Genomic DNA, 71,229 nt, shown 5'->3' on the forward strand with positions numbered 1-71,229 from the left:
TGGTGCTCTACTACTTTATCCACATTGCCACTTCTGCACTTTTTGCTTCTGATTATTTGGAGATAAGAATCTCATAGACTTTTGTGCTCAGGCTGGCTTTGAAGCAAGATGCTCAGCTCTCTGCTTCCTGAGTAGCTAGGATGACAGATGTGAGTCACAGGCCTGGCTTCTCTTCCTACTGTCTCATTCTGTTTCTTTTCTTGTTCATGTCTCTGACTTTTCCTGATAGACAATTGAATCTGAGACCTTGGTCAGGACTGTGAGTCTGGGAATAGTGGTAGTGGTCATGGAGCCCAAGTGGGGCCTATGACTTTGCCTGCCCATCCACACACCCTTCTGCAGGGGGTTGCTGTGGCTAGTGTCTGGAATCACCCGGAAAGCTCAGTTTTGGACTTTCCTCACCTAGGAAACATGGAGTCATGTGCTTCTCGCTGTCACGAGGAAGTTTGACCGGGATGCTGCCTGCCAGTGTGACCGCCGCTGTCCGCGCCACGGGGACTGCTGTGAGGACTATGAACATCTGTGTACTGGTGAGGCTTCTTGGAGTGTGGATAGTCCAGAGGCCAAGCAGGCCTAGCCACATACAAATCACCGTGTGTCCTGCAGTCCAGAGGGGGCCTGAAGACTCTGCGCAGGCCTTCTGGATTGGAGAGCCTCCAAGGAATTGAACCATAGCTCCTCTTCTGGCTTTTTTTGGTTGTCAATTGGAGATAAGAGTCTCCACAGACTTTCCTGCCCGGTGGGCTTTAAACTCAGATCCTTAGATCTCAGCCTCCTGAATAGCTAGGATTACAGGCATGAGTCATCAGCATCTGGCTAGAGATCCCCAATTTAAATGTGATAGACATCACTTAGTTGCAACATATATTTTAACTGATCAAGGTGAACAATATCTTGAATTTTTAAATACCTAATTCCACAGAAGAGCACAACAATAAGAAATACATCAACAAGCATGACATTACAAATTCTTTTTCTTTTGTTTGTCCTCCCTTCCTCCCTCCTTCCTCCCTCCCTCCCTCCCTCTCTCCTTCCCTTCCTCCCTCTTTCTTTTTTTGTGTTGGTCCTTTTGGGGCTTGAACTCAGGACCTGGGCACTGTCCTTGAGCTTTTTTGTTCAAGGGTAATGCACCACCATTTGAGTCACAGCTCCACTTCCAGATTTTTTGGTGGTTAATTGGATCTTTTCTGCCCAGATTGACTTCGAACCACAATCCTTAGTTGGCAGCCTCTTGAAGAGCTAGGATAACAGGCGTGAGTCACCAGCATCCAGCAGAATGCCTTTTCTTTATTTATCCAAAGGTGAAATCTGTTGACGCAGCTGTATTCTCACAGAGTTCCACTCACATGGAGACTTTTCCCAATAAACACAAATACCACATTTATTAGTAGCGGTCCTGATAATCAGGCCCAGGCTTAGTGGTGGAATCACAGCCCACCATTATCTACTGCCAGGTACCCTTTCTTTTCTTGCTACTCAGCAGGCAGGGAGTCCTGTTCACCTTGGGCCATCATGGTGGCATTTCAAGACAGAGGCAATGACTAAGGTAGGAGTCATTTAGCTCTTTCCCCTAGAATAAATATTGTAAATATTGGTTGGAACTCCAGTTCATCTCACAAAAGGGTATGTAGGAATCAGTGTGGTGGCTCAAACCTATAATCCCAGCTAGTAGGGAGGTAGAGATTGGGGGATCTCTGTTCATGGCTAAACTCAGGCAAAAAGATGTTTCTGAGACTCCATCTCAACCATTGGCTGGGTATGGTGGTTCATGCCTGTCATCCTTAGTGATATAGGAACACACAAAAAGGAGAATCAGAGTTCAAGCAGGCCCAGGCATAAAGCAAGACCCTGTGTTGAAAATAATGAATGTGGCCAGGTACCTGTGGCTCATACCTGTAATCCTAGCTACTCAGGAAGCTGAGACTCAGGATCATGGTTCAAAGCCAGCTCAGGCAAGGAAGTTCTGTGAGACTCTTGTATCCACGTAAGCATCAAAAAAGCCAAAAGTAGAGTTGCGGCTCAAGTGATAAAGTCCTAGACTTGAGCAGAAAAGTTTAGGGCAGCACCTAGGCCTGAGTTTAAGGACGGAAGGAAGGGAGAGAGGGAGGGACCGATGGATGGATGGAGGGAGGGAGGGAGGGAAGAAGGAAAGAACAAATGCAAAAAAGGAGGAGGCATGACTCAACAGGTGGAGAGCCTACATTGTGAATGAGTGGGACCCTGCTATGTTTCCTCAGTAACACCAAATGGAGCATACAATGTGGCTAGATTGAGAGGCTTATTGGTTTCTAACCCTTAGAACACATCCCAGTACCACGTGAATGATGAGAAGTTGTCTGTTGATGGAATAAATAAACCTGAGAGGGGATTCTGCAATACTGCAAAAATACCCAGCAAATACATGTATATATCCTGAATCAATCTGTAGTGATGACTTTTCTTGGGAGGCAGGCTGTTATTCTTCCATGTGATGAGAGAGGACCTCCGATTTCCCAGGATCCTTCTCTCCTCTTCTTCCTCACCTCCAGCCTTCACCCTTGTCTACCCAGAGCTGAGACAGTTGCCAGTCTTGCAAAGTGTAGAAATAGGCAAGAGCAATAAGCTGTCCCACACATGAGGGCAAAGAAGAAGGGAAGTTGATGTGTGTGTGTGTGTGTGTGTGTGTGTGTGTGTGTGTGTGTATGACTTGTACTGAGATTTGAACTCTGGCCTCTCCCTCTACCATTTGAGCCATATCTCCATTTCTGGCTTTTCGCTGGTTAATTGGAGGTAAGAGTGTCCTGGACCTCCCCTCCCTGCTGGCTTCAAACCATCCTCATATCTCAGCTTCCTGATTAGTTAGGATTAAAGATGTGAGCCACTAGCACCCAGCCAGGATACAGTTCTTATTTGTTGAGGCCTAGGAATTCTCCCCTGATTGAGGAGAGGTTATAGGAGTTATAATAGAGGGTCTTGGTCAGGGCCTTGTCGTTTGTAGAACATTAAGACTATTGTCATAGCCAACCAGAGTTTTCAGAAGGAACCACCCTCACCCCTTTTTGTGGCAGTACTGTGGTCAAAACTCAGGGGTCTTGTGCCTGCTAAGTAACTTCTCTGACACCTGAGCCATGCCTCTGTCCTTTGGTTTCCAGTTTTTTTTTTTTAATACAATCTTTGTTTTGGCTTGGGTAGGCCTAGACCACGATCCTCCTGTTTATACTTTACATGTGGTTGGATGTGTACCACCACACTCAGCTTTTTATTAATTGAGATGGGGTCTTGCAAACGTTTTTCCTGAGTTGGCCTCAAGCCACAACCCTCCTGTATCTCAGCCTCCTGAATAGCTAGGATTAGGAGTGTGAGTCACCATGCTCAACTTACCCTTCCCTTTTTATACTGGGTATCCAAATGGTCCACTGGGGAAATAATTTTCATTAAAAAAACAATGCAGTAATTTGAAATCCATCAGAAATACCTTACATGTTCAGGTTTTTAAAAATGTTTTTATTGTTATAAAGGTGATGTACAGAGGGATTACAATTTAATAAGTCAGGTAGTGAGTACATTCTTCTTTCTTTCTTTCTTTCTTTCTTTCTTTCTTTCTTTCTTTCTTTCTTTCTTTCTTTCTTTCTTTCTTTCTTTCTTTCTTTCTTTCTTTCTTTCTTTCCTTCTTTCTTTCTTTCTTTCTTTCTTTCTTTTGCTGGTCCTGGGGCTTGGGCTCAGGGCCTGAGCACTGTCCCTGGCTTCTTTTTGCTCAAGGCTAGCACTCTGCCACTTGAGCCACAGCGCCATTTCTGGCCGTTTTCTATATATGTGGTGCCGAGGAATCAAACCTAGGCCTTCATGTATACGAGGCAAGAACTCTTGCCACTAGGCCATACTCCCAGCCCACATATTCAGTTTTTATTCTTTGGCATTATCCTCTATACCCCATAACTGTTAATTCCTTGTTCCTGAAGTTGGGGAGCAGAGGACCAGGAGAAAATGGAAGAGACATCCTGGAGATGGTTGGTGACTTTATTTTTTTACCTGTAGCTGAAGAGGACCCCACAGAACCCGATACACACCTGGAGCTGGAAGAAGCCCCGGCCAGCTGTGAGCCTGCTCCCCAGATGGGAATGGGGGACAATGGAAGGTCACCATATTAGTGGCCAGGCAGGAGACTGGGGCCCAAGCAGCTAAGGGGAGGAGAGAGAACCGGAAAGAGAGCCTGAGGCCTAGGGAAGGAAGTGGAAGAACTTTATTTATAGAATGGGAAGATTATGAAAACAACAGACCAGAAGTAAAGTCAGGCCGCTGAAGGAACTTCCTGACTGCAGGGTGTGCAGGAATGGAGTCTGTTTGTTTCCCTTCCCTGGAGACCTTCAGCGGGAAGGAGAGGGCACCGGCCCGAGGGGGACAGGCAGGGCCTGTGGCAGGGCTGGGCCAGTGGGAGCCTGGCGCGCCCCCTGGTGGTCGGTGGGACCGGGCCTCATGCCTCCCCCCTGCTCTTGGCAGACCTGTACTCAGCACCCAACTCCTGCCAGGGCCGCTGCCGAGAAGCCTTTGACAAACACCACCCCTGCCACTGCAACCACCGCTGCCAGGAATTTGGGAACTGCTGCGAAGACTTTGAGAGCTTGTGTGGTGACCACGGTCAGTCTGTCCCCTGTGGAGATGCCCAGAGACACGAGGGATTCTCTAGAGAAGTGCTTGTCCAGGTGTGGTGCCTGCTGGTCAGCTGCAGCAGCCTGGGCTGAGACTCTGTAAAAGATGGCAGCCCAGGCCTTCACCCCACACGGATGAGAAACTCAGGACTGGCTCGCCACTCTGTCTGAACATGCCCTCCATAGAGGAAAGGGACAAGGGCGGACATTCTGTGGCCATCACGGAATTCCCTGTGCTGATTTTCACAGTCTGTAGGCGCCTCTTTCTGACATGGCTTCCAGAAGGAGCTCACAAGGGGGTGGACACAATTGCCCATCCCACCCCATTTCTTCTGAGATCATTTCCCCCTCACTTTCCCCCAGAGGGTTTCTCCCACAGCAGTGACACTATCACCAAAGAAGAGCTCCAGAGCATCTCTGAGAAGATCTACAAGGCAGACACCAACAAGGCCCGCAAGGAAGACATCATCCTCAATAGCCAGAACCGCATCTCCCCAGCTGAGACCGGAGACCAAGTAGATCGCTGCCCAGAGCCGTGAGTTTCCCTTCGTGCCTCCTGCTTCTCTGCTCCTTGCTTCCTTTGATACCTCAGCTGTTTGCATCTCAGGCCAGGCAGGACCAAGGGGTGTCCAGAGACAAGGAAGACACATTGGAGGGCTGTGGTGACCCTAGGCAGTGAGGGGTTTCTGTGGCTGGTAAAGTTGAGATAGTGCCGATTTTCCAAGAGGGACCTCATGTGTGGCATTTAGCAGCTCCTAGGTGTGGTGGTTCATACCTGTAGTCCTAGTTACTCATGTAATTGAGATCTGAGGATCAAAGTTCAAAGCCATCTGGAGCACAAAAATTCCCAAGCTTCTTATCTCCAATGAACCAGCAAAAGGCTGAAAGTGGAGATGTAACTTCAAGTGATAGTATTCGAGCCTTGAGCAAGAGCTCCCTGCCCTGAGTTCAAACCCCAAGCATCCCCTCTGCTTTTGAACCGACCCCTCTTGGGAAGCACCTCACTGGTGTGGAAGTTTCTGGAAGGGTTTTCTGCCACATGTTGAGAAATTTCAGTGAGTCTCCATGCACCTGCCCCAGGCTCTTCACCTATGTCAACGAGCAGCTGTTCTCCAAGCCCACCTATGCGGCCTTCATCAACTTGCTCAACAACTACCAGCGAGCCACTGGCCACGGGGAGCACTTTAGCACCCAGCAGCTGGATGAGCAGGCTGTCTTCCTCAGGGAGATCATGAAGACAGATGTCATGAAAGAACTTTATGGCTTCCTCCATCTTCAGAGTGAGTGAGCTGGCCCCAGGCCCTGGGAGGCCATGGCGATGTGATGGATTGTTTACGGGAGAGTCAGGCACTGCTGATATCTCCCTAGTGGCATGGCTGCATGGGAGAGGGGAGGGGAGGAAGGGAAGGGGAGGGACAGGATCACAGGCAAGGCAAAGGAAGCCACAGAGAAACGAGGGTACCCACCAGGATTTGAGGATCCTCTGTCTGTTGGCTTGGAAATCATCTCATCTTTTGGTTATTAGCCATCTGTGGGTCCCTTGTTTTCTGCTTGTCTCAGGATCTGCCCACCCCAGGGCACCTGTCAACCACCTCTCTGTTCTTGAGCTGCCATATTTCAGGCAGGCCCAGTCCCCTGCCACCTCTTTCTCTCCTGCACCGAAAGGGTGTGGCCAGTTGCACATTTTTGCAAAGCAATAGCAAGAGAAAAATCCAGCAAAGGTCTGGAAGATGCTTCCACCCAGAAGAGCTCTGGCTGGAATGTCTCAAGATACAGATCCATTCAAATCAGACCAAAAAAGGTGTTGGCTTTGGGATTTCTTGGCTTAGGGCTCTGGTTGTTAGTTGTCCTCCCTCCAGATTCCTTTCCTGAACTCTGGGCATCTGGGCTTTGTCTCAGGGTGGCTCTGTCCAGGTCTCCCCTCAACTGACTGTGGAACCTGCAGAACTAATAATGCCTTCCATCAACTGCATAGGCTGAGATGGTAACACTGATTTTTAAAAGATGAAGCTAGTGATGCCAGGAGCCTATGAGGTGATGCAATCCTGCAGCGCCCCCTGGTGTCCTCTCTGTGCCAATACATGAATGAAAGGAACTGAAACCCAGCCAGGCTAGACTTGAACTAGGTCACAAAGGAGCTCTGGAGGCCAAGTTGTTTCTCTCTCCCCTTTTTCCCTGTCCAGATCCCACTTGTCCTTCCAAGTTCTAGCTCATGTCCTCTCACACTTATAAAAAAAGTTTCAGTGGATTCAGCTTCTGTTGGCTTTGGGTACCTCTTGAGAGATCATAGGATGGCCCAATTAACCGTGGGCCAGAGAGACTTGGTTTGATTTGTGGTTCTGTAATTTACTAATGGTGTAATCCTGGTGCTGTGGCTTGGATGTGTTTCCCCACATTTCATGTGTTGGATATTTAATCCCTAACGTTGAATGTGCAATTGAGATTTGGAGGTGAGCTCTCTTGAGAGATTAATCCATTCCTAGATGAATGAATGATCAAAGGAATAGATTGGTTATAAAAAGCAAGCTCTCTCTGACATGCTTGCTCGATCTTGCCATAAGATACCATGATACCACTAGAAGATCCTTACTACGCACCAGCACCTCGCTATTAGATTTCCCAGACTCTAGTATTATGAGTCTGACTGACTTCTATTCTTTAGAAATTACTTGGTCTCAGGTGTTTTGTTACAGACACAGAAAGTATACTAAGACCCTTGACCAAGTTGTTTTACTCCTTTGAGTTTTATCTGTGAAATAAGCTTGGGGAGGGGGGCACACGTTAATATTTGTAAAAGACCCAGTAGAAATCCTGACAACTAATTACATGCTCTTTAGGGTAACTATTTACCTTGGGAAACCATTCTGTTATTTCATGCAGATTATACCCGATTTTCCAACTGTGTTTTAATCCTTGAAAGGACAAGAATATTTCTGGTATCTCTTTTGGATCCTCCCCATACAGTTCTGGGAAGTGAACAGTCAGTGTTTGCTGGCTTCAAGATTTAAAGCCTCAGCCTTGACCTTTCTCGTGGGCCCCAAAGGCCTTTGAACATCACATGGCTCTCTAATTGCTACCTGCATAAAACAGAGTAAAGAGAACGCACAGTTCTTCCCCCAGCCTGCTCCTCCCTGTGTCATCCCATCTCATACACGTCACCGCGACCCATTCCATTTCTCAAGCCAAAAGCCAGAGTCAAATGTGCTTTTCTTCTTCCTTCCTTCCTTCCTTCCTTCCTTCCTTCCTTCCTTCCTTCCTTTCTTTCTTTCTTTCTTTTTTTTTTGCTTTTCTTCTTTACTTCCTGCTCCCCACCCCTTCTCCTCTGCCTGTGACCCCTTCCCACCTTGAAAATACATCCTGGATCTTCCTAGCTGCCAGGCTGCCAACTAATCTCCTTTTCTCCTCCTTCTCCTGTTTGCTTTTCCTTATTCCTCTTCCTTCTCATTCTCCTCTTTTTTTTTCTCTTTCTCCTCCTTCCTCCTCCTCTCTTCATCTTCTTCCACTCTATTTTCTTCTCTTTCCCCTCCTCCCCCTCCTCCTCTTTTTCTTTCTTCTTTTACATTTTGACACAAGAGCTCACTATATAACCCAGGCTGGTCTTGAACTCTCAGTTCTCTTGCCTCAGTTTCCCAAATGCTGGGGTTGCAAGCATGTGCCACCCCCATATAGCTCCACCACTGACTGAACAAAACATCAGCCCCTAAACTGGCCTCTCTGCTTTCATGCATATGGCCCCATCTACATTTTTTTTTAACATCCACAGCCAGAGTAATCCTTTAGAAACAAAGCTCCTGTCACATGATGCCCTTGCTTAAACCATCATGTCAGATGATCATCAAGAAGCTGCAGGTGGGCCCACTAGGATGCCTGGCTTACCAGGTTTTATCATCTTTGTCAGCCTCAGATTCCTTATCTGTCACTTGGAGAACTTCACACGAACCATCATTGTCATTATATAGAAGCACTTAGAAGAGTGCTGGGCACACAGGAAGCATCCCATACATCTAAATTATGTTCCTATTATTACTGTTCGGCTGGGATCTGACCTTCTTGCCATGGCTTGCAGGCCCTGAAGCCTGTGACCTTCAGACGTCCTCCCCAGCATTGTCCCCTGCTCACCATGCCTCACACATAAAAGCATCCTCTTCCCAGATCTCTTGGAGAGAGCTCATTATCCTCGAGATCTATCCTCGAGATCTTCGATTAATGCTACCCTCTGGAACATTTCTTTCTGATTTTCCTTTTCCGAAGAGTGCATGTCTTAGTCTGTTCTACGTTGCTATACCAGAAAATAAAGGGAGGAATGTATAACACACAGAAACACATTGGTTCACCATTCGAGAAAAGGGAAGTTTATTCATTCATTTATTCATTTGTGCATGGCAGCAGAGTCTCATTGCCTAACCACTTCTTAAAGATTCCACCTCGTAATTCTGATTTATAGTGTATTAAGTTCCTAACCCAACTAAGCTTTGACAGGGGCCTGGAGGAGGGGGGGGCGACACATTCAAAGCATAGCACCTTAATTCCATCACCATCTGTAGTCATTATGAGTTAACTTTGTTTTATTGTCTTCTTAGCTCTTATTTTTTTCTTGTGAGCTCTCAGCCTTGCATTTTTACTTGGCTTTTTTCCCCCCTCAAGGCTGGTGCTCTACCACTTGAGCCAGAGCTCTACATTAAGCTTTTTGATGTTTAATTGGAGTTAGGAGTCTCAAGTACTTTCCTACCTGGACTTGTTTTGAACCATCCTCCTCAAGTCTCAACCTCCTGAGCAGCCAGAATGATAGGCATGATTAGCATCCAGCTCTTGGCACTTAGATGAAATGAAGTGATGCTGTTCCTTTAGTGTTTCCTGTTTATATTGTCCCTTTTCCTGGAATGTAAGTTGTAGAGATAGATCTTGCCCTTATTTTTCCCTGCCCACTCTTCAGCCTTCAAACCTCGCCCTGGCAACACATGTGGAGTGAGCAGGTGATCAGATTTGTTGATTGAACTCCGGTTTCTCCAGTTGTACTGGAACAGATAGACTTTCCCTGTTTTCTAGGCCCTGGTTCAGAATCCTTTCCCAGAACCCTTTGTGTTCTCCACAGATCGCTACAGCTCTGAACAAGAGTTCATTGAAGACTTAAAGCACATGTGGTTTGGGTTGTATTCAAGAGGCAGTGAAGAGGGAGATTCCAGTGGCTTCGAACATGTCTTTTCAGGTGGGATCATTCTGCTTGGAAAGAAGGAATGGGAGGGGTGAAGGGACTTGGCTTTGCTCTGAGCATTGATGAATCACAAGTTAAGCCAGCTGGCTACAGGACTTGTCCACCCCTTGGGCTAGAAGCTCAAGATGTAACCGGCCCATGGTGACAGCCTCTCTTAGAGTATCTCAGAGGTTAAAAAAAAAAAAAAAAGACCAGATACTGAGTCTCCCAAGAGGCTTACATCTAGGATGAGCGAGTGTTTAGGGGCAACACTGATCTGCCTCCTTCCAGAGGGCCAGAGTCTCTCCCCTAGAGGCCTGTCCCACAGGTGCCCACCAAGCCTAGCTTGTTCCTGGAGAAATCAGGGAGAGGAGACTATGGCGTTGTGGTCTCTAGGTTCAGCCAGGAACAAGGATTGTTCTTAGGACCTGTGCTGAAAGAAGAGATTGAGAATGTGAGGGGTTCTAGGTAGTCAGACAGGTGGAGAGACAGGCTGGGATTAGGGTAGTGGAAAGATAACAAGGGGGGGCGGGGAGAGGAAGTGCCAATCACCTGCCTTGCTCTTTTCTTTTTTCCTTTTATTATTTATTTATTTTTGTCATAGGTGAAGTAAAAAAGGGTAAAGTCACTGGCTTCCATAATTGGATCCGCTTCTACCTGCAGGAGAAGGAGGGTTTGGTTGACTACTACAGCCACATCTATGATGGGCCGGTGAGTACCTGGGCCAGAAAGCAAGCCTGGTGGTGCCTCACTTCCACCTTCAATCTACTCTGACCGGCATTCTTGCTTCTCACCCTGGTGTGTAGCAGCAGCCCAAGGGAAACTGGGAATCTGGAGGTGTTTAACCAGCCAGAAGACAGGATGTCTTCCAAACAGTGAACTTTAGAAAGTCCAGGGGACTGGAGACAAAGGGTTCCATACTCAGGCAGGAGGCTAAGACCCGAAGTGGATTCTTAAAGGGGAGAGCCGGAGACCTGCATGCATCTTCTGCACCACTGCTCTTAGAATGTAGCTGGGTGGCTCATGCCTGGAATCCTAGCTACTTAGGAGGCCGAGATCTGAGGATTTGTGGTTTGAAGCCAGTTCAGACAGGAAAGTCCACAAGACTCTTATCTCCAGTTAACCACCAAACAGCCAGAAATGGAGCTGTACCTCAAGTGGTAGCACTAGCCTTGAGCATCAAAGCCCAGGGACAGCACCCAGGACCTGAGTTCAAACCCTAGGACTGGCACATAAAAAAGAAAGAAAGGAGGAACAAAAGGGAGGAAGGAAGGAAGAAAGGAAGGAAGGAAGGAAGGGAGGGAGGGAGGGAGGGAGGGAGGGAGGGAGGGAGGGAGGGAGGGAGGGAACCAATAGTTGGAAGTTTCAGCCTGACATCAGCTAAACTCCATATATATGTGTATACATACATACATACATACATATACATACATACGTGTGTGTGTGTGTGTGTGTGTGTGTGTGTGCTGGTCCTGGGGCTTGAACTTGGGGTCAGGGTGCTGTCCCTGAAGTCTTTTGCCCAAGACTAGCACTCTACCACTTTGAACCACAGCACCACTTCTGGCTTCCTAGTGGTTAATTGAGATAAGAGTCTCACCGACTTTTCTACCCTGCTGGCTTTGAATGTCCACTCTCAGATCTCAGCCTTCTGAGTAGCTAGAAATACAGCGTGAGCCCCCAACACCCAGCTTTCCCTATTGTGTAAGAAACTTCTGTGCCTGTATCAGGTTATTATTTGAGGACAGTAAACTTTCTCTTCCATGCTTGAGAGCCGCAGAGAACACTCATATCCCTGTGACTGTGGGACAGCTCATATGGCCACTGACTGTGGCCTCTTTGTCAGTGGCCTTCAGCAGAGCCCCCTCTGTCACTCTTCCCTCTGCAGTGGGATTCCTATCCTGATGTGCTAGCAATGCAGTTCAATTGGGATGGCTACTACAAGGAAGTGGGCTCAGCTTTCATCGGCAGTAGCCCTGAGTTCGAGTTTGCCCTCTACTCCCTGTGCTTCATTGCCAGACCAGGCAAAACGTAAGTATTGAGCCAGCCAGAGTCCTGGGACACTGGCTAGGCCTCAAAGTTTCATTGGCTGGGGTAGGATTGGGCGGGCTAGAGTCTTCCCCCAGCGTCTGAGAAGGCTTGGCTAACTCAGTAGGCTGGGCCTGAGTTTGATCTCTTGGATAATGAGGTTATTAGGTTAGTTGAGTGATCACCAAACTTCATCTTAGCAATGGAACCATCTTCCATTGTCTTAGCCTCCAGCTGAAGTGTTTTTGGTTTTTGTTTTGAGTTTGTTTGTGTGTGTGTATGCATTTCTAGGTGCTGTCCCCCACCTTTTTTTAATCTCAAGGCTGGCATTCTACACTTGAACCATGGCTCTACTTCCTATTTTTTGCTAGCTAATTGGAGATAAGAGTTTCTCAGAGTTTCCAACCTGGGCTGGCCTCAAATTATGATCCTCAGATCTTGGCCTCCTGAGTAGCTAGGATTACAGGCATGAGCTACCAGCACCCACTCTATCTGAAGTTTTATGCAGTAACTTCATGTGTAAAGAAGTTAGAGATGCATCAGTTTGACAATAAAAAATTTTTTTAAAAGGAGAGGTGGAGTTGTCCTGGGGCTCTGTATGTGGTGGGGAGAAACCTAGGGCCTCAGGGAGGACAGGAGGTGACAACCAGTCCTCTGTTCTCCATCACCTGGGGACTTTTGACCCTCTGACTTCTGAGGCAGGAAGCAAACATAGACTTTCTGAGGACTTCCACTCTAGGATCTGGGAGTTGGTATTATTACCTTTGAAAAGATAAGAAATTCTGTTCTTCAGTTTTTCTATTTTTTTTTTGTGCCAGTCTTGGGGCTTGACCTCAGGGTCCTTGTGCTTTGGTTAGCCTTTTCCACTCAAGGCTGGCATGCTACCACTTGAGCCACAGCTCTACTTCAGGCTTGCCATTGGCTGATTGGAGATAAGAGTCTTAAGGACTTTTCCTGCCTGGGCTGGGTTCCAACTGCCATCCTCCGATCTCAGCCTCCTGAGTGAGTTCTGGTCTTTGAGGGGATGGTAGGTCAGGTGTGGGCGGCAAAGGCTGCCTCCAATTCTGCAGGAGCTGCTGTCTTGGAGGCTGGAATCTTCTGCAGGGTCTGCCTGGAACCTTCCCTTGGCACAGACAGAGCAGAGGCACACTGGTGGGTGCCTCTGACTTAGGCTCTTCCTCCACAGGTGCCAGTTAAGCCTGGGTGGATACCCCTTGGCCATCCAGACCTACACCTGGGACAAGACCACCTACGGGAACGGCAGGAAGTACATTGCCACAGCGTATGTGGTGTCTTCCACCCAATAGAGCCTCAAGCTGGACAGGAAGGGCTCACTCAGAACTGCGGCACTGTCTGCTCTGGACCCACATCCTAAATCTACAAAAGAGGACTCCCCCAATCCTTCAGGGAAATATACCAATTAGGAAAATGTAAAGAAATGGCCAACCCTTTATTTTAAGGAACATAGACTAAGAAACAGACTTCTGGGAGGAGAGAGTGGGACCACAGCCTGCCCATGGCCTTGACTGTGATTTAAAGGGGAGGGGTTGCCTCCTTTGCTCTTTTCAGAGTGGGTGAGAGGGTAAACCTGCTGATATCATTACTGTGAAGGAGTTTTCAATTGTTCTTAGGAAGAACGACTAAACACAATTCAAAGTTTCTATAACGGCTGTTATTGTATACAGCGCAGGTGGAAGGGGGCGTACAGTTCAGCCTTGTGTTGGGCTTGTCTTTTCTAGAATTAAATCTCAGGATAGAGTCTGGGAAAATTTGATGTGGGCCAAGCAGGGTAATGGCTGGAACAGTGAGTGGGCTGGGGCCTGTGGCTTCCTCTAGGTGTGTGTGTGTGTGTGTGTGTGTGTGTGTGTGTGTGTGTGTGTGTGTGTGTGTGCTGGTCCAGGGGCTTAAGCTCAGGTTCTCCCATGCTCACTTAGCTTTTTCACTCAAGGCTGATGCTCTACCACTTGAGCCATGCCTCAACTTCTTTTTTTTTTTTTTTTTTTTTTGGCTGGTTAATTGGAGATACAAGTCTCACAAACGTGTCCCCCTAGGCTGGCTTCAAACTTATCTAATCCTCAGATCTAGGATTATAGAGATGGGTGCCCATGAATGCCTGGCGTCCAGCTGTTGGTGAGTGCTTTTGTAGCCAACTCACTATCTGCTTCCCACTGTGTAGATGTTGGGTGCAGTCACACATTTGTATTTTGATTCCAAATAATTTTCTTTTTTTAATTAAATTTTATTGACAAGGTGTTGTGCAAAGGGAGTAGAGTTACATAATAAGGCAGTGAGTACATTTCTTGTGATATCTTACACCCTCATTTTTCTTTCCTTTCCCTAGACCAAATAGTTTTCTTTTGGTCATTTTGGGGGGGGGGGAAATCCTCTTATAAGAAGAAGATTTGGCATTCAGGGGAAAGGAATGTCTAGTTTGGTGGCATTCACACTTACATGAAGTCTTATTCAGATGTCATAATTTGAACAATGCTAGGGAGGTCAGAGATCCCTAACTCACCCTCGGTGCTGTGTACAGAAGCCAGGGCTGCCCTGCAGAGCTAGGCTTGCACCATGGCTCAGGGTGGTAACGTTTCCAATTAAAGTTACCTGAAAACCTTGCAAATGTGTCTCTTCTTTCCTATGGTCCTATGATGGTTGATGTCTCTATCTTTGCCCTGGAGTAGAGTTGGGCGGCTTTTTCAGAATGGCTTGTAGATTTTGTGGTATCTGGGTGAGGTCCCCAGATGAATCACCAAGTCTCTCTAGCAGAGACAGGGAGAAAATTCATCTGGGTACACCTGTCATGCGAGGCCTGGGAAGAACAGTGGAGATTCATGGGGAAATAAATAGAGCTTGAGCGGCCTAAATCCTGCAAAGCAGTCCCCTTGGTCACACCCACAGGAGCAAAGGAGCCCCTGGGTGCAGCCACTGTGCCTGCACAGACTGACAAACAGAGGGAGGAGGCGATGGTGAAAGAAAAGAGACATCTCACTGGCACACAAATGGTTTAGGCCACAATCCTAGCAGCTGCCAAGTGCAAAGTGAGAATACTTGGGCAAGTTACAGAATACAGAGGAGGTTGCCTCTGGTCATATAATTTATCATTAATTCATTTATCAAGATGAACTCCAAGAAATGGACAGGAGGGTTTTTTGTTTGTTTGTTTTTCCTTTTTCTTTTTGGTTTGTTTGTTTACCTGTCTTGGGGGGTAGGGGAGGCACAGAAATGGAGGGACAAAGGGTGAACAAATGCAGCAGTGGACACTACATTGAAAATGAACTCTACAACTTGTGGGCAGGGATAGGAGGAAAAAACTGGGAGAGAGCAAAGGAAGGGGAGGCATTGTCCAAAAAGAAATGTACTCATTACCTGACTTGTGTAACTGTAATCCCTCTGTGTGTCACCTTTATGATAATAATTAAAATACCTAATTAGAAAAAGAAGAGTACAGAGGAGTGAAGCAGGGTCTTGTCCTGCTTTTCCTCAGAGATGTTCACAATCCAGTAGGTCAGCTAGGAGGTCAGCTGGGCAGAGGGCTCAACACCTGTAATCCTAGCTATTCAGGCGGCTGAGATCTGAGAGTCACAATTTGAAGCCAGCCCAGGCAGGAAAGTCCACAAAACTCTTCACTCCAAATCTGGAAGTGGAGCTATGACTCAAGTGGTAGAGCACAAAAGCCCAGGGATGGTGCCTAGGTTCTGAGTTCAAGTCCCAGGACTGGCACCAAAAAACAAAGCAAGCAAACAAACAAAAAACCCCAACAACAACAACAAAACCCCACAGAATGTCAATAGGATATAAGGGTCAAAGTTCATACTCTGAGGTCAGGTTGCCCAAGGGCCTAGCCAGGCTCTGTCACTGATGGGGAGAACTACTGATTCAGATCAGCATCCTCATCAGTAAGATGGGGACAATATTACCACTGTGGGGGAAGTAATGTAGATGATATGCTAGCTGTTCTCTTCATCAATATTATTTGCCTCACATACTATGTAGCTCTTTATTCTTTCTTTCTTTCTTTCTGATACTGGGGTTTGAACTCAGGAATTGGGTGCTTATTTGCTCAGGGCTAGAGCTCTACTACAGAGTCATACCTCCATTTCTGGTTTTGGGTGGTTCATTGGAGATAAGAGTCTTATGGACTTTCCTTCCCTAGGCTGGCTTCAAACTATGAGCCTTAGATCTCAGCCTCTTGAGTAGGCAGGATTCCAGGTTTGAGCCACCAGCGCCAGGTGTGTAGATTTCATTTTGTACAAGGAAGCAGTTCACCTTCCCTTGAGCAGACTTAACCATCTTATAATGCTGCTCAAGGCTTGTGCTTCCGACAGACCTGAGGCCTTCCGATGGACAGTGGGAGGCAGGGATAGACACACTGAGAAGAGTCACTATGGCCTCAGCATTACAGGGCATTTGATTAAGCTTTTACCATTGGCTCGTGCAGTAGGTATTTTATTCTTTATTTAAATTTGAGCTTTGTGCAAATCAAGCTATGTCCTTAGTAACAGAATCAGATTTACAAAATTCTACCCTTTTCTTGCTTGCTGTAGTGAGCCTAGATTTTAATATCTGGTCATTTACTCATTTGTTATAATCTTTTGTGTGCTGTGTGTGTGTGTTTGTGGGGGTGATGGTACTAGAGTTTGAACTCAGAGAACGTCACACTCTCACTTTCTTTTCCTTTCTTTTCTTTTTTCTTTTGCCAGTCCTGGGGCTTGAACTCAGGGCCTGAGCACTGTCCCTGGCTTCTTTTTGCTCAAGGCTAGGACTCTGCCACTTGAGCCACAGCGCCACTTCTGGCTGTTTTCTGTATATGTGGTGCTGGGGAATTGAAGCCAGAGCTTCATGTATATGAGACAAGCACTCTTGCCACTAGGCCATATTCCCAGCCCCCCCCTTTTTATTTTTTATTTTTATTTATTTATTTTTTTTGCTGGTCCTGGATGAACTAAGGACCTAGGTGCTGTCCCTGAGCTCCTTTTGCCCAAGGCTGGCACACTCCACTTGAGCCACAGCCCTACTTCCAGCTTTTTCTGTGATTAATTGGAGATAAAGAGTCTCACAGACTTTCCTGCCAGGGCTGGCCTCAAACTGTAATCCTCAAATCTCAGCCTCCTGATTAGATAGGATTACAGGAGTGAGCCAGTGGCATCCAGAATTCACTTGGCTTTTTTTTTTTTTTAAATCAAACTGGGTCCTCTACTATTTGAGCTACAGCTCCACTTTTGGGTTTAACAATATTGGAGATAACAATATTTCAGATTTGTTTGCCTGGGCTCAATTTGAATGGAGATCCTCAGGTCTCGGCCTCCTGAATAGCTAGGATTACAGGTGTGAGCCACCAGCACCTGGGTTACTGTGCTATTTTTTGGAGTGGGAGGGTGGGGAGACTGGGCCTTGCTATGTAGCCCCAGCTGGTTTTAAACCCACAGCGCTCCTGACTCTAGAATACTGGAATTATAGACACTGCCAATATATTGGCAAGACATGTTGGGCTTTCAATATGTTTTTAAAGAATACTTATTAAGGCAGCTGTGCATGGTGTCATATGCCTGCAATCCCAACACTGTTGTGGTGGAAGAAGGAAGGTTGAGAGTTTGAGGCCAGTTGAGGCTTCATAGGAGACTTTGTCCACAAACAAACAAAACATCCCTCCAGAAATCCAGAGCATTTATTAAGGCCTAAGACAGGATGATGAGGTGGCTTGTTGCTCCTCAATATTTACTTTCCTCATTTCCTTCCTTAATTCATTGAACCCAGTTTTTAGATAGGTACATGACTGCCATGAATAAAAAGTCCCAACTTCCCTTGTTGTGATGAGTGATCATGTGCCCAAGTCCCAGACAATGGTAAATAAGATGGAAAATTCTATTTTTTTTAATTTTTTGGGTCTGAGACCACGACTTGAGTTTGTTACCTAATGCTTTCAATCCTTGGCTAAAACTCTCTAACTCCAAGATAAAGGATTCTAAAAGGGCTTGAGGCAGCATTGTGTCTACTCTTGCTCTTCCTTGCTGACTTAATTACAGATATGATTGCTGCTGGAGTTTGATCAAGCAGTCATATTGTACCATGAGTGAACTTGTTGCTGGAGATGGTCAAACAGTACTAGAACCCAGGGCCTCACACCAGTACTGTCCTGGATTGTTTATACTTGGAGATACATAAGATAGAAAGACCTTCCTTTATTTTTAAGCTTCTTTTACTTTGGGCTTTCTGGCATGTTATGTATCTGTACTGGTACACAGTATCTGTGTAAAAGGAAGTATCCAGGTTCATATATTTTTATCCTACAGTTACTTACTATTACCTTCTTTGCTGAGATTCCTATTAGCTGTCAGAATGTTTCCTTCCATACTTAACTGAAAGAACTCCATGATTGTTTTAGACATAAAATCAACTGCTCTCATAATCATTCATTGTATCAATTTACTATTGCAGCAGATACTTACATTTATTTCCTCTGCCGGTTACAATGTCAGCAAATAAACAACATAAAGATTGTCTACTATTCAGATAGTAACAATAAGTTCAAACGAGAGGACTGAGTTCACTTTTGGTAAAAATCAAGAAGTGAATAAAAGAGACATAAAAGAAAGGCACAATGTACTCACTTTATTGAAGCCTAGGTTTATAGCAATTGCCAATAGATATGTAGAGGCTTGTATAGCATCTAGTAGAGAAGATGGTTGCATTTCAGCTCACAAGGAAGAGGCTGCCTTGACAGGGAAAATCAGTGTCCCCAAATTCAGTGGTGTTGGCTGTTAAGATATTTACTTAACTCTTTTCTCTTTGGTACTATATTCATTAAGCCATCTTCTGATGGAGGGGAGAGAAATAGAGAAAAGAGAGAGACTGGGAAGATTTTACCCTCTAAAGGTCTATGAACATATACTGGAATAGTCGACTCTGTTTTAGCTCATCTCAATCACCTCTGCTAGTATTAATAAAAACAAATATAGTTGCTTTGTAAAGATCATCATAAATCAATGTTGTTTAAAATGATTTATTAATTTAAAAACACATTAGGAGCAGTGGATTTCTCCATAACACCAACAAAAATCATTTCATTAATATATGTTTTGGTGATGCACTTAAGGATTTTACTACCAGGACTTTAAAATTCAAAGATGTCTAACCACCGTGAAGCAGTGGGTAAAGGAAGGAGTGACATGACTTTGTGAGAGCACCCTGGGTGACTTTTCACGGACCAGGTCCTAGGTTGATGGTTTCCAGCTTACCCTTAAAAAAAATTTGATACAGGGGCTGCACTCCAGACTAATTAAATCAGAGCTTATCAGATAGAATTCACAATTCAGCTTGTACGCAAATGTGCACATATTTATATCTATCACTCTTGCTGATTCCAAAGTTTATTCAAGCTTGAGAATCACTGATCTGAGTTTTGGGGATAATAGTTGAGATTATAGTTGATCTAATTTGAAATTTGGCTGGTTTGTGGACTTCTAAAGTTATTTTTGCTTTTACAGTTGTTATGATAATGAAAGTCTGGCTCACAGAGAAAGCGGAAACTTAAAGTGTTACAAAGCTTCATATTTATTTTTTTCTTTTAGATAAGCCAAAGTGAGAAGACCTCAGAGCCAGGAAACTGGTGGCCTGTGCCTATATTTTAGCTACTGAGGAGGCTGGAATCTGAGGGATGGGGCTCAAAGTTAGCCTGGGTAGAAAAGTCTTTGAGGCTCTTATATCCAATTAACTAGCAAAATGCTGGACTGGAAGTGTGGTTCAAATGGTAAAGGGACAGCCACTGGAGGAAAAAAAAAACAACGGAGAATGGCCCTGAGTTCAAGCCTAGGCGCGCGCGCGCGCGCGCGCGCGCACACACACACACACACACACACACACACACACACACACCCCTTAATACTGATACACGTTAGACTCAGCGATAGATACACTTAGAAAAAAGAAGGGTGCAAGGAAAGCACACAGGCAAGCATTTACAGAGGGGGGAAAAAGAAAGCCCGCAGAATTGCCAGGGCCCCTAGTTGACGTTAGTCCAGTCCATAGAGGAAGAGCCAACTGTCTGATACAGTCACCATTTATCAGGACAGAAGCAATACAAGTCGGAAGGGTAAACGTGATGGGAACTCCAGACGCCGTCCCCGGCTTTCCGGCTGGAGGCTCAGCTTCGGAGGATAGAGGCTCCGGGTGTCCAGCAGAGACGTCACCGCCGCCAACAGCGTCTGACACGGCCAGCCCCGCCCCCTCCGGCTGTGACCAACCGGAGCCGCCGGGCTCCCCAGCCTGACCTCCTGCGCACGCGCCAGCCAGGCTCCCGGGGGCGGGGCGCGGGGCGCGCGGGGCGTTGTGGGAAGGGACGGCGTGGGTGGTCGCGGTTCTGAGGCGCTGAGGGGAGCACGGCGCCAGCTCGGGGCAGGTGGGTGGACGCTGCCCTTGTCACCCGCGGCAGGGGCCCAGGTTGGGGTCTCCTAGCGGGAAGAGGGGGTCGCGCCGAGCTTCAGGGTGAGGCGCTGAGGGCCGGGGCGGACTGCGCAGGCTCGGTGTCCTGGGTAGCGGCGTCCCAGGAGCTCGTCCCGGGGAAGAGCTCGGCGCGCGCCCCCGGGCCGGGCCCTTAGGCCTTGCTGAGGTGGGATGTGGACGGCACGGGTGAGGGGTGGTGGGAGGATCCCCTGAGGAGGGGGTCGTGACAGCTGAGCCACAGCCCCGGAGCTCCGCGAGGGGTCCGCCCCCCTGAGCCTTCGTGTGCCCCAAGTTCTCCTGCGTATCCAAGTGGTGAGACTGGTGCCCTAAGCGCCTCCAAGTCTCTGGTAGCCAGTGGAGGAGACCCCGGGTTTGAATTCTTCGTCTCTTGACTAGCTAGACAGACAGTCTGGCCTCCTAGCTTTCTGCGGATCATTCTTGGGGAATGAAAGCCAGCTCATTGCTTGTAAGTCAGGCTTTGAACCTCGAGTCTCCGGATCTTAGCACCCCTGAGTACCTAAAATGATAGGTCCAAGCCACCAGCACCCTGGCAGCACTGAATAATCTTGGTTCATTGGAGATAAAGATGTTTCGGATTTGTCTGCCCGGGGCTGGCTTGGAACCCAGATCCTCAGAACTCAGCTTCCTGAGTAGCTAGGATTACAGGTGTGAGCCGTTGGCACCAGGTTTGATAATCTGTATAAAACTAAGTACAGTGTGCTTAAATTTTTTTTATGCCAGTCCTGGGGACTGAACTCACTGCCTGGTGCTATCTCGAACTTTTTTTTTTCTTTTATAATCCCCCGCAAAGCTAACATCTTACCACTTGAGCCACAGCCTCACTTCTGGCTTTTGGGTGGTTAATTGGAGATAAGAGTCTCACAGACATCCCTGCCTGGGCTGGCTGCAAACCACAATCCTCAAATCTCAGCCTCCTGAGTAAATAGGATTACAGGTGGTTAGCCACCAGAGCCTGGCTACAATGTGTTTTCTTTACCTCCACATGCCCTTTGTGTTGGCACTGCTAATCTGTCCCATTTGCTAAGTTTATTGCCTCTGATCATCTGTGATAGTACTCTTTAGTTCCTTCCAACACTTTGTGTGCTACTGCCTAGTTTTTCTAATGTTGGCCCATTTTCCTGTTCCTGAAATATTAGTGTTCTTCAGGTTTCCCCAAACCCTGGGTCATCATAGAGACTAAACATGTTCAAATCCATGACTCTAGCTTGTCTTCATGCTGGCAGCACCCATTTATCTCTAGTCCTTTAGAGCTAGCATCTTGATATCTCCTGGTGTGTTTTTTAAGCATTCAGATTCTGCCAACTGAATTAATACTGCTATCCATTTGTCACCCCTCTAACCATGAAACCTCTTTTCCTGTATTAATTGCATCTTCTGAATCAAAATGGCCTTACCAATCTTACCAGGCTCCCAAACTGGAAATCTAGTACATTATATAAATCTTTCTCTACACCTCGGTTTTTCAGTCTATTCAACCATCATATCTTTTTTATTTTACCATTTCAAGACCTTCACATGGCCTTTAGAATATAGGTCAGAACTCATTGCCTGGTATTTTAAATTTGTTCCATATCTACCTTAACCTCTTTCTCATAGTTTCCCGCTCTACTACTGTAAGTCATGTGACTGGCCTTTTTTTTAAAAAAAAAATTGGTCATGTGGTGCTGTCCCTGAGCTTTTTCACTCAAGGCTGGTGGTCTACCACTTTGAGCCACAGAACCACTTCTGGTTTTCTGGTGGTTAATTGGAGTTAAGAGTTCATGGACTTTTCTGCCTGGGCTGGCTTTGAACTGTGATCCTCACATCAGCCTCCTGAGTAGACTGGCCCTTTCTTGACTCTGTCACCATACCACCTGATTTGTGCCTGCGCTTTGTGGTCTGTATCTCTATAGGGCTTCACATGGGCTACTTTGCCTCTCATGGGCCATCTGGCACTATGAGCATTTTTGGTTTATCACAACATCCGGTGCAAAGGGATGATACTAGCTGCTGTCCTGTAGAAGATAGGGCTGCTGCCAGCCATCCTACAGTGCCCAAATGTCTATAGTCCTAGGTTGAGAAATCTGGTTTGACATAGTACTCTGTCACTCAGTACTTCATTTTTCCTTCTTCATTAGACAGGGGGACTTCTCTTTTTTGTTTTTGCCTCCATAAATCTTGATATGGTGTATGTCAAGTACAAGATCAATAAGTGGTAGAAAAAGGGAAGAAAGGAATTGGACTGAGTGCCAGTGGCTCATGTGGACTGTCATCCTAACTACTTAGGAGGCTGAGATCTGATGATTGTAGTTTAAAACCAAGACTGGGAAGTCTGTGAGACTCTTACCTCCAGGTAACCACAAAATAGGTGAAAATGGAGCTGTGGCTCAAATGGTAGAGTGCCAGTCTTGGGCGAAAAAGTCAAGGGACAGGCTCTTTGTTCAAGCCCCAATACCAGCACCAAAAAGACAAAAAATAAATAAATAAATAAATAAAAAGGAAAGGAAAGAAGTTAGGATATACTTACAAACTAGAAACAAGTAGCCGCTCTGCCATTACTAGCTCATTTCTGTTATCCCCCACACTCCCTTGCTTTTCATACTGGCTCTTGAGGAAATCAGATTTGTTTGTTAGCAAATTACTCATTTAAAAGTATTACATGCATACTTTGTTCCTCATCCCCATAGTCTCTTCTGTCCATTATATATATATGTATATATATATAATTTTTTTTTTAGTAAACTGGAATTTATTGTCTGTATAACTAGGAATCCCAGCCTAGGATGGACTTCAAGCTTCTTCCTGGTTCAGAGGCTTGAACAAAGTTGTCAAGACACTTCCCTTCACTCTTGGCTCTGCCTTAGTGGTCTGGCTTCATTCTCAGTTCATGTCCCAGGACCTGAGATTCTGCATTCTAGCAAGTACCCAGGGACTGCTCCTGTGGCCCATAGGCCACACCATGAATAATGACGGCTTGGTGTCTGGTTGGATTGAAAGTGAAAGTCAGTGCACTGTGGAAAGAGAGCTGAGAGCAAAGCAGAATATCTGGGCCTGGAAGTAGACATGTTCCCTTTCAGACCTCAGCGGGCCAGTATCAGCCCCACTTTCCCTGGAGCTTGGCCTCTGAGCCGCTCCCAGCCCAGCAGTGATATGGTGACAGCCACTCCCTAGAGATCCACCATTGCTCTCTGGGATCTACAAAGATCTGAGTTGTCCATTATGTTTTGGCCCTTTATAAAGTGATACAAGTCATTAATTAAGTTTCAGAAAAATAAACCAAATGCAGAGTCCCTGACTTGATCTCTTTGCTGGTGGTGAGAAAGAAATATGCATTCAATGGAAACTACTTTGAATTTTGGTCATTTCCTGGGCCAGTGGTATGTGTTGCAAAACTCTCATCATGCTGGGGAGTGCCTGTGAGCAGCAGGTCCCTTCAACCATGCTATCAAAAGAGGAAACAGTTTGTATTCTATGTACCGTCCCTAGGCTATGATTGGTAAATGTATTAAATGCCTTTTTTGAGGCAGGATCTACTGTGTATTTCAGACTGACCTTCAGTGGCGAACCTGCTTCCACTGTACTATGCCTGCAGAAATGTTGGCGTTTTTTTTGTTTGTTTTTTTGACAGTACTAAGGTGGGAACATGGGGGCATTGTCTTGCCAGGCAGAGGCTTCACTACGTGAGGCATACTTCTAGCCCCAAAAGTTTGTTTTTTTAATTAAACTTCAATTTGCAAGGGGTTTAGAGTGCTGCAACTTCATTGTAAGTTGAGGAACAACTGTTATCTTATTTATTTCTTATCAGAGATTGACCAGAACTTTGAAGGCAATAATGACTTCAAATAAAGCAATTGAATTACAACTACAAGTGAAACAAAATGCAGAAGAATTACAAGACTTTATGAGAGACTTAGAACACTGGGAAAAAGACATTAAACAAAAGGACATGGAACTAAGAAGGCAGAGTGGTGTTCCTGAAGAGGTAAATTGAGATTTCCTAATTTAGATATAGTAGAACTTCCTTATTTTACAACAAAGTATGGCTTTATTTGTGCCAGTCCTGGGGCTTGAACTCAGAGCCTGGGCACTGTCTCAGAGCTTTTTTCTCAAGGCTAGTGATCCACCAATCCACTCATAGCTCCACTTCCAGGTTTGTTTGTTTGTTTGCTTGGTGCTTTATTGGAGATAAGAGTCTCACAGACTTTCCCACCATGCTGGCTTTGATCCTCAGATCTCACCCTCCTGAGGAACTAGGATTATAGCTGTGCCCAGAGCATAGTTTTCTAAAATGTTTTGTGAAAATACTGAAATTGAAGTGCTTTCCTTTACTGTTAAAAGTTTTAGAAATTCTACATCATTTAAATAGGCAGAAATTGTAATAACTACATTAAATATAGTAAGACAATTTAAGTCAGTATTATAAAATATGAAAGGATGTGTGTACATATATATGTTATGTATTTAATGGTGTAGTGGTATAAATATTGGCATAAATGTTTTTCTTAAGCCAGTATATTTAAATATGACCAAGTTTACTTTTTCTTTTAAATTTATTGTTTGAGAGTTGATAAACAGCGAGGTTAGCTTTACATGCACCAAGTATTAAGTACATTCCCTTTTGCATTTATAATGTCATCTGTTCCTCATTTTCTCCCATTCCTTCCCTACCCTCTCCAATCACGAGTTGCATAGTTCACTTTTCTTAAGTCTTTTAGTATGGTATGTAGTGACACTTCAGTTTGCCCTTGTTGTTCTAACTAAGGATTAGATTGTTTTTTGAAGTTTGAATTTAGGATAGTTAGAATTTCCAGGTGATATTTTTCTTGTGCATGAACAGTATCCACCCTAAAAGAATGAAACTTTTCAAGCGTAATTACTTTTTTTTTTTTTTTGGTGCTAGTGTTGGGGCTTTAGCTTGGGGTCTGGGGGCTATCCCTTAGCTTTTTAGCTCAAGGCTGGCACTCTACCACTTGGGCCACAACTCCACTTGTGGGTTTTTGCTGGCTAATTAGAAGTAAGAGCTCTACAGACTTTTCTGCCTGAACTGGCCTTGAGCCAAGATCTTCAAGCCTTCTTAGTAGCTAGGATTACCAGCATGAGACACCAGTACCTATTGCTGGTGAAGCTGATACATTGATTCCTCCAAGCACTTTCAAATTAAATTGGAGACAATTACTTCTTGAAAGTATCATTTAGTGAGACTTTGAAACATTGTTAATTCTTAAAAACAAAACAAAACAGTATTCAACCTTTTGTTTTCCTCTCTGCCCAGAATTTACCTCCTATTCGAAATGGGAATTTTAGGAAAAAGAAGAAAAGTAAAGCTAAAGAGTCTTCTAAGAAAACCAAAGAAGAAAACACAAAAAACAGGATAAAATCTTACGATTATGAGGCATGGGCAAAACTTGATGTGGTAAGCTAATAGTGTTATGTGCTCCTTGATATAGGAATACAATTTTCTTGGAGTTAGCTAATAGTTGTGGGTTAAAGAAAAATACTGGGTTCTTATGACCTATGTCTTGCTTTTCCTTTTTTTGGGAGGGGAGGGGCCTGGAGTTTCAACTTAGAGGTTTGTGCTGCTTGGTTTTTTGTTTTTTGTTTTTTCTTTTCAAGACATAGCACAAGCTGCGTTTGAGCACACAGTCCTCCTATCCCAGCCTCATGAGTCCTGGAATCATAGACACCACTCCTGGTTCTGTGTCTTCTCTACAGACTGTGTGTGTGTGTGTGTGTGTGTGTGTGTGTGTGTGTGTGTGTGTGTGTGTGTGTAATAAACATTTAATTACAAAGCTCTGTTCACTATATAAAGTTTTTTTTTCTCTTTTCAATAAGTGGCATATCTTCCACCCCAAATAATATTAAGATATCTTAAATCACTAAGCCATTAAAGTTCATTAAAGCTCATGACATGAGAGACATGAGAGTTTAATCGTTATATAAACAAGATCTCATTTGCATCTAACAATGTACTATTTTGTTGTTTATGTAGGGCTTTTTTTTTATATACTGGTTATAGGGCTTGAACTCAGAGACTTGTGCTTTCTTGCTTGACTTTTTACTGAAGGCTGGCACTCTACCACTTGAACCACATGCTTCCAGAAAAAAGAATAAATGGTTGATAAAGGAAAAACTTGTCACATCAATCTGTGAAAGGGAATCAATTGGTCTGTCTTATTCTGCCTCCCTCCCCCCTCTCTTCCTTTCTCTCTTTGTTTGTCTTTCTCTCTTCCTCTCTTTCCTTCTCGTTCTCTCTTTTTGTCTGTTTTACTTTCTTCTTTTGTCATGGGGCTTGAACTCAAGGCCTAGGCACTGTTGCTGAGCTCTTTTGCTCAAAGCTAGCACTCTACCACTTGGAGCCACAGCTCTACTTCCAGGTTTCTGGTGGCTAATTGGAGATAAAAGTCTCTGTAAGACTTTTCTGCCTGGCCTGGTGTGAGCCATGATCCTCAGATCTCAACCTCCTGAATAGCCAGAATTAAAGGCATAAGCCACCAGTGTCTGACTTGTTTTTTAATTTATTAAGGTTACATTTTTTTCATTAGGTAATAATAGGTGCAAAAATAATTTTATTTATATGCCACTTGCCCTTATTTGAATGTTACATATTGATATGTGTGTATGAGATATCATTTTACCCCATAATTATGTGCAACTATTATACCAATCAAAAGTTAAAAATTAAAAGTATCTTTTTTTTTTTTTTTTTGCCAGTCTTGGGGCTTGGACTCAGGGCCTGAGCACTGTCCCTGGCTTCTTTTTGCTCAAGGCTAGCACTCTGCCATTTGAGCCACAGTGCCACTTCTGGCCTTTTCTATATATGTGGTGCTGAAGAATTGAACCCAGGGCTTCATGTATGTGAGGCAAGCACTCTTGCCACTAGGCCATATTCTCAGTCCAAAACTAAAAGTCCTTGCTCATAGATGATAAAATATGATTTTGAAAAATCCTAATGGGATCTGTAAAAACTTATCATGAAATGGTAGACTCAGTTTAGTTAGTTACTTGCTGAATGACTTTGAGTATGTTAACTAACTAGTGTTCCAGTTTCAGGAGAATGAAAATATTATTCCTACTTACTTCATGGGTTGTTAGAATAAGGCGTTAATTTTGCTCTATAGAATTGTTTCTGTTTTAAAATGAAGAAGAAAATTTTTGTTTTGTTTTTCTCTTCCAAAAACCCTTTCTCTGTTAATGGAGTGCTACATTTCCAGTTATTTACTAACTTCTCATATGTCAAGCTGTAATATTTTATTACCGTTAGTTTATGATTTAGAGGTGTTCTTTAGAATCTGTTGGCTTTATAAATTCAAAGTCAGTTTTTAAGAGGTTTACATCTTGGTTTTCTAAATAAGAGCACTTTTTTCCTCTGGGTATAATCTTAACAATAAGTGGTTATTTGGATTGCTTTTATAGACCTTTTGGTCCTTAGACTTGAACAATGTGAGTTCTTTTGAGTCTGATTTTTTTTTTTTTGGTACTGGTTATGCAGCTATGAGCAGGTTTCTTTTGCTTATATTTTAGGACAGTATTCTTGATGAGCTCGATAAAGAAGACAGTACCCATGATTCCATGTCTCAGGAATCAGAATCAGAAGAAGATGGGATTCGTGTTGATTCACAGAAGGCCCTTGCTCTGAAAGAAAAGGTGATTTTTAGATTAACTTTAGTTTCCTTCAGGTAAGCAGGACACATAGAAAATTGTGTGATTTTAAAAACTTCCCTACGTAGTTTAGAGGATATTCAAACTTGAAACTGTCACTGACTGTTTCCTTGTTGGGGCTTAGTGACTAGGAATCTGGATGCTAGATCCAGATTAACCACCTGATTCTACTCGGACAAGCTCTTCACATTGCCTGCGCTTCAGTTTCCTCAGCTGTAAAATGAGGTTGATAATGAGATCTTTCTAACTAACTGGTAGCATGAGTAGTCAATTACATGTAAAGTGCCCAGGCTGTACCTGGGTTTTTTCCATAGCTTTAGTAGCAGATTGAAGCAACTTGAACTACTGTGTGATTCTCAGCAAACATATTATATCACAGACCACCTTTGATTACTTTAAGGGTACCCAGAATTTTTCTGGGCTTTTCTATAGAAAAGTTACTTTGCTTTTCAAAAAGGTGGGACTTCAGATTGAATTCATCTGGATGCCTTTCTTTTGTGACATTTCTATGAGTTGATATTGCCAATAGAAGTCTATAACTAGGTATTTTATTCATTATTCTGCTAGAGCTTTTGGGTTGTACCTGTACGGTGACTAAGTAGCACTTGTAAAAACAAACAGTTTTACTTCACTTGTTTTCTTTCAGGGCAATAAGTACTTCAAACAAGGAAAATATGATGAAGCAATTGAATGCTACACCAAAGGCATGGATGCTGACCCATATAATCCCATGCTGCCAACAAATAGAGCATCGGCATACTTTAGGCTGAAAAAGTAAGGACTTTCTATAATGTGTGAGAATGGCCTTGTGTGTATGCGGAGACTAATTTTCAAAAAGCCTTTGTAAAAAGTGTGGAAGAGACTTAAAATGTATTGCATTCTTTTAAAAAAAGTTCTAGAGCTGGTTCTGGAGCTTGAACTCGGGACTTTGTTATTCCTTAGCTTTTTGTGGTCAAGGGTAGGACACTAGTCTAGCCACAACGTCACTTTTGTTTTGTTTTGTTTTTTTTGCCAGACCTAGGACTTGAACTCAGGGCCTGAGCACTGTCCCTGGCTTCTTTTTGCTCAAGGCTAGCAATTTACCACTTCTGGCTTTTTCTGTATATGTGGTGTCAAGGAATCGAACCCAGGGCTTCATGTACACTTTATCACTAGGCCATATTCCCAGCCCCACAGCTTCACTTTTGACTTTTTCTTTTTGTGGTTAAATGGAGATGAGAGTTTGCCCAGGCTGGCTTTTTTTTTTGGTGGGTGGGGGGGCAGTCCTGGGCCTTGGACTCAGGGCCTGAGCACTGTCCCTGGCTTCCTTTTGCTCAAGGCTAGCACTCTGCCACTTGAGCCACAGCGCCACTTCTGGCCATTTTCTGTATATGTAGTGCTGGGGAATCGAACCCAGGGCCTCATGTATACGAGGCAAGCTCTCTTGCCACTAGGCCATATCCCCAGCCCCTGCCCAGGCTGGCTTTAAACCATGACTCTTAGATCTTAGCCTCCTGAGCAGCTGGGATATAAATGTGAGCCACTAGCACCCCACTCTGTAAATTCTATATCTTACTCCCTTTTATTGAGTAATTTTATTTAATTCATTGAATACATCTTCTTGCTTAAACTATGTTGCTCTAGTTTGTGTTCTTTTTAAAAATCAGGTAGTGATGTTCTCTAGTCAATTCACAGAAGAAAAGTGTTAGTTGGTGTGCTTTTAGAAATGAATTACCCTATGTTACCTGAAAAACCACTTGTCCCCTTTCATTATGATGAATTTAAAATATGGTCCAGTATTCATCTTGAAGTCATATTAACTTTTTTTACCTCCTAGTCATGGGGTTTGAACTTGGGGTCTGGGCACTGTCCCTAAGCTCTTTTGCTCAGGACTAGTGCTCTACCACGTTGAGCCACAATGCCACTTCTGGTTTTCTGGTAGTTAATTGGACATGAGTCTCTCAGACTTTCCTGTCTGGGATGGCTTCAAACCACTATCCTCAGATCTCAGCCTTCTCAGTAACTAGGATTACAGGTGTGAGTCTGGCAATATTGACTCTTTAAGATGTTTGACATTATATGCAAGTAGCTGCCTATTATATGTTTTAAAAACAACCATTAAGAAAGAAGATAATTGTTTTAATGATTTGGGATAAAAATAGTGTTGCTAAATTTTTTTCTTATTTAAATAAATTACAGGTCTTTGAAATACAATGATAAACCAAAAATTAAGGAATTATTTGCTTTTTTAAATCCCTGATATCCATACTATGTGTCCTGTATGTAAGTTTTAGAGATTAATTTGAAATAAACTCATTTCCCAACTTAAGAGCTAGAGAGCATTACTGGTATTTTGTTATTACTGGTATTTGACTCTTAAGTTAACCACTATCTTGAGTTGTGTATTTTTCTTTTGTTTTTATAAAAAATGTTTAATATGTATGTACCCTTCAATAATTTTGAGTGTTAAAGTGTGTCATAGTAGGTAGGAATGTCCCTTGGAGAGGATTTGATTAGTACATGCAGAAACAGGGCTTGGAGATGCCATGATAAAAGGAAAGATAAGCTGCAAGCTTTGAATCACAGCCCTCAGATCTCAGTCTCCTGAGAAGCTAGGATTGTAGGTGTGAGCCACCGATGCCCAGCTTGGTTTTTATTGTAAACATTGATGCTATGAACATTTCATACACATTTTCTTATTGTTGGATGATAAAGGATATTTAGGTTTACAGAGCGATGACTTATTGTTACAAAAGTAGTTGTGTACTTAGCATAGTTTAAGAATGTGTATTTGGTAACCTTATCAACACTGGTATCATTTGGTTTTGTAATTGTTTTTGATCTAATAGGGGTAAAATGGTATTTCATTGTGTCTTAGTTTGCATTTTTTACAACTCTTAGTGAGATTAAGCATCCTTTTATATGCTTATTCATCACTTTTTTTTCTTGCGGAAAAACCTAATTTTTAAAGTTTTTTTTTCCTGAGCTGGACAGCATTTGGGAGGCTGAGGTAGAAGGATTAAGAATTCAGGGGCAGGGGCTGGGAATATGGCCTAGTGGCAAGAGTGCTTGCCTCATATACATGAAGCCCTGGGTTCAATTCCCCAGCACCATTTATAGAAAATGGCCAGAAGTGGCGCTGTGGCTCAAGTGGCAGAGTGCTAGCCTTGAGCAAAAAGAAGCCAGGGACAGTGCTCAGGCCCTGAGTCCAAGGCCCAGGACTGGCAAAAACAAACAAACAAACAAAAAAACCAAAAGCAAACCCTTTCCGCCTTCAAAACAAAATACAAAGTCTTTTATTCTGGATAGTGATACTTTGACACAGCTCTGATAACAACCTACTGCCAATTTTTATTCTCCTTTCTTTCATCTTGAAGTTCCATAAAGAACAGACTTGTTGTTTGTATTGCCTTTGTTTTCAATCTTAGGATCAGATAACACTTCATTCCATAAAACAGAACAAATGTTCCTGAACAAAAAGAACCTTAATTTTAATATATTTATTTATTTTTAGAAGATGAGCCCTTAAGAATTAAAACTGATTTGTTTAAAAAAATTCCTTCTTGCTGGACACTGATGGTTCACACCTGTAATCCTAGCTACTCAGGAGGCTGAGATCTGAGGGTTGCGGTTCAAAGCCAGTCCAGGTAGGAAAGACTGTGAGACTCTTATTTCCTATTAACCACTGGAAAACTCATAGTGGTGCTGTGGCTCAAAGTGGTAGAGCACTTGCCTTGGGAGCTCAAGCCCTGAGTTTAAGTGCCAAGAATGACAGAAAAAGTTAAGTTTTACTTTTCACATTGGAATCTTTGTATATATGTGGAGGCAGGGTTGGAGGCAGGGTTCCAGTTTTGTGTTGTTCGACATGAATATTCAAACTTGGCATCCCTGTTGATGGGACATAGCCGTGTGTTCCCCAGGGCCCTGCCGCACTGCAGCTGCTGTAGGTTAAGTGTGTATGAATTGCCTCTGTTCCTTGCACTTCCCATCCAGCCCATGCCATTCCTTCTTACTGTGGCAGTAGAGCTACCAGTCTTGGTAATTCTATAGGGCATATTCTACCACATTCTTTAGGACTCTCCAATGTATTTGTGAACTTTTGCTCAGTACTGTACATTGTTGGACTATCTTTTCAAATTCTTTGAAATGTCCTGTTCAGATTTTGATTAGAAGCATGTTAGATTTATAGATAAGTTTGGACATAATTAATGACTGTGAAATTATCTCCACTCGAGTCTGCTTTAACTTCTTTGAAGATAGTCTTACAGTTTTCTGAGTCACTATCTGATATGACTGTCATTGTCAGTGCTGATTTTTTTGGTCTGTGGGAAAGGAATCATCTTGATAAATGTTTATTATTTTAAGTACTATTGATATGTTGTTTTGAGTTTTCTATGATGGTCTCATCATATGATCTAAAAATAATGTCAGTTTTGTTTCTTTTTTTCTAGTTCTTTTTTTTAATCTTATATTTCTGCTTTTTGTCATTGTACTAAGGAGACCTCTAATATAAATCTGAGAGAAGGCAATAGTTCTGGGCCCCCTTGTTGCATTGAAGAGAATGTTCCTAAAAGGCTGCTTTTATTTATTGTTGTTGTTTGTTGTACTGGTCCTGGGACTCGAACTCAGGGCCTCAGCACTCCCCCTGAGCTTTTATGCTCAAGGTTAGCACTCTACCACTTGAACCACAGTTCTACTTCTGGCTTTTTTGTAGTTAATTGGAGATTAAGAGTCTCACAACTTTCCTACCCAGGCTGGTTTAAACTGTGATCCTCAGATCTCAAGAGTAGCTAGGATTACAGATGTGAGCCACTGGCACGGTGAGAGATGAGACACTGGGGTTTTAGTAGGCTCATTTAAACAAAGGGAAGCCATAAACTTGCTGTTCATTCAGAAGCAAATGCCATTTTTAGGAATTTTAGGGACCCATTTTGAAGTTTTGACTGAATGATTTTTATTCATTTTAATTGCAGATTTGCTGTTGCAGAGTCTGATTGTAATTTAGCCATCGCCTTAAATAGAAGTTATACAAAGGCTTATGCCAGACGAGGTGCTGCTCGATTTGCTTTGCAAAAATTTGAAGATGCCAAAAAAGGTATTAATACTTTTCAGGTCATTGGTATCTAAAATTTTATTTAGTAATTTAATAGTGTATAAAGAATACTAAATAAGGATAGCAAACTACTTTCAGAGAGCTTTCTATAAAGTATTTGAACAAGGCTCATTTTTTTGCAGTTTAAGAGATGTTATTTTAGGGGAAAATGCATTATTTGCTACAAGTCAGACTTCTCATTCCATCCTGTACTATCATACCATTTGACTGGCATATTCTCTGGGCTTCAAGTCTCTCATCTGTAATACAGAGATGAGGCTATCTTTCTAGCTGTTGTGAAGCAAAAGGTGGAGCAAGAATACTCCATGTGGAGTGGGAAATATGAAGTGAGTCTGGGGGAAGGAACAGACTGGATGGGAGAGAATGATGGAATGGGTGACTGACTGGTCAGGGAGCACTGGACACTTAGATGGGCATGTTAAATTGTAACCCCATTGTGAAACTTTTTGAAGTCCAGAAAATTAAAAAAAAAAATAGGGTAGATTTAGTACATGTGAAGTTGTTTTTTTTTTTTTTTTAAATCAGATTGAGGTATGAGCTCAGGGTCTTACATTTGCATTGGTAGGTGCTCTGCCACTTGGGCCATGTCAGCCTTTTTGTTTTGCTTTTGCTTTAATTATTTTTCATACAAAGTCTCATGGTTTTTTTTTTTGTTTTTGTTTTTGTTTTTTTGGCCAGTCCTGGGGCTTGGACTCAGGGCCTGGGCACTGTCCCTGGCTTCTTTTTGCTCAAGGCTAGCACTCTGCCACTTGAGCCGCAGCGCCACTTCTGGCCATTTCTATATATATGGTGCTGGGGAATCGAACCAAGGGCTTCATGTATACGAGGCAAGCTCTCTTGCCACTAGGCCATATCCCCAGCCCTCATGGTTTTTTTTTAACCAATGGCTGGTCTCAGATGACAACCATTCTACTCTTACCTCTCAGTAGTTGAGATTACAAACAAGCATGTGTCACCATGCCTGGTTATATACTGTTCTTAGCATGTTTTTATTTATTATAAGTTCCAAGCCTTCTGTCATTACATAAAAATGGATTTATGGCCAGAGGTTAATGCCTGCACACCTACCTACTCAAGAAGCTGAAATCTGAGGATTGTGGTTCAAAGCCAGCCCGGGCAAGGAAGTCCTTGAGATTCTTATCTCCAGTTAAGCACTGAAAAGCTGGAGGCAGAGCTGTGGCTCAAATAGTAGAGCACCAGCCTGGAGAAGAAAAGCTCAGGGAGAGTGCCCAGGCCCTGAGTTCAAGCCCCAGAAGCGTGTGCGTGCGCACACGTGTGCACACACACATACACACTGGATTTATTTTGTAGTAAAAACTACAAAATGTGCATAAAGCTGACTTCTAATAGATTTGGTTTAATGGTATACATCTATGATAGCACATACCCTTAGGGCTGATGGAAGATATTTATAATTTTGTTAGGATTTTGAATGCCCTGAGTGAGAATGAATAAAGTCCATTTTCTAATGTTAGTATTTCTTAGGTATCCCTTCATTTTGTTGTAGCATAGTTGTTTATAGGTTGCATGTGGAAATGGTTATTGCTTTTTTTTTAACAGGTTTTAAAAATACTAACCTTTTCAAAAACTCTATCGTTTCTTTTACTTAGATTATGAAAAAGTATTAGAGTTGGAGCCAAATAACTTTGAAGCTACAAATGAACTCAGGAAAATCAATCAGGTAAATTAAACTATAGCTATTTAATTAAGTGCATTATTTATGACTATATTTGATGAAGATAAAGCTTTTTGTATAGGTTCTGTATTATAGGTTTCTTGGTATAGCATCTTTCTAATTTTCTTTGCATGAGACAGTTTTACCAAATGAATTTGAAAGCTAGTGGACTACAGTAATATTTAATTGATCATCATTTAGAAGTTGACAGAGATCTATAGAATTACTTCTTCTTTGCCTTTCCCAAACAAACAACTGCTTTTTCATTATTTATTTGCCTTTTTTTGTTTTATGCTGTGATTTTTGTGCTATTTGCATATGTTTTAATTCTGTATTGTTAAAATTTCTCCAACTTTACAGTTTGTTTCTTAGTAGGAATCATACTGTTTTGTAACAGTAAGAAATAGTAACTACTTAAATGTAAAATTAGTTGCCCAATGATATTTAGCACTTGTATATCCCTTTCACTTTTTAATTAAAGCTATAATTGTTTTGCCATCTTTGAGACATTGAGAAAAAAAAGGGGGGGGGGACTGTGATTGGGGGAAAATCTGCCCTGTTTTTGGTGCCAGTCCTAGGACTGCAATTCAGGGCCTGGGTGCTGTTCCTGAGCTTTTTTTTTTGCCAATCCTGGGGCTTGGACTCAGGGCCTGAGCACTGTCTCTGTCTTCTTTTTGCTCAAGGCTAGCACTCTACTACTTGAGCCACAGTACCACTTCTGGCCATTTTCTGTATATGTGGTGCTGGGGAATTGATCGCAGGGCTTCATGTGTACGAGGCAAGCACTCTTGCCACTAGGCCATATCCCAAGCCCTGTTCCTGAGCTTTTGTGATCAAGACTGGCTGATTTGTGTGTGTGTGTTTGTGTGTGTGTGTGTGTGTGTGTGTGTGTGTAGTTAATTGGAGATAAAAGTCTCAATGGCTTTTTTGCCCTGGTTGGCTTTGAACTGTGATCTCCTCAGATCTCAGGAGTACAGGTGTGAGCTACTGATACCTCGCTAATCTGCTTTCAACTATTACCATTACTTACCACACATAAAAGCTGTTGGTAATTATCTTCATGATAATTATATTGTCAATAATGATTGAATGTTAAATTGAGGGATTTGTGATATGATCTTAATTTAACTATTAAACTATTAACTATTAATAATGCCTGGCCCATAGGGAATTCAGCAAGTATTTGTCAAATAGATTAATGAACAACTGCCTTTACTGGATGTTTCTTATTTTAATTGAAACAAGAACTTGCACATTACATACCTGCCTATATAGCATTTTACTTCAATCTATAGAAAGACTGAGTAGAATATAAAATGCTATTCCAGTTCTCTGAGTGTGGCAGAAATTCTAAGATGTTTGAGAAATATACATTTTTGAAGAGAAATAATTGTTTTATTTTAGCTCATAATTTTATGTCCTAGGCTTTAACAGTCAAAGAAAATTCATATCCAAAGGAAGACGCCACACTGACCAAGTCAACTGAAGGAGAGAAAAAACAAATCAAAGAACAGCAGAATAAGCAGCAGGCCATTTCAGAGAAAGACCTGGTAATCCAAAAGGATTCTGACTTGAAATGAGCATGGTTTGCGGAGTGCTTGCTCTTAGTTGCTGGTATATTAGTTCGGTATTTGTCTCCTCTGGTGTTATATTGAAATTCTTCTTGAGTAGGAACTAGAAACTGAATACACTAAACCTTCTGATGTCTACTACTTCAAACACTGAGTAATTGATGACTTAATATGTAGTAATCATTAAAATATTTATAATTATGTAGAGTAATCAAAGTATTTAAGTTTGAAGAACAAACTACATAGATTTAAAGTAATATAGTAGTATTTAAAGTAGTTAAAACTAGTAGAAATATAATTCATTCTTATTATATACTTATTAATTCACATAAAACCAGTTTTGATTGAAATTCCTTTATAAATCATGAGTTGAGATTTAATTTCATAAAGGACTCCTATTAAATTTTATGGAATGTTTGAGATATATTATGTGAATGATTGTAAATAAATAAATAAATAAATAAATAGAACATTTTAGTACAGTGTAATTTGCTGTATATTTAGGCATATTAATGTTACTGAAGAGCGAGCTGTACTATTCCAGGACTTTATTCTTTCACAAAAATTGAGTTTTAAATTCCTTTGTATGACATACTATACATGCTAAGCTAGTGCTCTTCCACCAAGCCACACCTCAGCCCACTTTGATGAGTTTCTAATGAACCTAAAGACAGTATAATATTGAACGTTTTTAAAAAATATGCTTTGAAGTTTAAATTTTGTTTATTTAAGATAGTGGGATGATGATGATTGTTGCAACTAATATAATAGTATGTATTCTAAACCTTTCCAGTGATGAGAGTATCAGTCTTTAAGAAATAACTCATAGATTCTAAAGTAAATGTTATGAACTAGACTTTTAACAATTAAAATGTACTGTGAGCTGCATGTAGTAGCACATGCCTGTAGAATCTCAGCACTTGGGTGGCAAAGGCAGGAGGATCAAGAATTTGAGGTCAGCCTGGCTACATAGCAAGATCTAGTTTCAAGAATACCAGAAAACGGACTGGGAAGTGGTGCTGTGGCTAAAGTGGTAGAGTGCTAGCCTTGAGCAAAAGAAGCTCAGGAACAGTGCCCAGGCCCTGAGTTGAAGCCCCAGGTCTGGCAAAAAAATAAAAATAAAAAAGGATACCAGAAAACCAACTTAATAGCAAACATAATACAGACCCCCCCCCCCTCCTGTAGACAAACATCAGTTTATACTGTAATTACTTATATAATACTGATCCTTAATGTGTTATTTAAGATCTGAATTTATATGTTGAACATGTATGTTTGAGCTCTTCATACTTGTCTCCAAAATGCTAGGGGAATGCGTTTTTCAAGGAGGGGAAGTATGAGAGAGCAATTGAGTGCTACACCCGGGGGATAGCAGCAGATGGCGCTAATGCCCTCCTTCCTGCTAACAGAGCAATGGCCTATCTGAAGATTCAGAAGTAAGTATTGGTTATTGTTTAATGCTTTACAAGACAAACATTTACCATAACTTGACATATTAACCATAAAATAAAATTTAATTGATTTATTCTTGAGCATTAAAGTTAAATGGGAGGGAAAAATACTATATGGAAGGGAGTGTGTACATGTGACATAGTATATATTCAGGAAATACTAATTCTTCATATTTTTCTACTTTTCATAGTCTGAAACTACCGAGTTTAGTTTCCAAACCCATTGATTTAAGATTATTAGTGTGAGAGAGAGAGAGAGAGTGTGTGTGTGTGTGTGTGTGTGTGTGTGTGTGTGTGTGTGTGCACGCTAGGCCTAGGGATTGAACTGGGTCTGGGCCTGGGTGATTACAGACATGAGCCACCATGAAGTTATTTTTAAGAAGTTTCAAGTTTGGAGGGAGAGACAGGAAAGGAGACCAACACTCTTAATACTCAAGGTAATGCTACAAGGGGCATGGAATATGGGCACCAAGTAGGAAGAACTATAGAGAGAGCCTGAGCATGGCTAGGGCAGTATATTCATGGATAAGTAATTTAAGAAGCCGAGATTGATTTGTCCTTTGAAGAGAAGTAGGAGTGAGGCGAGAAACTGGGTTGAGTGTGGTAGTGCAGACCCAGAGTCATGGGTGAGAGTAGAAAGCTGGGGTCCATATGGCTATTATACAGGGCGCAGAGACAGGCTGAGTCAGGCAAGCCTCTGATGCCGTGCTCTGCAAAGGAATGACTGTCCTGGAAAGTGAGGAGAGTCGGGCATGTGGAAAACATGTTGGTAGAACATTCAGCCTTCTCTCTTACTGAAAAGTACATTAAAGAAATCAGAGGTATTTAAGTTCCTTAGAAATTCTGATTTTGTTCACTTGTGGGTAGGATGCCATTCATTAAGGCATCAATATAACCACAGGAGATTCCTTTTTTTTCTTTTAATTTTTTTTCTTATTGTCAAAGTGATGTACAGGGAGGTTACAGTTTCATACGTTAGGCCTTGGGTACATTTCTTGTACTGTTTGTTACCTCCTTCCTCGTTCCCCCTCCCCCCTCTCCCTTTCCCTCTCCCCTCTCCCCCCATCCTTTTTTTTCTTTTAAATATTCTTACATAAAATTTCAAACTTTGATGAAAGTAGTACACTAATCTAGATATCCTTCATCTAGTTTTATTGTCTTTCCCCTCCCTCAGTTGTTGTAAAGCAAAGATACTTCATCCCTAAAGAAAAGAATATCTCATGTGAAACCAAAAACTGCTTGTCAAATGGTATTTCCCACAGGATTGAGGCAGCGACCCAACAGTATGTAACTAAAACCAAACAACTACTCAACATATAAAGGTCAAAAATTGACCTCTCAGTGGAATACAATAGCTCAAAAGCTATGTATGTACGTTCATGTAAGACTACTGTCGACATATTGTCTAATATTGACATTACATTTAAAGCCCTAAGCGAATTTTCTTGGGCTTGGCCACGTGGATACTGTATATGTTCTTGATACATTGTGTATTGTATATATGTCTACCTGACCTAGAGAAGGGAAAGAAAAACAGGGCATAAGATATCACAAGAAATGTACACACTGCCCTACTATGTAACTGTAACCTTTTTGCACAACACCTTGTCAAAAAAATTTGTGTTCAATTAATAAATTAAATAAAAAAAGAAAAGAATATCTCATAACTGCCAAATCATTATCATTCCTAATAAAGTAATAATTTATTAATGTTCACTGGCTTTTTAAAAAATTACAATGGTCTTTATTTTAAGTCATAAGATTAGACACTTCCAAAAAAATGAAACCACAAATAAATAACAAAAGTGGAATGCTTATCAAAGTTACAACAGACATAATGTTCAACTGAGAATCACTGCACAGAGTAAGGCTCTCTAAGACACCAGAGAAACCAATGCCTGCTGGAATGTGGCGTGTGACTCTTATTGTGATTCTGGAGGAGGAGGTTCACTGGCTTTTTTTTTTTGCACTACTTTCTGGGGTTTGAACTCAAGGCCCTGTACTTCTTGGGAAGCTCTGTAGCACTTGAGCCACACCTCTATCGCATTCTACTTTAGTTATTGAGTCTCACATTCTTTTGGCTAGGCCTTGTACCTTGCTCCTCTGACTTAGACCTCCTGTGTAGGTGAGATCATAATTATGGACCACAATGCCTTGCTTCTTGTTATTTCAGATAGCGTCTTACTTTTGGGGGGATAAGGGGACTCACATTGGCCTTAAATGATAATCCTACCTCTCTAAGTAGCAAGGATAAGGCAAGGTCCAGTGCACATGGCTTGTTAATGTTGTCTAATTAATGGAAGACTCTAAAGGTTTTATGTTGTTCTTGTTATTTAGTCATGGATTCATTCCACAGTGCTGGAATCAAACCCAGAGTCTGTGATTCCTAGGCAAGCACTGTATCACTGAGCAGTATCCAGAGCCCTTGTGCATATGCTTGGCTATTCTTAGCTCTTTGTTATTATAGAACAGTACCCATTCAGTCCTAATTCATTGCTCTTTGCATAGCTGAATAGTACTTATGCCATCAGTCTGTCAGGTGATTGACTATCGGATCATAAAACGTTCTTAATTTTGTGGGGATAGTTTTCGTAAGTGGGGTGTACTATGAGTGGTAGTGAAGTCTTACTAGGAACTGAGTGACATCTAACTGCTGCATGTGGAGGGCCAGGGACATGGGCTGCCACCGCGGTACCACGTCTGCTCTACTCATGTTTTACCATCACGCATTCCATACTTTACCTCATCTTCTCCCTGTTTGCAGATGGTCTTAAGATGTAGTGGGAAAGAGAAAGTTTAAAAATAATCTTCCATCTCAACTGCTGGTTTGGGAGTTTGTAATTGGAGTTATATACATGTGTTTTAAATTAGAAGCTCAGTTTGTATGGAGTTCTGTCAGCTGTGTTTTTTTCAGTCAGTAATTTTGCCATATTTCATAGATATAAAGAAGCTGAAAGAGACTGCACACAAGCTATTACATTAGATGGCTCATATTCTAAAGCTTTTGCCAGAAGAGGAACTGCGAGGACATTTTTGGGAAAGATAAATGAAGCCAAGCAAGGTAACCCTTTGCCATAGAGTCTCCTGGTTGCATCCTGGGGTAGGATGTGGAGGCAGAGATGCATGCACACAGCTCTCCCATGGTTTGGGGATACAGAACTCTCTTTCCAAAGTCCAACATGGATGGGTTGGAAGGACTGCGCTCCCATAGTGTACCTGATCATTCTTAACTTTGGCTCATTGCCAGTAGAAATGAGTGGAAATCTGAATTGCAGATGAGAAGGAAAAGCAAGAAGGCAACAACAAAAGGCAAAGGGAGGGAATTGGCAGCAAGAAAGCAGAGCGCTGTGGGGCTGTAGTAATGTCTCTTCCTGTTGTCTTGTCTCGTAGGGATTCATTTCACTAGTTGTTTCAGAGAACTGCTGAGGTTCTGGTCTACTTGATTTCTGTTCCATTTACTTTTGTCCCTCCCTCATGCCCCCCGCAGTTCTTGCTTTTGGCCAGTCCTGGGGCTTGGACTCAGGGCCTGAGCTTCTTTTTGCTCAAGGCTAGCACTCTGCCACTTGAGCCACAGCACCACCTCTGGCCTTTTCTATATATGTGGTGCTGAGGAATCTAACCCAGGGCTTCATGTATGTACTAGGCAAGCACTCTTGCCACTAGGCCATATTCCCAGCCCCACCTCCCCTCAGTTCTTATTGGCACATGTTAACTATACAATGTAGAGAGTTTCATTGTGATGTTTTCATCATATGTATAATATACTTTGATTATACTCACCTTTTTTTTCCTGACTTTTTTAGTCTAATATTTAGCACAGTTGATTTTCAGTCTTTGTTCTTTACTGAAATACACACTTGAATCCAGCAGTTTCAAAACCTGACTTTAGCCATGGTCTGTGAGGGTTTGTTGCTGTTTGTTTTTCTTTGAATTGTGGCAAGATAATATGTTGTTACATATATCTGTACTATTTTAAGCATAACTATATGGGTTTAGCAGTGTTTAGTGTTGGACAATCATAATCGCTATCCATCTCCAGAACATTGTTAGCATCCCATTTAAAAACTCTACACATTTGACAATTCCTCACTGCTTTTGCCTATGAATTTGACTATTTTAAATATCCCATATTGTCCCTTTACATCTGGCTAGCTTGACACTCAGCTTTTTGTGAAGCTCATCTGTGTTGCATCAGGTATCAGAATTTTGTGCCTCTTTTGTTCTTGTTATTGCTCACCTAGATCTCAGTATCCCAAGTAAACTCAGTGTGTGTGTGTGTGTCTCTGTGTGTCTGTGTGTGTGCCTGTGTCTCTGTGTCTGTGTCTGTAGTGGGGCTTGAACTCTGGGCCTGGGCATTGTCCCTGAGTGTTTTTGCTCAAGGTTAGCACTCTACCACTTGAGCCAACAGCTCAAAAGCTCTGGGTTTTTTGGATTTTATTAAAGATAAGTGCCTCACAGACTTTCCTTACTCTGGCTGGCTTCAAACCGTGATCCTCAGATCTCAGCCTCCTGAGTAACTAGGATTGCAGGTATGGACCACCAATGCCCACCCTGAGTAAAAATTTTGAAATAAAAATAGATTACTAGAAGTTAAGTGTGTCAGGTCTTGAACTTCATGAAATGTTTTACCGTTCCTCTGTTTTCTTTTTAATTCATGGTAGATTTTGAAATGGTTTTACTTCTGGAACCTGGAAATAAGCAAGCAATAACTGAGCTATCCAAACTTAAAAAGGTAAATAATTATTTTTTCTGAAATGTGGTCCTAGCCTCCAAAACATATGCACATTTATTGATTGCATAATTAACTTGAGAATTTTTTTTCAAGGAATTACTTGAGAAAGGACACTGGGATGCTGTCTTTCTTGATTCCACACAAAGGCAAAATGTGATAAAACCCACTGACAAACCACCTCACCTCAAATCAACTGTAAGTAAAGCCTTCTAGGCTTTCTCTCTGCCACCATCCCCTTGTGCCTACCCTGCCAGGCTGCTGCTTGCCCCCTGACTGCTACATCCTTCCTGTGCAATGTGGTCATTCGGTGCTTTCTTTTCCTCCTTCCCTTCCTCCCTCTCTCTCTCCCTCCCTCCCTCCCTCCCTCCTTCCTTCCTTTCTTTGCTTCCTTGCTTCCATCCTTCTTTGCTTCCTTCCTTCCTTTCCTTCTTTGTTTTTCGTGTGTGTGTGCGCATGTGTATGTGTGTGTGTGTGTGTGTGTGTGTGTGCTTGTAGTTTACTTCTATGTACAAATCCCTCTCATTCTACTTAGGTCTGGTTAGGTACATAGCCGTTTGTTCTTTCTATTTTCAGTATAGTTCCTTTGTTTGGCCACTAAATTGAATTTACTTACAACTGAGATATTAGCTGTAAGAATATGGCTGTCTTTTAACTTGGGATCCTAAAATAGGAAGCCATTAATTTGTTGATTTCCATTGTTTTAGAGACCACTCAAGAAGGTTCTTATTGAAGAAACTGGTAGTTTGATAGAGACTGTTGATGTGCAAGAGAGCGTTGCAGCTGTGGAAAGTCATGCTGTTCATGTAGTGAATGCAGGAGCAGCCTCAGGCTCTGTGGGTAAGGAGAGCTCAAGTCCAGAAGACCACTTTCCCACCAGCGACACTCCAAGGGCCAAAGTACTGAAGATAGAAGAAATCAGTGATACATCAGCCCCGCAGTGAGTAGAAGACTGCTAGTTCATCATTATCTAGAATGACAACATTCCAGTATAAAAAGTTATACTACTGAGAAGAATTCTGATTCATACTTAACATTCTGTATTTTTGTTAGCTTGTTTGTTTTTTGTTTTTGTTGTTGTTTTGTTTTTTTGCCAGTCCTAGGGCTTGATATCAGGGCCTGGCTTCCTTTTGCTCAAGGTCAGCACTCTACCACTTGAGCCATAGCACCACTTCTGGCTTTTTCTATGTATGTGATGCTGAGGAATCAAACCCAGGGCTTCATGTATACAAGGCAAGCACTTTACCACTAGGCCATATTCCCAGCCCCAGGATGTTTATTTTTGTGCCTGATCCTGGGGCTTGAACTCAGGGCCTGAGTGCTGTCCCTGAGCTTTTGTGTTCAAGGCTAGTGCTCTACCACTTGAGCCACTGCTCCACTTCTGGCTTTTTGCTGGTTAATTGCAGATAAGAATCTCATGGAATTTTCTGCCCAGGCTGGCTTTGAACTGTGATTCTCAAATTTCACCCTCTTGAATAGCTAAGATTATAGTTTGAGCCACTGGTGCTCAGCTTGTTTGTTTTAGCCTGATTTTTTAAGCTGCTTGACTACAGGTTCTAGTTTTTTTTTTTTTTTTAATGTGTACTTACGTGAGAGAGATTTTGCTTAAATAATCACTATCTACTATAAGGCAGATCAAGTGATGATAAGAAGTGTCTTGATCAAATGGTTTTGTTCATTTTCTTTTTAGAACTTCAGTATGGTTTATTATTTAATAATTATGCAAAGTTTTAAAAAATTTTAAAGGAAGCTTCATAAACATGTTGACTCTAAAATCAGGTGTTGATCCTAACTACTTAGCTGAGATCTGAGGATTGAGATTGGAAGCCAGCCTGGACAGAAAAGTCCTTGAGACTCTCATCTCCAGTTAACCAGAAAAAAGCCAGAAATGGAAATGTAGCTCACATGATAGAGCACCAGCCTTGAGCCAGAAAGCTAAAGGACAGCACCCAAGTCCTGAGTTAAAGCCCCAGGACCAGCAAACATAGAAAAAGAATATAGTCTCTAGACATTTCCATTATTCTATCCATTAATATTGAAGATTGTTGACCACTCTTTAAATTGTGTTTAGAGTAAAAGAAAATAGTTGTGTGTTTCCTTAGGGATGAAAAATAGAAGATACTGACTTATTAGGCTTGTTTTGGGTTATTGATACATATAATCATATATAACCTTAAGCTTCCACTCAACAAACCTGTGAAAAGTTTTTTGTTTAAAACTTTGTGTTCTAAGCCGGGCACTGGTGGCTCACACCTGTAATCCTAGATAATCAGGAGGCTGAGATCTGAGGCTTGAGATCAGAGCTAGCCCTGGCAGGAAAGTCTATGAGACTCTTGTCTCCAGTTAACCACCAGAAAACCAGAAGTGGTGCTATGGCTCAAAGTTGGTAGAGCACTACCAGCTTTGAGCTAAAGATCTCAGGGACTGCACCCAGGCCCTGAGCTGAAGCCCCAGGACCAACAAAAAACAAACCTTTATACTGTAGTAGTAGTTTTATTTAAGGAGAGGGTATGGTAAGAACTATGGAAAAATGCTCAAAAGAAAGTTGTATTTTGTTTTTGAAAAGAGGAAGCATTTCTTCCTTCTTGAAGTATCTCTGAGAGGCTGAGCTGTGAGTATGACTCTGTCAGGCAGTAGATAAGAGCTGATGTGCCTAGAGGCTGACCACACTAGTCACACCACAAATGACAATGGTCATTCCATAGCCAAAATGTAAAAATTGGCTCAATATGTGTATTACTCAAAAGAACTTACTAGCTTTATAATACAAGTAGCTAAGTAAAGCTAAGTAAAACTCTCTCCTGCGGTTTCCTTTATTGAGCTGTGACTATTTATTGTGGCTCTCTAACTTGTTTATGTTTCTGAAATATTTCAGGCCCCGTGTTAATTTGAAACAGGACGTATGTCAGTCTTTCAGTGAGAAGATTTCTATAAAAGTGGAACAAACATCCACACAGTTTCTCACCGCTGTTCTCCCTCCAGTTCCTGCTAACTCATTCCAGCTAGAATCTGACTTCAGACAATTGAAAAGCTCTCCAGATATGTTGTATCAGTATTTAAAGGTAAAAGAGTTGGAGCTAATAGTTCTTTTGGAAGTAAAATGTCAAACAAATTCTTTTGGCCACTCTATAATAATAGTGTTACTAGTATTTGCTCTTATGATAGGATTGCTTATAGAAAATACTTTTTTCTTTTGCCTGAAACATGCTTTAAATTTTTTGCCACCAGAAACTTTGATGTTTTCTTTTCTAAGTAGGTTTTGTGTTAAAACCTAGAGTCTAAAGTCATTTAAAATCTAATTCTATATTTTGTAGCTTAAGCTTAATTCTTGATACTTCAAGATGTGGAACAGAAGCTAAAATACATCTATGTCTTCTGTGTGCCAAGCCATGCTTGCAATACTTTAGGCAATTGTTTTCTTAAGAATGAGCTTTTATTTGCTTTAAGAAAAAGAATCAAATCATATGAAACTTAGCATATATCTAGCATACTCTTTTCAGGCTTAATGATGGTAGCACACCCTTATAATTGTGTAGTAAGCAATCCAAATGTATCATCTCATGTAATTCTACTATTTAAAACCCCTAGTTAATACTTTTCCAGTTACCTGTCTCTCTTAAGATGGTGCCTGTCACTTCTGTTCATGAGCTTTTCTTTCTAACTAGAACACAGTGATGATTTTGCAACTCATTTCACATCCATTCTTTCATAACATTGCATTGAAGGAAATATGTTTTTCTAAAATGTACTTAGAATGTTTTGTGAAATGTGAATGGTACCATAACATAATTTTCTGTCTTTTTCCAAAGCAAATTGAACCGTCCTTGTATCCCAAGTTGTTTCAGAAAAATCTAGATCCAGATGTATTCAACCAAATCATTAAAATTCTACATGACTTTTACATTGAGTAAGTTGAATTGTTTTATTCTTGTATTTGAAAATTTAATTTTTTAATTTAAGTGTTAATACTGGTGTACCTAGAAAATTAGCTTTCTAGTAAATGTTACTGCTATAGAAATTGTGAAGAGATGATAAGTACAAAGAGTAAAAAGGGAAAGTTTAAGCAGGAGGAAAAGGAGCTTCTTGATTTTTTTTTTTTTTCTGTAGAGAAAAGTAAGATGTGGAATGTTAGACAGCAGTAGTTCCACTGCTAAGCTGTCATGGAAGACTTACTATTTCTTCAGTTGACTTGGTAGATTGCTTGACTTGGTATTTAAAATATAGACAGTATCCAAGGGGAAAAATGAAGACTTTATATATTTGTATAGTATAAACTTTAATATTTGTGTTAGTGAATAGAACCAAATGAGCTACTTTTATCTGATGATTTGGTTTTATATCTACCTTATTCCAGGAAAGAAAAGCCATCACTCATCTTTGAAATCTTACAAAGGCTTTCTGAACTAAAACGGTTTGATATGGCAGTGATGTTTATGTCAGAATCTGAGAAAAAGAGTAAGTTTTAAGAAAGCATCTCCAGGGCTGGGGATATGGCCTAGTGGCAAGAGCGCTTGCCTCGTATACATGAAGCCCTGGGTTCGATTCCCCAGCACCACATATATAGAAAATGGCCAGAAGTGGCGCTGTGGCTCAAGTGGCAGAGTGCTAGCCTTGAGCAAAAAGAAGCCAGGGACAGTGCTCAGGCCCTGAGTTCCAGGCCCAGGATTGGCCACACACACACACACAAAAAAAGCGTCTCCAATCTATTTCTTCTTATATACTAATGTCCAAAGACATTTATTGATTATTTACTGTATATAAAGAGTATACAATTAAATAAAAATTAAGTACAGTTTAATTGATTGAAGTATAGTTGAATTGAGAACAGTGAAGGTTGTGTTTGTTAATCCTGACAGTATTATCATTTGTGGGTACTATTACGGTTCTCCTTTTACAGAGGAGTAAGTAGAGGCACAAAGAAGTGAAGGAATTTGACCATGGGCATTATACCTAGGAAGCTATACTCAGGACTAGAACCCAGGCATTCTAATTCTGTGGCCTGGAATAGCATCTTGGAAATGCAGTAAGTGGTATGGTGATTTGAGTTCTGTGCCACAGAATATGTTAAGGGTCCCTGTCATGGTGCGTGTGTACAGGGAGATCACGCATCCATTCTGAAAGGCACGTTTCTTGAGTGTGTTTGATTTCAGCTGCATTCTCAAAGTACAGGAAATCAGTTAGATGAAAGTGAGGAAGAACATCTGATTCAGAGAATTCTCTGTGCCAGAAAGTCTGAGGCAGTAGCAATATGAAGTTTTAAAATAAAACTAAATTTAAAAAATAGTTAATTGAAATAAAAAATATTAAGTAAATGAAAGTATTGTACAGGGCAAAATCTTTCATATAGTAAAGAATGAGCTCAGTTTAGTATGCATTATTAATGAATAGAGGACATAGAGAAGTTTATGCTCCTAGAGAAAAATACTATGAGAAAAAACATTGAGTGCTATATACCTTTTTTCTTAGATTGGATTTTCAGATATGTGAATTAGAATTTATAAATCACCTAACTATTGCTCTATTGCTTAGAATTTATAAATCCTAATTATTGCTCTTGTTGCTGTTTTATTTTGCATTTGCTTCATTTTTAAAAGTGAAATTTAAATAGAGGTTTTTTTTTTTCTTTTTCAGTTGCACATGTATTGTTCAATCACATAGACAAATCAGGATTGAAGGATAACTCTGTTGAAGAACTAAAGAAAAGATATGGTGGTTGACTCCATTTTTTCTGAGATTGTTTTTGACTTTTACATAGAATTTTTTTCTACTGAAAATAAAGTGTTTTACTCTAAGAAAATTATGTCATGTTGGAAAGAACTCTATTTAGATATAAGTTAATTGAGTATGAAATTGTAATCTTATTAGTAAAAAATGTTTTGGTGTAAACTACATTTTTCTGAAAATAAAATACTAAGTAGGTATATTTGTAAGGATCATGACTTCATTTTAGAAATCACTTTAAGTGTTACATTTAGGAAGTATTTAGTGCCCTATAAATATATTATTATTTGTTATTTTCATGAATTTTTGTAATAAAGCTGTGTCATTATAATACAGACAAAATTATCTTTGGAGGGGATTAGGTAGATAGTGAAAAAATGTTCCTTTTTTTTTTTTTGCCTGAGCCAATTCTTAGCTTTCTCTTCCTTCCTCCTCTCCCTGTCCTTCACCTCTCTCCTTTTTGCTTAAAGAACTCCCTTACTCAGAACTGAGAATCAGGCCAGGTTCCTTGGAGGACCCTGTCTTTTTCACTATCCCAAGTCCTGTTTTATGATGCTTAGAGCTTATTAGACGTCAGATTACAACCCAGCTATCCCTTGGAATCAGATCTAGTTGAGTGTAGATGAGTAGCTAGCTAGTCACGGGTACTTGAACAGGGTCTTTGCACCCTGACCTGTGCTTGTTTATCATACTTCTGCTTGGGAGGGTCTAGGTTCAAGACAACTTGATTATTAGAAGTTTAAGGATTCTGGAGGTGTTACTTGGCTTTGAGTCTTATTTTTCATAAAGCATCGTGTTGTGAGTATGAAAAGGTGATACGTAAAAACTACTTAGCTATGTACCTGGATCCAGGAATAGTAATTCGCAAGTAGTACCTCTGTGGCTAGGTCTTAAGGGAGATAATTTTGTCTTATATGACCCTTAGCACTACAGTACCCATTTCACAGATAACAAAAATAACAGGTCAAGAAAGAAGGAAGTAGTCAGGGTACATAACATGTAAATGGAATTGCCAGGACTTAAACTGAAGGCAGAGTTATAACCACCAAGATGATGTCTGAGCTCAGACACAAAGGATTAGAAAGCATAATCCAGGTGACCAAGGACTAAGCATAGTCCAGACGGACAGAACAGCACAGCCGGAAAATGAGGAGTGTGGACCAGGACACGTTGGGGTCTATGGGCAGCAGGTTGGCTGTGGAGAGGTGGGTGTGGTGGTGGGAGCTGGTTTATGAAGGGTTTTCTATGAAGTGACGAGGTCAGTTTCTGACCAGGAATCTAAGTGTGCATCCTGTCCCCATCCATGCATTGAAACCCAAAGGCCGATGGGATGGTGTTTGCAAGGGGGAGGTTGTTAGGATGTGAGATGAAGCCCTCAATTTGAAGTTAGTGCCCTCATGAGAAGAGAAATCTTCATCTCTCCCTCTTCTTGCTCTTTGCCAGAAGAAAAGACACTGAGAAGACACTTATCTTTAAACCAGTCAGAGAAGACTCCCCTGATGGGACCTGCCCACATCTTGATCTTGGCTTCATTCTCAGTGTCCAGAACTGTGAGGGATAAATATTCATTGTTTAAATAAGATGGGGGTGGGGAGGAGAGGACGAGGGAGGGAGGAAAGGGAGAGAGCAATTTGACTAAGACAAATGGGAACTAGAATTAGAATTCGTTTGCATATCAGGGGGGTTAGAAAATATGTTTTAAAGAGATGACTTCCAAAGCACGAAGCTTATTAGCACATGATAATGGAGTTAAATATTTGCAAAATAAATGAGTGATGAATTCGCTATAGAATGAAAATGAAGTATCCAGATGGAGAGCCTTTTAAATCTGGCTCAGAGCCCTTGTCTGAAGAATAGAGACCTTTTTAATCATCAATGAAGATAATATTTTAATTCTCTTTCACTGGATTGTGTCCAAAGTGTTCCTTGCCCTACCCCCCACCCCCAATGTTGTTTGAACATCAATTAAGTGTGAAAAGGAAGAGGGCTATAAGTTTCTATTTCTCTTGTGGAACTCTTACTGGTGTTAGCAGCTGGCATAGACCTTATAATAGTAGCACCCATTTTATGTACCTTTTTATATATTAAGACACTGTAAAGTGACTTTGCTTAATTTAAACTCAGGGACACATAGGAAGTTGGGAGCTGGGGCCAAGCATAGGCTGGTCTGTGACACTGCTGCCCTTCCTTCTGTGCTACACTGGTCATTGCATGGCTGTGAGGACCTTAACAGCAGCTGGAAAAAGGCAGGCTGACAGCTGGCAATTCATTGGGTTCACTGCCCCATTCTGGCTCTTCTGAGAATAGCAGGCACTCTGATAGGATTAACAATGAAAGAGAATTTGTTTATTAGTGTTGTAGGAAGCAGAGCTGACTCTATTTTGACTAGGGAAACATGGTAGGAAATATTGCAGGGAATGGATTAGGTCAGTCTGACCCCAAAATTCTGCTTCTGTAAATGGCTTGCTTAACTTGTTTGTTGCTTGCTCTACACCCTGTGTCAACCCCCTACATCTGTGCTACACTTTTACCCTTATAAACCGCGGCTTGAGGACTGTTAGTGGTCATAGTGTTAGCTCCCAAGTCTGCACTGTGTCCCTGGCCGGTCAGGACGCTTTTTTAGGTTTGCAGTTTCAGCTCCCGAGTCTGCTGCATCCCTGGCCGGCCAGTTTGCTTTTTGATTCCCCAATAAATCCATCTTTTTGCTTGAGACTGCCTCTGAGTGTTAGACTCTTGGAGGGACATAGAATCTCCTCCCTCGAACCCTGTGACATTTCTCAAGGCACTGGCTGCCTCCTGTCTAACCACATTTTCTAATGCATATAGCAAAAGTGAAGGACTGGTGTGTGTGTGTGTGTGTGTGTGTGTGTGTGTGTGTGTGTGTGTGTGTTTCTGGGGCTAGAACTCAGGGCTTGGGTACTTGTATATTCAGGCTAACTACCATTTCAACTTTTTTTGGGGGGGGGTTAATTGGAGATTAATTTTATGGACTTAATTGCCCATCTGGCTTTGAACCATGATCTTCAGATTTCAGCCTCCTGAGTAGCTAGGCCTTATAGGACTGAAGCCACCAGCACCCATCTTTTGAGGGTCTGATTTTTGTGTTGTCCAGTATTGAAATGTGGGAGGAGGACATAGAGAAAGGAGGAAATGTTGCAGAAGCATCCAACAGACAGACACTGAGCATGGCCTATCACTGCTGTGGATTGAGTAGTCAGCCCGTGGAAAGGTGTACCAGTACCAGTGCTTTGGGCTCTGACAGGAGTCACGGGATTCTCTATCTGACAATGGTCAGATAGACTGGCATTCAGGGCTAAGTGTTTAAACAGGGGGCACACCTCAAAGTCAGTGCCTTGCCATGGCTGGGTCAGGATTTCCATCTGTCCACATGAAGGACTGCAGTGTCACAAGGTCTTTCTAGGGCACTGGAGATTGTGTGGGAAGCATTTGTCATCTCTCCAGGACTTTTGTATATGTGCCCTAGATGTAAAAATAAACAGCACTTTGAACTTTGAAGAGGAAGAGATGTTACAAAAGTGAAGTTAGAAATGTGCCAAATGGCTCTGCTTCCTTGCTGGGTGGAGAGAGATCTGCATGGAGGTAATGGCCAGTTGCCATAGGACCCTCAGGCTCGTCCCAAGGTCGGGCTGCCCGAGGCACCTGCTTTCTGCTCTTGCCTCACCTCTCAGCTTCCCACATCTAGTCATTGTTTGGATATTTACTTCATGAGGCCTTTTTAGATAAACAGTTTGGAATTTATACTCAATAATCTAGCATGCATTTCTTTAACAACAGAGCAAACCTATAATTACTAAGTCAAGTAGACTATGAACTGACAAAAAAAAATAGTCATTTGCCATGGCAGAAAGCCAAGTTGAGATGCATAAATCATCATTTTGTGGTCATCGGTTTGATTTCCCCAGTTTTAGGCAATACATGTCCAGTTCTGTCTTTTCTACTCTTTCTACAAAGTCTTTTGCATGCTAACTAGACTTCATTTCTTTGTGATTTCCTTACTGCTCATTGAATATATTAGTGTACTGAGAACCAGGGTGAGGACTCACCCTCCATTCTGTCCAGCAGCAAGCAGAGATCACAGAAGTGGTGGGCTATTTTCCATCCAAAGTTGTCATTGACTTGATTTTAACCTTGGCCTATGATTCAAGACTCAGGACACTATCATTCACAGAGACTGGCAGGGATGGAGGCTTTGTGTGATTATAGACTGGATCATGTTCGTCTCTGGCCTTAGGTGAAGCAGCCACCTGGAAGTGGCCTAGAGTGGCTTGCCAAATACATTTCCCTACTTGTTTTCTGGAATGCCTGCAAAGCTTATCCTAGACTCTGGAGTCACAAACACTTTCAGATTGGATATGCACTGCTATAATTTACTGTAATTGGTATTAGCAGAGATAAATCATCTGATGAAGCCCTTAGCACCTTCATGCTTTGAATATAAGGGTTCTATAGTCTAAAGACGGGCCTTGCTTAGCTATAGCTACAGAGGGGTTTAGAGAAATCTAGATGTGAAAAGGATGGCTGACCTGGGGAAACAGAGAAGAGAAGGGAAACAGACATGTCCTGTTCATCTCCCTGAGACACAGCATTTTGCCTAAGTTCAGGCTGAGCTTCCAGGCTTACTAGGGTGGGATTCCTGAGTTAGGCCAAAATTGAGCACTCACAATTTGTAGCTCTGGGTGTTGTTGCTCAACAATAACTAGACAAAATGAGGGTGAATTCCACTAGGGGAATTCACTAGGGGAGTCCCTGCTGCCTTCAGCTCCCCTGCAACCCCAATAGCAAGGCCACCTGAAGCCTGGAAAGGCAGGCACCAAACACAGAGAGAGATCCAGGAGTCAGATTAACTTAGAGGACTATTTCCAGCGTGGCAGATTTGCTCTGTGTGTATGTGTGTGTAAGAGAGAGTGCATATGTATGTGCACATGCATGCCTGTGGGCATATGCATTTGTGTGCTGGCACTGGAACTTGAACTCCGGTCCTCGAGCTCTTGCTTAGCTTTTCCACTCAAGGCTAGTGACCTAACACTTTAACTTCCAGTTTTTTGGTGGTTCATTGGAGATAGTCACACAGACTTTCCTACCCAGGCTGGCTTTGATCCTTGATCCTCAGACCTCAGCTTTCTAAGTAGCTAGGATTACAGATGTGAGCACCAATCACTCAACATCATATTTGTGTGTGTGTGTGTGTGTGTGTGTGTGTGTGTGTGTGTGTGTATGTTTTGCCAGTCCTGGGCCTTGGACTCAGGGCCTGAGCACTGTCCCTGGCTTCTTTTTGCTCAAGGCTAGCATTCTGCCACTTGAGCTACAGCGCCCCTTCTGGTTGTTTTCTATATATGTGGTGCTGGGGAATCGAACCCAGGGCTTCATGTATATGAGGCAATCACTCTTGCCACTAGGCCATATTCCCAGCTCCCATCATATTGGTTTTTTTCCTTCTTTTTTTTTTTTCTGGCCAGTCCTGGGGCTTGAATTCAGGGCCTGAGCACTGTCCCTGGCTTCTTTTTGCTCAAGGCTAGCACTCTGCCACTTGAGCCACAGCGCCACTTCTGGCCATTTCTGTATATGTGGTGCTGGGGAATCGAACCCAGGGCTTCATGAATATGAGGCAAACACTCTACCACTAGGACATATTCCAAGCCCCCCATCATATTGTTTTTAACCAACTGATTTGTCACTACATTTTACAGAGCAAAGCACAACAAAGTTTTCACTAATAACCACCTAAATAACCAACATTAACTGCTAAAGAATTTTGAACCAAGTCTGGAAGATCCTATTACAACTGATCAAGTTTTCCCAGCCATAGGTGGGCTAAATTCAGGACTAGATGTCTATTACTACCATGATGGACATCAATTTTAATCACGTTGCTTTGACTATGTGTAAAGGGAAGCACTTTCATGTTGCAGTTGCTTTTCATAGAGCTGGCCCTGCTGTGAACTGTAGTCTTAAAGAAATGCATCACAGGGCTGGGGAATATGGCCTAGTGGTAAAGTGCTTGCCTCGCATACATGAAGCCCTGGATTTGATTCCTCAGCATCACATCTATAGAAAAAGCCAGGAGTGGCTCTGTGGCTCAAGTGGCAGAATGCTAGCCTTGAGCAAAAAGAAGCCAGGGACAGTGCTCAGGCCCTGAGTTTAAGCCCCAGGACTGGCAAAAAAAAAAAAAAAAAAGAGAGATGATATATGACTGTTAGGGAGGGAGAAGGACAGTAGAGACCGGGTCTGCAAAACAAAAAACTTCTTATCAAATGGTATTTCCACGTTTGGGTCAGCGACTTTACATTATGTATCTAAAACCAAACAACTAAACATAAACAGGTCTAGAATAAACCTATCAGTGGGTCACAATAGCTCAACAGCTAAGTACACATGATTATATAAAACGAGGATAAGCAAAAACAACTCCAAGAGAAGGACTCAGGAGAATTCTACTGTTGATGTTATCTTTAAAGTTCTAGGTGAATTTCCTGTGGCGTACCCTACGTGGCTACTGTATATGATTTTGGTTCACTGGATATTGTATATATGCCTACTGATCTAGGGAAGGGAAAGAAAAATGAGGGTGTAACATATCACAAGAAATGTACTCACTGCCTTATTATGTAACTGTACCCCTTTTGCACAGCACCTTGTCAATAAAATTTAATTTAAAAAAATGCACCACAAGCTTTGATCCAGGAGAGGGCGTTGTGCTTTTTCTTTCTCTTTTTCACACTTCTACAAGGCTGTGGTAAGGTGATACATTGTGGATTTTCACAATGTGATGTGTTTGTTCATTGGCCAGGTACATGAAAACACGATGAAAACTGAACCTGAATTTCCATGGTGGCGTCATATAAATTGACTGAAGTTCAGCGACTATTTTTTTTTGAGGTTTTTTTTTTTATCAGCGACTATTTTGTTTTAAACCACTCGATGATGAACATAATATGATAGTGAAGCTCCTCATCAGACTTCTGAAGATGAGAGCCTCAGCCCAGCACAGGTGGCTCATGTCGATAATTCTAGCTACTCAGGAGGCTGAGATCCGAGGATAGTTGTTTGAAGCTGACATCTGAGGACCCCTGGCAGAAAAGCCTGTGAATCTCTTATTTCTAATTAACCAGCAAAAACCTAGAAGTAGAGGTGTGGCTCCAGTGGTAGAGGGCCAGCCTTGAGCAAGAAAGCCAAGGGAGAGTGTAAGTTCCAGCTCCAGATCTCAGCTTCCTGAGTAGCCAAGATTAGAGGCATGGCTCTCTTATCCTACCACTTTGGCAATACTGGGGCTTGAACTCAGGGACTTGTGTTCAGTTAACTAGTTTGGTTGGCACTCTACCCCTTGAGCCACACTTTTATCCAGGCTTTTTGCTGATTAATTGGAGATGTAGTCTCTTAGCCTTTTCTGCATATGCTAGCTTTGAACTGCTTGCCCTTTGAATAAAGTATGGGTTCTTTATCATAGCTACTAGGTCTCCTCATGATGTCCATTCTATTTTTGCCACACCTCTTCCACTCTTCCTTTAAGTCAAACCCTTCCATCATATACTCACCTCATTTTTCTCTCTTGATTACTTCAATCTTATACTTGCCTCAGGACCTTTGCACCTGATATCACAGAGCCTGAATGTTGTTTTTCCAGATCTTTGCAAAGTTACATCTGGTCGTGTGGGTTGAACATCTGTGTACACAATGCTTCTTCTGTAAAGCCTCCACTGCTCCTCTTGTCCAAGTCACTTTCTTCTTCAGTGTTCTGATTTTCTTCCTTTTTTATCTCTTTCTGGCATAGATCCTTGTTTATTAGCCCTTAGCTCTCTTCTCCCTCTGAGACAGAAACTTCACGAAATCTAGGTCACTGCGTGTGTTGTAACATTAGGATGTGCTGAGAAAGATTTGAATTTATTTTACTAAATAGATGAGTTCAATCAACAACTAGTGACTTTGGTATGTATGAACATCTATGTTGTGCACAAAGTTACATTTTATATATCATGTATCATTGAATTTGGACATAGATTTCCCTTCTGGATGTCCTTGACACTTTGCTTTTTTGTCAATCATAGGGCTTGAACTCAGGGTCTGGGCACTGTCACTGAGCTTTTCACACAAGGCTAGCACTCTACCACTTTAAGCCACAGCGCCATTTCTGTTTTTCTGGTGGTTAATTGGAGATAAGAGTGTTACGGACTTTCCTACCAGGGCTGGCTTCAAACCATGATCCTCAGATCTCAGCCTGCTGAGTAGCTAGGATTATAGGCATGGGCCACGGGTGCCCAGGTGCCCGACTCCTTCACACTTTTTTTTTTTTATTATTAATTAAGCAAAAAAATTTTTTTTACAGGGTGTTGTGCACCGAGGGTACAGTTACATAGTAGGGCAGTGTGTACATTTCTTGTGATATCTTACAACCTGTTTTTCCATCCCTTGTCTAGGTCAAGTAGACCCATATGCAATTTACAATGTATCAAGCACATATACAGTGTTCACAGACTTGGTCTCTACTGTCTCTCCATCTCCCTTTGTTAACAGTCATATATCAGGGAGATCATGCCCCTTTGTTTTCTGTGTTCTAGGCTTGTCTCGCTCAACATTATTTGTTCGAGTTCTGACCATTTCCCTGCGAATAACAATATTTCACCATTCCTAATCGCTATGTAGTATTCCATTGTGTATAAGTACCATATTTTTTGGATCCATTCATCTGTGGAGGGGCATCTGGGTTGTTTCCACATTTTGGCTATTGTGAATTGTGCCACAATAAACATGGAAGTACAAATGTCCTTTTGATATCTTGGGTTTTGCTGTTTAGGATAGATGCCTAGGAGTGGTATGGCTGGGTCATAGGGTAGGACTATATTGAGCTTTTTGAGAAACCTCCATACTGTTCTCCAAAGTGGTTGTACTAATTTGCACTCCCACCAACAATGGAGAAGGGTTCCTCTTTCCCCACAGCCCCTCCAGCATTTGTTGTTTCCTGAGTTCAGAGTATAGGCCATTCTAACTGGGGTGAGGTGGTATCTCAGGGTTGTTTTTATTTGCATTTCCTTTACTAGCAGGGATGTTGAGCATTTCCTCATGTGTTTCTTTGCCATTTTTATATCTTCTCTTGTGAAGTCTCTCTTTAGCTCTTTTGCCCATTTCCTAATAGGTTTATTGGGCTTGGAGGGGCTTAGTTTTTTGAGTTCTCTGTAGATGACAGATATCAGGCCTTTGTCTGTTGCTGTGCTGGTAAATATCCTTTCCCATATCGTTGGCTGTCTTTCTATTTTGGTGGCTATGACCTTAGCTGTGCAGAAACTTTTTAATTTGTAGTAGTCCCATTTGTTGAGTCTTTCCCCTATTTGTTGTGCCCCTGGGACTCTATTCAGGAAGTTCCTTCCTGTGCCTATAAGTTCTAGTGTCTTTCCTACTCTGTCCTTCAGTAGTTTCAAGGATTCAGGTCTGATGTTGAGGTCCTTGATCCATTTTGAGTTGATCTTGGTGCATGGTGATAGGCTTGGGTCTACTTTGAGTTTTCTGCATATGGCTGCCCAGTTCTCCCAGCACCAGTAGTTGAAGAGGCTATGTTTATTCCATTGTATGTCTTTAGCTCCTTTGTCGAATATCAGTTGGCTGTAAGAGTGCGGTTTTATTTCTGGGTCTTCAATTCTAATCCACTGGTCTTCCGATCTGTTTTTATACCAATACCATGCTGTTTTTGTTATGATGGCCTTGTAGTAGAGCTTGAAGTCTGGTATGGTGATACCTCCTGCACTATGTTTTTTGCCTAGAATTGCTTTGGCTATTCTAGGTTTTTTGCTGTTCCATATGAATTTATGGACTGGTTTCTCTATTTCAGTGAAGAATGTGGCTGGGATTTTGATTGGTATTGCATTGAATTTGTATAACAATTTGGGCAATATGGCCATTTTCACTATATTGATTCTGCCTACCCATGAGCATGGGAGGTCTTTCCATCTTCTTGTGTCTTCTTTGATTTCCCTTATTAGATTTTTGTAGTTTTCATTGAATAGGTCCGTCACGTCCTTGGTTAAGTTGATCCCTAGGTACTTTATTCTTTTTTTGGCTACTGTAAATGGAATTGTTTCCATAATTTCCTTTTCTGTTTGTCTATTGCTGGTGTACAGAAAAGCTGCTGATTTTTGTGGATTGATTTTGTATCCTGCTACTTTGCCAAATTGGTTTATTAGATGTAGGAGTTTGGGTACTGAGTTTTTTGGGTCCTTGAGGTATAAGATCATGTCGTCTGCGAATAGGGATAACTTGATTTCTTCCTTGCCGACGTGGATCCCTTTGATGTCCTCCTCTTGCCTTATTGCTATGGCTAGGGATTCCAGCACTATGTTGAACAGAAGTGGGGAGAGTGGGCATCCTTGTCTTGTTCCTGTCTTTAGGGGGAATGATTTAAGTTTCTCTCCATTTAATATGATATTAGCAGTTGGTCTGTTGTATATGGCTTTTATTGTTTTGAGGAATGTTCCATCTATTCCTGTTCTCTCCAAAGCTTTTAATAGGTATGGATGTTGTATTTTGTCGAAGGCTTTTTGGGCATCAACTGAGATAACAATGTGATTCTTGATTTTAGTTCTGTTTATGTGGTGAATTACATTGATTGATTTACGGATGTTGAACCATCCTTGTGACTGAGGGATGAAGCCTACTTGGTCATGATGTATGATATTCTTAATCAGTTTCTGGATCCTGTTAGCTAATATTTTATTGAGAAGCTTTGCATCTGTGTTCATTAGTGATATTGGTCTGTAGTTCTCTTTTTTTGTTGGGTCTTTGCCTGGTTTGGGGATGAGTATGATATTAGCTTCATAGAATGAGTTTGGAATTTCTCCCTCCGTTTCTATTTCGCGGAAGAGTTTGAGGAGTATTGGAATTAGCTCCTCACTAAAGGTTTTGTAGAATTCATTGGTGAATCCATCTGGGCCTGGGCTTTTCTTAGTAGGGAGGTTCTTGATTACCTCTTGTATCTCACTGTAAGTTATTGGTTTATTTAGTTGATTTATTTCTTCTTGGTTCAGTTTGGGCAGTTTGTACTTCTCTAAGAATTGATCCATTTCTGTAAAATTATTGTTTTTTGCTGAGTAGAGGTTTTGGAAATAGCTCCTTATGATTGTTTGAATATCGTGTGTACTTGTCGTAATTTTTCCTGTGGAGTCCCTGATTTTACGAATATGAGTCTCTTCTCTTCTTTTTTTTGTGAGTCTTGCAAGGGGCCTGTCAATTTTGTTTATTTTCTCAAAGAACCAGCTTTTAGTCTTATTTATTTGTTGAATGGTCTTTCTATTTTCAATCAGATTTATCTCTTCTTTAATCTTTGTAATCTCTCCCCTCCTAGTCGTTTTAGATTCTGTCATTTCTTGTTTCTCCAGTTGTTTTAGTTTCATCGTGAGGGTATTCACCTGCTCTGCTTCCATTCTTTTAATGTGGGTACTGAGTGCAATGATCTTGCCCCTCAGTACTGCCTTAGCTGTGTCCCATAGGTTTCTTTGTGATGTGTTTTCTTTGTCATTGTGGCTTATGAATTCGTTGATTTCATCTTTAATTTGATCTGTGGCCCAAGTGTTGGATAGCAGCGTGGGGTTTAGCCTCCAAGAGTGTGTATAGGCTCTGTGGTATCCTTTGTTGTTGAGGGTTACCTTTAATCCACTGTGATCAGATATAATACATGGGATGATGTCAATACTTTTGTATTTGCTGAGGTTCTTTGTGTGGGCTATGACGTGGTCTATTTTTGAATATGATCCATGGGCTGCTGAAAAGAAGGTGTATTGGGTCTCTGTAGGGTGGAAGGTTCTATATAGGTCTGTTAGATCCATTTGGGAAATGGTGTTATTTAGGTCCTCAGCTCCCTTACTAATCCTCTGGGTGTTGGATCTGTCTCTTGGAGAGAGAGGAGTATTAAAGTCACCCACTATGATTGTGTTTGCATCTATCTTGCTCTGTAATTCTGTGAGAATTTGTTTGACATATGTCGGGCCTCTTTTGTTCGGTGAGTATACATTTATCACCGTGATGTCTTGATTCTGGATTTTTCCTTGTATTAATATGTAGTGTCCTTCTTTGTCTTTTTGAGTGGACTTTAAAGAGAAGTCCAGCTTGTCTGAGATCAGAATGGCTACACCTGCCGTTTTGGTGGGTGCATTTGCTTGGTAGATCTTGCTCCATCCTTTCATTCGAAGCCTGTTTTTGTCCCTTGCTGTAAGGTGGGTCTCTTGTAGACAGCAGATGTCAACTTTTTGTTTGCGGATCCATTCTGCCAGTCTGCTCCTCTTAATCGGGGAGTTTAAGCCATTTATATTTAAAGAGATCAAGGATAAGGGTGTTTTTTCTCCTTCCATTTTCTTGTTGGGCTGTTTTTTCCTGTTTTTTTTCTTCTTCTTCTTCTTGTCTTTAGTGAGCTGGTCTTTCTGCTGGACTTTGGCTATTGAAGTTTCTTTCTGATTCTGTCTGTGTGTCTTTTACGATCTCTGTTGGGTGGGCTTCCCCTCTTAATATTCGCTGTAGGGCTGGTTTTTTATTCACATACTCCTTTAGCTCCTCTTTGGTGTGGAAAGATCTGGTTCTCCCTTCGAATGTGAACTCCAGTTTCGCTGGATATTTGATCCGAGGTTGTAAGTTGTTATTCTGAAGTACTTGGATAGTGTTCTTCCACTCACTTCGAGCTTGGTAAGTTTGTGTGGATAAGTCGGATGTTATTCGAATCCTCTTCCCATTGAAAAAAGTTTCCTTCTTCGCTTTGGCTGAATTCAGAATTTGCTCTTTAATCTTGAGGTCTGTAGTCTTGAATATTATGTGCCTTGGGGTGGTTTTCCTGGGGTCTGGCCTGCCAGGTGTCCTATAGGCTTCGGTTACCTGGATGGGGTCCCCTGTGAGATTGGGGAAGTTTTCTGCAATAACTTTATTGAGGACATGGTTAAGCCCTCTGCTCTGATATTCGGCTCCTTCTTCTATTCCAATTATGCGCAGATTATATCTCTTGTCTTTGTCCATTAGTTCCTGGATTAATCTTCCCTGAAGCTTCACCTTTTCTTGGAGTGTGGTCATTTTCTGGTTGTTGTCAGCTGCTTCATCGTCCAGGCGAGAGATTCTGGATTCCATATGGTCAACTCTTTGTGTTATGGTTTCAATTGCGGAGTTTATGGATGTCAGAGAGCTATTCATGGTTGTCATATCAGCTCTGATCGTGGAAATTTCTTCCTTTAAAGAGTTGTATTTTAAATCTATTTTTTCATGCATTTCAATTCTCAGGGTGTGGAGATTTTCTTTAAAGGCGGCTTGCATTGTATCCATTTTTGCTTCCATTTCTTTAAACGAGGCTTGCATTGTATCCAGTTTTGCTTCCATTTCTTTCTTAGCTTCCTGGGTGTCCTTCCAGATTTCCGCTCTAAACTCCTGGAATTGTTTTCTGATTTCATTTCTGACGCTTTCGATCATTCCTGTTAACATGGCCTCATTTGCTTTTTTATTCTCCATCTCCTCTTCAGTCGAGCTGCTTTTTGGAGCTGGCGAGGTGGCTTGTCCTTTGATGAACTGAGTTATGTTTCTTTGTGATTTGCGCATCTGGAGGTGTGTGTAGATCTTCCTTCCCTTCTGTGTAGGCGTGTCTAAGGCAGCAGGTGCTGTCGCTGTGGCCCCGCCCACCGGTGTAGGGCACGCCTACCAGAGCGGGCGCTTTCGCCGGGGCCCCACCCTCCTGTGCACTGTGAGACCCCTACAACTGGCACTTTAGCGGGGTCTGCCTCCCAGAGCGAGCCCTGGGTTGTTGGGTTGTGCTTGCGCCCTCCCGCGAGTCCGTTGGGGGGGGGGAGGCAGTATGTGTGGGGCCCAGTGGGATCGACTGTCCGGGTGTGGCTTGGCACCCTCAGACCTCGCCTCTGCTGCGAGGGGGGGGGACGTGATCAGGCTCAGGTGTCCCTGCTGGGCTGGTATTGCCCACCAGCGCCTGTGATTTTAGTTGTAAGAGTCCGCAAGGTCCAGGCGCCTCGGGTGGGGCTTGCCCTGCCGGCCGTCCCAGGCCCCTGTTGGGAAGGGGACGGGGCCGGTTCTGCCAGTTCAGGAACCTTTGGGGGCTTGGGGCTGTTCCGCCCTTCCCCTGCTAGACTGGCTTCCCAGCGCCTGATGGGAGCTTCCCGCCTGATTTGGGGAGTTCTTTGTTCCCACGGGAGTGGGGAGGGGGAGGGAGGGAGATATATCTTCTTTGTCGGGCTTGGGTCTCCCGTTGGGGGAAAGGATTATGGGGGACTCACTTTTGCTGCTTTGTGTGTGTGTCCCGCGCAGCCGTTGGCCCTTCAGGGGTTGGCGAAGTGTTGTGGTGGCTTCCCCCGTTCCCTCTTTCTGCCGCACTGGGTTCCCTTGTCCGAATCCGGTGTGGACCCGAACTTCTCGTCGCTGCAGGTGTGTGTCTTGCTCCGCACCCTGCCTTGTGTCCGTGGGGTCTCCCGCTATATGGATTCTGCGCTCCTGGCAACCTGTCTGCCGATCGCCGGGTTCCCCTTTCCCAGCCTGACCCTGTTTGGGCCAGGGTCGGCTGGTGGGGGGAGGGTGCCCCGGTGAATCTCCGGCTCCGTGTAGGTTTTCGGTTCTTCTTTTTTGCTCCTTTTTGTTTTCCTGCGTTTCTCCACTGCTTCTGGATGCTGGTTTTGCTGGGTTCTTGGTGGGGTGTTGGGTGTTGTAGTTCCCAGTTCGCTATTCAGTTGGTGCGAGTCGGGGTTCCTCACTATTCTTTCGGCACCATCTTTCCTCCCGCCCTTCACACTTTTTATAGAGGAGAAAACAGTGGTTCCTCCAAGAAGTTGATGGATTCAATTCCACCATCACTGCTTAGCATACATGTTTGCCAGGTCCAGTGCGTGACACCAAGAATGCAAACATGAGTGGGATGACTAGCACATGCCTCCAATCCTAGTTATCCAGAAGGCAGAGATCTAGTGGATCCCATTTCAAAGCCAGTCTGGGCAGAAAAGTCCATACACTCCATCTCTAAAATATCCAGCAAAACGCAGGGCTGGAGGCATAGCTCAATTGGTAGAGTGCCAGTCTGCCAAACACAACGCCCTGAGTTCCAACCCCAGTACTGCCAAAAAGAAGAATACAAATGGAGGCGGGATGCTGGTGGCTCTCACTGTAACCCTAGCTACTCAGGCTGATCTGAAGATCATGATTTGAAAAGTCTGACATACTCTGATCTCCAGTTAACCACTAAAAAAGCTGAAAGTGGCGCTGTGGCTCAAGTGGTATAGTGCTGGCCTTGAGCAAAAACACTCAGGGACAGTGCTCTGGCCCTGAGCTCAAGCCTCAGCGAAGACATGTACGAGCGCGCGCACACACGCACATACAAACATAACTAAAGCAGGGCTCTTGTCTTCCTGCTCATGACTTCCTGTGGTGGGAGAGGAAACCTCCAGGCCATGTGTGGATAAACCCTGCTCAGCCTTCCTCCCAAGGCACAACAAAACCGCAGGCCCAGAGGACAGAGGTGACTGTGATATGGCCGGATGGCTGGATGAAGATTTTGGAAAGCTTTAGCACCGATGACATTGGAGCTCAGACTTCAAAGATGAATAGGCTTTTTCCAGGTGCAGAAGAGGCGATAAGAGCTTTGCAGAGAGGAGAGCGAAGGTGAGGCAGAGCAGCTCGCGCGCATGCGCAGGGTGGCAGGCTGCTGGCCGCCTCCGTGCATTTATTAACGCCCTGTGCTGGTGCTCTTGCCATAGAAATCTCTGAATACACTGCATCGTCTGAGCAAATGGACTTTTCATCTCTTTCTAAGAGTCAGTTAACTTTCACTGTGGGTGAACACTCACTTTCAGCCTTGATGCTTTTCCTAGTCTCCTCCTCCTCCTCCTCCTCCTCCTCCTCCTCCTCCTCCTCCTCCTCCTCCTCCTCCTCCCCCTCCCCCTCCCCCTCCCCCTCCCCCTCCCCTCCCCCTCCCCCTCCCCCTCCCCCTCCCCCTCCTCCTCCTCCCGCTTCTCCTCCCCCTCCTCTTCCTCTTTCTTCTTCCCCCTCCTCCTCCCCTTCCCTCTCCCCCCTTCCTCCGCCTTTTGTGTGTACCAGCACCGGGGCTTGAACACAGGGCCCAGGTGCTCTCCCCTAGCATTTTTGCTCAATGCTGGGTGCTCTACCATTTGAGCCGTGGCTCTCCTTCTGGCTTTTGTTGGTGTTGTTTTGTTGTTGTTGTTTGTTTGTTTTGTAGTTAATTGGAGATAAGAGTCTCATGGACTTTCCTGCCTGGACTGGCTTCAAACCACAGTCTTCAGTTCTCAGCCTCCTTTGTAGCTAGGATTACAGGCGTGAGCCACAGAGCCCAGCTTGGCCTCCCATTTGAATGGACACTGAGGACTGTGTAGAAAGCAGCAGGGATGGTGACTTGGGGGCCTTGTGCTTGGCCCCTTGGCCCATCCTGTATTTGGGGGCCCATATGGCATGACAGCATCCCCGAATGAAGAACTCTTCACTCCAGGGCAAAGCCTGCTTGCAACACCCATGTCACTGAAAGGTGTGAAATTGTGCTCATTGGGTGTTTGCATCAGCCTGCTTCGTGTCTGTCTCCCTCTGGGCTGGCCAGTGCCCTCAGAAAGCCAAGGACATGGCTGGCGCTGCTGAAGTAGGCTGGGAAGGAGAGATGGGGCGCTCTGGGCCTTTATACATTGCATTTCTCAGCACAAGACTGGCTCACTGAGGCCCACAGAGGTTGAGTAGCCCCACGAGGGTCACCCTAAAACTCGAAAGCAGGTCAGGGCTAAGCGCTAATGGTTCACGCCTATAATCCTGGCTACTCAGGAGGCTGAGATCTGAGGAATTGTGATTCCAAGCCAGCCTGGGCAGAAAGAGTCTTATCTCTTGTGAATCAGCAAAAATCCAGAAGTGGAGGTGTGACTCAAGTGGTAGAGCACCAGCCTTGAGCAAAAAAAAAAAAAAGTCACTTGAGAATGCAAGTCCCTGAGTTCAAGCCCCAGTGCCAGCATACATACATACATACAGTGACAAAGAAACTGGTCTGCTTTTGAAGCAACATCACTTGTCTGTCCCCACACCTGTGTCTCACAGTGGTAAGGGAGGTAGGAAGTGGGGATGGGAGGGGGGAAGGTGTGCTGTGATTACCCCAAGTCACACTTTGTACTTTGAGGACAAAATATCACCTCTTTGACCTCCGAACCACCTTCTAGATCAGCTGATAAAGCTCTTGATAAAATAAAAATGTACAGACTGCTCTTTCTCTTCATCTGACTGGCTCTTTTGCTTGATCTGTGTGTTTGCTTCCTATGGAGGAACTGAGGAATGCATTTCCAACTGAAGGCCTGGCTTACAGCAGTATGGAGCAGAGCAAGGCCTGGGCGGCCACACTGTGTTGAATATGTATAGGTAAGCCATGGTCCAGAGGCTGGGAAAGGCTAGTGCCATTCTTTGCCAAGTTCCTTCAGGCTCCTTCCTTGAAGCAGATTCCTGGAATCTGTCACCGAGAAACAAAGACTGTACTCCACAGGGATATGGCCTCCTCCTGGGTGCTAACAAAGTGTGTTCTTCAGGGACTGAAGAGGATTGTGCCTCCTTGCAGTCAAGCAAAGAAGCCTTGTGCTTCATGCATGTGGGTTTGTGTGCACGCAAATGTGCATACGCACACACAAAGACACACACACAGAACAATGGCCTCATGAGGAAGGCCTTTGATCTGCCATCCTCAATTCTGCAGTCTCTCCCTAGATTCTCAATGCTCAGCCAAATCTCAGTGCTCAGAGGAGGACAAAGGCAGGAAACTCTCCGAGTCTCCAGCTCAGTATCAGGATCTCCATTCAATCCAGGGTGCGCACTCTGCACTTTCTTACACTCCTTTTTGCAAACCTCTTGCTCAGTGACCACTGACAGCAGCCTTAAATGCATCGCCCAGTGCTGTAGCCTGGCTGTAGAGGGCTTGCTCCTGGCTCAGTCTTGCACTCAATGGAAAACCGCCCTCCAGGGCCAAGAGCTATCTCCTCCTTGTCCTGGTAGCCCCAGCCACGAAAGCCTCCTTTTCTTTTTTCTTTTTGTGCTGTTACTGGAGTTTGAACTCGGAGCCTGGGCAAAGTCCTTGAACTCTTTTTTTCAAGGCTAGCATTAACCACTTGGGTCACAGCTCTATATCTGGCTTTTTGCTGATTCATTGGAGATGGAGTGCCATAGACTTTCCTGCCTGTGCTGGGCTTTGAACCGTGATCCTCAGATCTCAGCCTCCTGAGTAGCTAGGATGACAGGTGCTGGTCATTGACATCTGGCCTAGCCTCTTTTTGTGTTTCTGGGGCAGGCCTCAGTCCCTGCCTGGCCCTCTTGTCCACATCTTCACACGGTGTGTTCCTTCTCATCCTACAGGTCTCAACTCCTGTGAGAGAATGTCCCCAGTCGCTCAGGCCACCCCAGTTTCACCCCACTTCCCAGCTTCCCATTCATCCAGATCTTCTGAAGCCAGCATAGCTGCTTGTGGTATTGAAGCTTAGGATGAACGCCACCCGCTGGGCCTTTCTCACATGTTGGGTTACCTGTTTCTTGTCTATTCTTTTAACCTCTAAACTGTTAACTTCCTACAAAGCAACCTTGTTTGTTTTCCTAACACTTAGAATAGTTCAGTTGGTCTCCAGTTGATCAGTTAATACTTGTTAAATGGATAAATGAACCCTACCATGCCTGCCTTGCGCCAGAAGTTAGGGAGGTCCTACAGCGCTTGAGCTGAGAGCTGATGGGGCAGGGAGAGGAGGGGGGCAGGGAGAGGAGGGGGACAGGGATGAGTGCCAGCCCTGGGGCTAATGGCCTAAGGTCCCTAAACTTTAGATGGACCATTGAAACAAGAGAACTGAAAGCACTCACCCACCTTGTGCGAGACCCTGGGTGGAAGCCCTAATACTACAGAAAGAAAGGGGCTACTCAATATGGAACCCACTTCGGAGTGAAGTGTAGGTGATTTATCTACAGGGCATGGCATGGAGTTCAGAACATGGGGACAAATGCTGTGTTTTGTCATCGTGAGCCTAATCATGCCAGAGCACCCTTTCCAGTGGAAATGAGCAAGGAAACGGACTAAATGAGTTGAGAAGGAAGTAGAAGGCAAGCCTCCCCAAAGGTAGCGACGCCTCAACACGGATCACATGGATAAGCCAGATCCGCCCAGTGACCCATATCAAGAAGGCACTGTGAGCCAGGTGCCAGTGGCTCACACCTGTAATCTTAGCTACTCAAGAGGTGGGAGATCTGAGGATGTCAGTCCAAAGCCAGCCCAAACATAGGAATCTAAGAGATTCCTCTCCAATTAACTAGCAACAAGCCAGGAGTGGATGTGTGGCTCAAGAGGTAAGAGCACCATCCTTGAGCAAAAAAGCTCAAAGACAGCACCTAGGCTCTGAGTTCAAGTCCCAGTAGCAAGGCACATGCTTGCGTGCACACATGCACACGTGCACACACACACACAGAGGCAATGTGAAGAAAGGACATTGGGGATGAGGTCCTCACCGATAGACACAATACCCAAAGGCCATACCCAAGTTGTCCTTGGTCCCCCCATAGCCACCACGGCTCTCATGCACTGGTCTGAGACTCAGGCTCTCAGATCCCGTGAGCATAGAAGTAGTGTGCACCTTTGGAGAAGCTGGTGGAGAATCATTTTCTCTCATTTAGCCTCTGGGTCACGTTTTAGAGGACCCCCCCGACCCCCGCCCAGGATCTGTCGGCTTACTGTTGGTTCTGATTCCATGCTTCTGTACGCTCTATCTAAATTAACTCTCCACGGTACTTGAAAGTCCTCTGGCTTTTCCATTCTATTTTTGGAATAGTATAGTCAAGGCAAAAGGATCCCACAGGTCTCCGGCTATGGCTTAGGCTCCCCCAAGGCAGATCCATGGCTGTGGCTGCTTCCTGGTGTGTGTGTGTGTGTGTGTGTGTGTGTGTGTGTGTGTGTGTGTGTGTGTGTGTGTGTGTGTCAGTCCTGAGGCTGGAACTCAGGGCCTGGGATCTATTCCTGAGCTTTTTTGTTCAAGGCTAGCACTCTACCACTTGAGCCACTGCTCCACTTCTAGCTTTTTTGGTGATTAATTGGAGATAAGGCTCACAGATTTTTCTTGCCTGGGCTGGCTTCACACTGAGACCCTTAGATCTTGAGTAGCCAGGATTACAGGGTGAGCCACTGATGCCTGACTGAGCCAGAAGTTCTGATTTGCATTGCAGGGTTGAAAATGTGGGGAAAGATTGGCCTCTAGCAGTCTTGGACTGTGATGCTATTTTCAGTAGCACTTGCTGATTAATGAGGCTTTCTCTCTGTCTCCCTCTAGTGGTGGGAGCACAGCGCTCTCCCCTGACAGATGGGGCTGTGGGTGGGGATCCTAGGGTGGAAGGGCTTTTCCAAATTCTAGCCAACATAGAATGGGAATGAGAAAGATCCTAGAGGAGTAGGAAGTTCAGTTAACATAGTGTAAGGTCTCTGGTGCCACCTCAGATAAGTCCCCCCTCCTAACTCTTATGTGTCCTTCCACTCGTGTTTGTGTGTGTGTGTGTGTGTGTGTGTGTGTGTGTGTGTGCATGTGTGTGTATTTATACTGGTTCTGGGGCTTAAACTCAGGGTGTGGGTCCTGTCCCTAAGCAGTTTAGCTCAAGGCTGGTGCTCTACCACTTAAGCCACAACTCCACTTCTGCCTTTTATCCCCCTGGTTAATAGGAGATAAGAGTCTCTTGGGAGAAAGAATGACCTTGCCCCATTCATAAGGAAATGGAATGACTTGGAAAAAAAAAAATCATACTAAGTGAGGTGAGCCAGACCCAAGGAAACAGGACTCTATAGTTTCTCTCACAGGGAATAATTAGTAAGGTTTAGGCTAGTCATAGCAGAAGATCACAGTAGTCCAATAGCTATGCCGTTAGGAACACATAAGATAATGCTAAGTGAAATGAACTCCATGTTATGGAAACCATGTTACACCACTGTTGTAATTACTTTCAACATGCCATGTGAAACTGTAGCTTTTTTTGTTGTTTGTTTGTTCCTCTAGTATCCCTTTTCTGTGGTTGTGCCCCCGCTATCACTGTATCTCATCTGAGTACCCTGGATATGGTATATAGTGGTATTAGAACTAGGGAAGGGAAAGGGAATATCAAAACCAAGAGACAAAGGATAAAAAGACAAACGGCTCCAAAAGCAATACTTGCAAAACCATTTGGTGTAAACTAACTGAACAACTCATGGGAAGTAGAGGGAAAGGGGGGCGGGGATGAAGGAGGAGGTAACAAGTTGAACAAGAAATGTACCCACTGCCTTGTAAAGGAAATGCAAATAAAAACAACCCTGAGATACCACCTCACTCCAATTAGAATGGCCTATACTCTGAACTCAGACAACAATAAATGCTGGAGGGGATGCAGGGAAAGAGGAAGCCTTCTCCATTGTTGGTAGGAGTGCAAATTAGTGCAACCACTTTGGAGAACAGTATGGAGGTTCCTCAAAAAGCTCAGCATAGACATACCCTATGACCCAGCCATACTACTCCTAGGCATCTATCTTGAACAATTGGTCTCAGTATACCATAAAGACATATGCACATCCATGTTTATCACTGCACAGTTAACAATGGCCAAAATATGGAAACAGCCCAGATGCCCCACTACAGATGAATGGATCAAAAAAAAATGTGGTATGTGTATACAATGGAATACTACATAGTGATTAGAAATGATAAAATATTGGTATTTGCAAGGAAATGGTCAGATCTTGAACAAATAATGTTGAGCAAGACAAGCCCAGAATACAGAGAACAAAGGCATATGGTCTCCTTGATATATGACTGTTGTTGTTGGTGGTGGGGGGGGGGACAGTGGAGACCAGGTCTGTAAAATAACTAACTTCTTTTCAAATGGTATTTCCACATGTTTGGGTCAGCAACTTTACATTATGTATCTAAAATCAAACAACTACTAAACAAACATAAAAAGGTCTAGGATAGACCAATCAGAGGATCACAATAGCTCAACAACTATGTACACATGATTATATAAGATGAGGATAAGCAAAAAGATCTCCAAGAGAAGGACACAGGAGGATTCTATTGTTGTCATTACATTTAATGTTCTAGGTGAATTTCCTTTGGCATACCCCACGTGGTTACTGAATAGGATTTTGGTACACTGGATATTGCATATATGCTTACCTGAACTAGGGAAGGGAAAGAAAAATGAGGAAAGGTGTAACAAATATGACAAGAAATGTACTCACTACCTTATTATGTAACGGTACCCCCTCTGCCCATCACCTTGTCAATAAAATTCAATAATAAAAAAAGAAATGTACCCACTGCCTTATGTATGAAACTGTAACCACTCTGTACATCACTTTGACAATAAATAAATAATTATTTAAAAAAATAGTCTCTTTGGCTTTCCTGCTTGGGCTGGCATTGAACCATTGATCCTCAAGTCTCAACCTCCAGAGTAGATAAGATTACAGGCCTAGGGCTGGGATGTAGCTCAGTGGCAAAGCGCTTGCCTAGCAAGTGCAATGTCCTGGGTTTGATCCCCAGTACCAAAAAACAAACAAAAAAGGCACCAGGCTCTGAGTTTGCTCTCTTAATCTGTTTTATGCTGGTATTCCAGGGGCTGGATAGTTTATAAACAGTAGATTATTTGGTTCACAGGTTAGGAGGGTAAAAATGCAATCTTTATGGCCTGAGACCGGTAAGAAGCAAGAAAACTCGTGGATAGAGACAGAGAGGGACCAAACCCGCAGCCTCAAGCCTTTCATAGTTGGCGTAGTCCACCAATGACAGACAGTGTCCGTACTCTAAATATCTCTCATGAGGCTCTAGCTCCTGATACCACTATGAGGGAGACTTAAGTTTCTAACACATGCTTTTGGGGAGGCATGTTCAAAGTACAGTGCCTCCCTGGTCTCAGGTTCTATACTGTCTCCACGGGGAAGGCACTGCCTCTCCTGCCAAAGGCCAGCTGACAGAAACAGATATCACCAGTGTGACCCTGAGATTTTCAGGCCTTTAAGGTCAAAGTCAAGGCCAAGGAAGAGGAGCAGTAATTCTGCC

At 42.9% G+C, this 71,229-nt stretch overlaps 2 protein-coding genes across 3 annotated transcripts; both read left to right on the forward strand.

Moving 5' to 3' along the window:
* Nucleotides 1-411: 411 nt before the first annotated feature.
* On the forward strand, nucleotides 412-14,028 carry Endou (endonuclease, poly(U) specific). The gene is given in 10 exon segments (XM_048365752.1): nucleotides 412-441; nucleotides 443-530; nucleotides 4,015-4,074; nucleotides 4,477-4,614; nucleotides 4,989-5,160; nucleotides 5,706-5,905; nucleotides 9,718-9,831; nucleotides 10,421-10,527; nucleotides 11,702-11,844; nucleotides 13,028-14,028. Coding segments are annotated over 10 exon segments (1,173 nt in total). The 3' UTR covers nucleotides 13,149-14,028.
* A 6,108-nt stretch (nucleotides 14,029-20,136) lies between these two features.
* On the forward strand, nucleotides 20,137-48,247 carry Rpap3 (RNA polymerase II associated protein 3). Of its 2 annotated transcripts, none has more exons than XM_048365784.1 (17): nucleotides 20,137-20,237; nucleotides 24,093-24,262; nucleotides 25,553-25,693; nucleotides 27,802-27,924; nucleotides 28,586-28,713; nucleotides 32,892-33,013; nucleotides 34,642-34,712; nucleotides 36,131-36,256; nucleotides 37,586-37,713; nucleotides 40,668-40,789; nucleotides 42,390-42,460; nucleotides 42,554-42,655; nucleotides 43,165-43,397; nucleotides 45,333-45,519; nucleotides 46,267-46,364; nucleotides 46,812-46,912; nucleotides 48,089-48,247. In XM_048365784.1, the coding sequence occupies exons 2-17, from the start codon at nucleotides 24,113-24,115 to the stop codon at nucleotides 48,172-48,174; spliced, it is 1,989 nt and encodes a 662-aa protein (XP_048221741.1). In that variant the 5' UTR covers nucleotides 20,137-20,237; nucleotides 24,093-24,112; the 3' UTR covers nucleotides 48,175-48,247. The 2 variants fall into 2 exon arrangements, with proteins under 2 accessions (XP_048221741.1, XP_048221733.1); XM_048365776.1 differs by having other exon boundaries at nucleotides 20,155-20,236; nucleotides 24,086-24,262.
* Nucleotides 48,248-71,229: the final 22,982 nt, after the last annotated feature.

Source organism: Perognathus longimembris, chromosome 1 (assembly GCF_023159225.1).
Source record: "Perognathus longimembris pacificus isolate PPM17 chromosome 1, ASM2315922v1, whole genome shotgun sequence".
Classification (NCBI taxonomy): domain Eukaryota; kingdom Metazoa; phylum Chordata; class Mammalia; order Rodentia; family Heteromyidae; genus Perognathus; species Perognathus longimembris.

Bases quoted from the DNA above. Each gene is read 5' to 3' on its own strand.
- Rpap3 (XM_048365784.1), top strand. From the start codon at position 24,113: ATGACTTCAAATAAAGCAATTGAATTACAACTACAAGTGAAACAAAAT. The intron at 25,694-27,801 runs GTAAGCTAATAG...CTTATATTTTAG, and splicing joins CATGGGCAAAACTTGATGTG to GACAGTATTCTTGATGAGCT. The intron at 42,461-42,553 runs GTAAATAATTAT...TTTTTTTTCAAG, and splicing joins AGCTATCCAAACTTAAAAAG to GAATTACTTGAGAAAGGACA.